The sequence below is a fragment of the Apostichopus japonicus genome, chromosome 7 (assembly GCF_037975245.1).
Source record: "Apostichopus japonicus isolate 1M-3 chromosome 7, ASM3797524v1, whole genome shotgun sequence".
In the NCBI taxonomy this organism is placed as follows: domain Eukaryota; kingdom Metazoa; phylum Echinodermata; class Holothuroidea; order Aspidochirotida; family Stichopodidae; genus Apostichopus; species Apostichopus japonicus.
The window spans coordinates 11,545,256-11,617,344 of record NC_092567.1 but is presented as its reverse complement, the minus strand read 5'-3'; the positions used below and the strand labels follow the sequence as shown (position 1 = coordinate 11,617,344).

Sequence of the window (72,089 nt, the reverse complement as noted above, 5' to 3'; positions counted from 1 at the left end):
TATGAATTAATAAACATGTTTCAATCCGGCACTACACGTAACCGTAACAAAACGGAAACCGAAACGATAGTGACGTTAGCTATGATAATATTCGATATTTATCACACTTCTATAGATACGTAAATGACACAAGTATACAACGTTATTACATACTTTTCACCATCGCAAGCGATTACTGTTTGGGGTCATTGTATCTTACGTGACGATTGTTATTATTATCTTGATATGCCCAGCCCTAGAAAATAGGATATTTAGAAGATACAGAGACTTACCTTAACTGATATAAGTTTTCAGAATATCCTTTGATAAAAGTTATTAGACACTTTCTAATGTCGTTGCTCCACGGACGCTAGAATATCCAGGTATTTTTACATATAACGAGTATCTGAATGTGAAATACCGAATTTTGTGACAATCCAGCTGACGTTGACGAATTTCAATCGTAACATAAAATTCATATAATACGCTTTCAATAATGTCTTAACTATTGAGAATACACTACCACAATATTTAAACTACTCGACAGTCTAAAAAAATGAGGAGGGTCGCTTAGCTTCCTCAACCTGAAAAGAGAGCTTAAGTGATACTTCCTGCTTTTAAGTAAATGTAATGTTTCGGGGTACTCAAGGGGGAGGGGGGGGGGGGTCTGGGGGGGGGGTTCTGGGGGGGTCGCTCGGTAGGTTTATGATATACAGTAAAGTATAGGAATATGTTATGATGGCATGTCTTGCTAGACTGATGTACATTAATGGAAGCGATGCTATTACCTATTGACAACGTCTTAACTAATGTCCATCTGTTTTAGCAATTCAGTGCATAGTTCGGTTATATTTATAAATAGCTTGAATAACAGCCAACGGTAATATATATTGGTTTTCAGAAAAGTAGCATTATTTTTTTCCTTAAAAGATAATACTGCTTAAATCCAACCTCTATCTCTATAGCCGTCATAGTCATCTGAACTTCCCCTTTTAGTTCATACTAATAGTTTTTACGTTGGAGAACCAAAACAATGCATACAACCCAGCTAACCACGACCAATTCCTTCAAAGTGTACAGTCTGTCTTAGTCAATGATGTATGACGGTAGCAAGCAACAATGGTACTTAGGTGTTATTTCTAAATCGGTAAGTTAAATAAAGCAGCACTGGTATTCATCGCCCACGGTAACGGAGACAATCACATAGAAATTCTGTTATAATTATTCATTCAGTTGTAACGATTTGGTAGATTGTATTTTGGCTGAAATGGTTCCGACTGCATGTGTGTTATAAACAGCACACTATTACACGTCTATATTGCAAATCCTTATAGTACACACATCACCCGTTGTGTGTACTATAAACTATTAATATTATATAAGGTAGCTATCATTTCTTTGAATTAAATTAGTTCTGAAATCACAACCATTCCCCCCGAATTACACAGTGAAGCCCAAGTCCTAGATGTAACCTGCGTATAATGCAGTGACGCTGTGAGCTACACCTATTAATTTAGGTTTGCATACATTTCAAGTGTGCAGGAAGTGTGAAACGGCTTCTTATACAAGGTAAAAAGTAAAAAAGTGTCAGTCTAATATGAATAATACACATTTAAATTGCGTAGGGAAACATTACAGACCGTAACACCGACGTCCACAATTTCTCGAACGTCTTTCTACATCAACTTAACTTTTAGTTTGTTATTGTTAGTTTTATATAGTATTATATATACATCATATACAGCCATCCTATCCATCCATCCTATCTACCCATCATATCCATCCATCCTTTTCATTCATCCTATCCATCCTATCCATCCATCCTATCATTCCATCGTATCGATGCATCATATCTATCCTATCCATCCATCCATCCTATACATCCATCATATCCATCCATCCTATTCATCCTATCTATCCATCCTACGCATGCATCGTATCCATATATGCTATACATCCTATCCATCCATCCTATCCATCCATCATATCCACCCATCATATCCATCCATCCTTTTCATTCATCCTATCCATCCTATCCATCCATCCTATCATTCCATCGTATCGATGCATCATATCTATCCTATCCATCCATCCATCCTATACATCCATCATATCCATCCATCCTATTCATCCTATCTATCCATCCTACGCATGCATCGTATCCATATATGCTATACATCCTATCCATCCATCCTACCATTTCATGGTATCGATGCATCATATTCATCCTATCTATCCATCCTATCATTCCATCGTATCCATCCATCCTATCCATCTTATGTCCTATGAAACCTATGAATGCATAATATCAATCTATCCTATACATCCAATTATATCCATCCATCCTTTATATCCATCGTATCCCTGTATCCTATCTATCCATCCTATCCATCTATCATATCAGTCTATATATATTATCTATCCAAACAACCATCTATCCTATACATCAATCCTAACCATCCATCCTATCCATCAATCCAATCCATCCTATGAATGTATCGTATCCTATCTATCCAATCCATCCATCCTATACATCCTATGAATGTATCGTATCCTATCTATCCAATCCATCCATCCTATACATCCATCCTATTTATCCATCCTATCCATCCATACTATCCATCCTATATATCCATCCTATATATTCATCCTATCAATCCATCGCATCCCTTTATCCTATATATCCTATCCATCCATCGTATCAATCCATCCTATCCATCCATCCTATCTATCCATCCTATCCATCGATCCTACATATCTATCATATACATCAATCATATTTATCCTATCCGTCCATCCACCTACTCTATCTATCATTTTCATCCATCCTATCCATCCATCATATCTATCCTATTCATCCTATGGATCCATCCTATACATTCTATCCATCCTATCCACCAATCATATCTAACATATTCATCAATCCTAACCATACATCCTATCCATCTTATCTATCTTTTATATCCATCCATCATATCCATCCTATCTATCCACCCTATTATTCCATCGTATCCATTTGTCCTATCCATCCTATCTATCCATCCTATGTATCCATCCTACGAATCCGTCGAATCCATCTATCCTATACATCATATCCATTCATCATATAAATCCATCTTATCCATCCATCCTATACATCCATCATATATATTCATCCTATCCATCGTATCCTCATATCCTATATATCCATCCTATCCATCTATCATATCCATTTATATTATCTATCCATCCAATTCGTCTATCCTATACATCCATTATATCCATCCATCCTATCCATAAATCGTATCCAACCTATCTATCCACCCTTTCCATCCATAATATACATACATCATATCCATCCATCCTATCCATCCATCCTATCCATCCATCCTATCCATCCATCCATCCTATCCATCCATCCTATCCATCCATCCTATACATCCATCCTATACATCCATCCTATACATCCATCATATCTATCCATCCTATCAATCAATCGAATCTATGCATCTATTCTATACATCTCATATATCCATATATTTCCATCTAACCTATACATCAATCCTGTCCATACATCCTATCCATCCATCATGTATTTTCATCCTATCAATCCATCGTATCAATTCATCCGATCATTCCTATCCATCCTATCCTATCAATCCTATCCATGCATCCTATCCACCAGTTCTGTCAATCCAACCATCATATAAATCCATCCTTTCCATCGTATACATCTATTATATACAACATATCAATCGATCTTATCCATCCTATCCATCATATCCATCCTATCTATCCTATCCATCCTATCCATCCATCCATCTTAATCCTATCCATCCTATCCATTCATCCTATCCATTCCATTCCATCTCATCCATCAATCCAATCCATATGTCCTTCCATCCATCCTATCCATCCATTCTTTTTATCCATCCTATACATCCTATCCATCCAATTCTATCCATCCATCCATCAATCCATCATATACATCATATCCATCCAATTATATATATCCATCCTATACATCAATACTATCTATCCATCCAACTATCCATCCTATCAATCCATCGTATCCCTTTATCCTATACATTATATCCATCCGTCGTATCCATCAATCCTATCTACCCATCCTATCTTCCAATCATATCCATCCATCATATCCATCCATCCATCCTATCCATCTATCATATACTTCCTATCCATCCAATTACATCCATCGTATTCCTTACATTCATCCTATTCATCTATCCTATCCATCCAACATATACATCCAACCTATCCATTCATCCTATCTATCCATCATATCCATTCACCATATCCATCCATCCTATCCATCCATCTTATACTTACTATCCATCCAATTATATCCATCTATCCTATACATCCATCATATCCATCCATCCTACCCATTCAACTTATACATCCAACATATCCATCCATGCTAAACATCCATCCTATCCATCTATCCATCCTATACATCCTATCCCTCGTATCCATCTTATATCCATCCTATGAATGCATATTATCCATCTATCCTATCCATTCTATCCAATCATTCTATCCATCTATCCTATCCATCCTATCCATCTATCCTATCAATCCATCCAATACATCCGATTCTATCCATTAATTTTATCCATCCATTCTACATACTATCCATCCAATTATATTCATCCATCATATCCACCCATACTATCCATCCATCCTATCCATCCATCCTATCCATCCATCCATCCTATCCATCCATCCATTCATCTACCTACCTATATACATATCTATCTATTTATCTATCTGTAGCTGTATCATAAAAGCATTTGATACTTTACCAAAATAGCTAATGTATAAACATATAAAGATTACATTTTAATTGAACGGTCGTCATCACAACATATTCTTAAACTAAAGATCAGAAGCCATTTTTTTCATTTATTTTTATATTGGGGCAATGTTAACATATTCATAATTATTAGAAAATATTACAAATTTCCTGTTTTGTGAATATTCTGTATTGGCAACTACATTTGCTTTGGTTTATATGACTTCCTTTCCGACATGGATGTTCGTGGAAAGCCAACGCATTTTGCGTTGCTGGAAAGATAACTGAATACATTTATAGAGAAAGTAGGCTGCTAAATGAAAGAATTTAATAGCAGGATCCAGTAGATATGCGCAAAATCCACACCATAAGACACATCATAGCAGAACTACATAGCAGAAAAGATAACGTTTCCACATTTGTGGTTCGTTTACTAAATACATTTTCTAATATAGCATTAACTGCTTCACTTACCATTAAGATATTTCTGCCAGATACTTCCAATAAGACTGGGGTGATCAACACTTCTCGCATAAGCGATGGAATCTGTAAACCGATAGAAAAGTTGAAATTACATAATAAAGAAAGTGGCGTCAACCTACGTTGGTGAAAAACCAAACGTAGTTCTAATGGTATTTAACAATATTAAAGCTGTAAATAGTATAAAGAGTTACTTGTATGTTGACATCTTGTTCGTGATCGTGTTCGTTCAACCGTTGAAAGTTTGTTACCCTGGCCTTAGTATTGACGCAACCAACATGAAATGCATTGAAATAGTTTCTAGTAATTAAAGCATTCTGTACCATATCTTGCGGTAGAAAAGCTGCGACTTGTCAGTAAAACACACCTAAGTGCACGTAAAGCTCTATATGCACGACTATCCCGGATATTATCAGGTAAAATCGAGTCGATCGAAAAATATAGTGACAAAGATATATAAGGAATGTGTAAAGTTTGAATGTGCTGAGAATTGATAAAGAGGTTTTCATATCTTGCTTCACCAATAATAATAACGATCAAATAGTAGCAAACTGATTTTCGTTTTTATTTTTTTTATAATTCATTTATTTGTTTTATCGCCATCTTACGTTTTGAAAAATGTACTTTGGTGTGAACATTTAATGAGGGTTACCGGGAGAACAGGGTAGGAGGAGGGTGGTTTGGGTTAAACAGGGGTAAATATGTCAGATGAGGTTCCATCAATTGAAGTATATAATCAATTATTTCTACTATTTCGCAGGGGAGACTCGTGGAAATGGCGGGAGTTAAATCTAAAGGTAGAATGGTGTGGGGTTTGGCGGTGGAGGTGATTGAAGTTCAAAGATAAATTAGCAAATTTGGTGTTATAGCATCCGCATTATTTCATTTTGCGTTTTAAAGTGACAGTTCCTATGGATACGGTATCTCATTTGAAAGACGCTTCGCCTAGGTCGTTGATTTGGAAGATCAGAGATATGTGATGGAAGACAAGGAACATGAGATTTGGAAAATATGATAAATATATACAACGTGAATAAGGAATGAATGCTTCAGTTTTGGTATTTACTTTCCTTAGGAAGAGAATATTTTGCTATAGCTGATTTATCAGAATTCTATTTATTGTACAATGATATGGAGGTTTGTGATTCTAGTTTGTCTAGCATAAAACTTCGTATGTAGAGTAGCCGAAATATCGAATTACACACCACTGTAAAAAGTAATGAACCATACATTGGTTGCATGCAATGACTACACACAGATGTTCGTAGGATTGTGTACGGATTGCTGTATTGTTAAAACAAGAGCAGCAACGCTGCTAAAGCTCATGTTACCTACTATTTGAGAAATTTTGCTTTGCTTGTGCATAACACATACGCAAGATAACGGTGTTATTTCCATTCCATCCATCTCCTCTACCCCTTGCCTTATGCTCCTTCTTAGCAGGAATAATTTTTTATTAAATGATAGAAGGTTGTAAACATTTGTTTTGAATAAAAAAGACATAAAGAATTTTTTTATTCAATTTTTGCCCTCCCATTTAGTACCTACTATAAGTATGTAAGTGATAACTATAACATACCGCTGGAATGTTACGTTAAACTAGTTTTGTCTCTTGAATACAATATATTCGTCGCCTGAGCCACATGTAAATGTTCTCCGCTATATCAACATAGTGAACGGCCAATATGGCTATATGGTCACAAACATCGATTATGGTCGTAACACCGTATTTACAGCTTGTACGCATGCTCACATGTACGCCATGTATTTGGTACCTTCTCAGAAAGGAAAACTATATTTTTCATGCGGATCGTAGCAATGTGCCATTCAACCTTTATATTTGTCGCAGGTACTTATAAGTATAAGCTGCATAATGAGCTTCTACTTAATGCGAATTAATCCTCGACTCTAAACATTAATTTAAAAGGCACTAGTCTTTGTGAGGTCGGCTACACCGAACTAACTTGAGGACATGTAGTTAGGTATAGTTTTTATAGAAGCTTTAAACTACAAATGCTGTGAAGGGACAAACACACGCACATAATACAGACAGCTACAGAGGTTACCACAGTGAACACAAAAGAAAGATTCCACTACCAAAAGTCTTCATAGGGGATGTTATTCCCCATAATACGTCACGCTACACTATCATTGGGGTAGTGGTGAGGAACAAATTACAATATGTTGACTTAATATACTTTAGAGTGACATGTGCAAGTATAGGTTTTCTAGTTGTAGATAGCTGTCTCATCCGACGGGTGACACGTGACCCATTTACTGTACGAAGTGGCGGGTATATTAACTCACCTTTCTTAATTCGTCAATTGATTAGAAAATCTATCAATTATTAAACAAAGAAGAAAGCACACCACATAGGAGAGTTCAAAATCAACAACATATGCAAGTCACACACACATGTACCTAAAATGGAACAAATCGGATACAAATAGACACTAAATGGTGTATAAATACACACTAGCGTGTCTGTCTTTGTGTGTTTGTAGGGAAATGGTGGATTCCCTCTAAGTCACCAGGTCTTGCACTATACCCACCTCACTTAATTCCTCCATTTATTAGTACAATCTATTAACCTTATTTACTCACCTAATGATGGTTTAATTGGATGACCTTTGTTCTGGTGTAAATAACATTGACTCAAGAACCTTTAGTTTCAATAATATGGGAATCCTTTTTTGTTATATTCAATCCTTGTCTTATTGGTTCCGTTGTCGAATGGTCCTGGAATGGGAGGCGATATCCAACTGTCTGTTTGTGCAAGAGGTGATGAATATACAATGCCGTAGCAATAGATCAAACCTTGCTAATCTAAAAACAATGTGACTGTATCGGTATTCCATTACAAAACTAGGCAATATATCCAAAATGTGCAGACATCAATCTGATATATAAAGCTATTTGGAGAAACACATCCACTACTTCGTATATCACCGTGATCGCCGTGTTAAAACCTGTCGTACAACTGATGTACCATACGTTCTGATTTGAGTAATTGCATCTCACTTATATATTGTTTACTTTTATTTCAAAAAACCTTTAAAATATGAGTCCTTTCTTCAGTAAACGTTGTAACATAACAAATCTATTCATAATTATCCAACCGAGGCAGAGGTCATACTGTACTATATAAAGTAGCAGGGAAACACCACTTATTAAATGTATACACTGGAAGCCTTTGTAACGCCTTTTCGAATCGTCCTGTTTTAGGTAACGATTGTTGGTTATGACACGCACTTTGATTGTGGGTACTGATCAATGAGATTCTCCCTAAAGTGAACCTACTGTAACGGTTATATTTAGAACTTAAATCACATAACATCATCGCACTATGAAGTCAATGCCTAGGTAAGTGTTAGCTTGGATCAAGTACTAGAGCTCCTGTGTACTTGTCGACGAGGCACACAATAATTACTCAACCATCGTCGTATACGTTAACATTGACCATGAATATTCCAATGCAGAATTGCGTAAAACAACGCACCGACCCTGTGACGTGCTCCCTTGTAACACTGAACGCTTGTAGTACTCATATAATGTATGTATGTATGTCCGCTACAGTTATGTTGCGTACCCGGTTGGTAAAGTAAGGTGTGGGGGTGGGGGGGTGGTGGTGGTAGGGAGAGACTCGAGGACACCGTAAAATAAAATACACTAACAGTGCATCCTGAGATTAATAAGTATATATCTTGTCTACATACCATGTACTTGTAGTACATCTCTCGCAGTGTGACAAAGAAATAACTATATATAAGTAGGAATACCTTACAACTAGAACACCACACACTGATAACGTTCATTAACTAACCCTATCACGGCACAGCTATTCTGTAATGCGCAAGTTGCCTAGAAGCGCGTTTAACTGTCGGCATTAAAGACAACGCAGCGCAGCAAATGATGAATTCGTCAAAGGCAACGCAGCGCAGCTAACGATGGACCGCGTCAGCCCGTGAACCCTACGCTGCAACGGCCTTGTAACCGCACAAGCAGTGTGCGCAGCGCAGCTTCAGAGTGCATCAATCTGATCCATATGTCTTCTGCAGAAGCCCCAAAATAACCTCTAAAACATTGCCTCTGACAAACGCTATAAACTTCGGCAAGGATTCTGCCTGGCAACTTGTTCTTAATGTATACCAAATTAATGTATAAAAACGCTACTCGCATAGCAATATAAACGACCCCGTAACTGTGTAGAATCCTATGCACGAGTAACTGACCAATTACGACATATCCGATAGCATTGACATATATCAGAAACCAATAACAAGTCGCAACGCTCTCTACCTTGCTACATATATGAGCTGAACCCCGCCCCACGGTCTATCCGTCTATGGTTACTTCCCCGTATACTAAGTTCAGAGACAAGAATGTCCACCAGACTGTTAACATAAACCTCGGCAGCAAGAACCAACTCTCTTCCAGCCAACAATACATTGATACCCCTAGATACACAGACTATCGCACATACCAGGGACCCCCCCCCCTGCTTAAACATTAAACCAGGGTTTCCCTAACTTTATTCCCCCACGAACCCCCTGTGGATGTCACAGTTGTCTACGAACCCCCAACTTTTCGAGACACGATCTGAGTCATTATTATACTATAAAACGCATAACAGCCTGTGTCTGTTTCATAATTCAGTTATTTATCACAAGTCACATGCGTATGGAACGCGGAAAGAGTTGGTCGATAGGTACCACCTTTGTAAATTACTAAATTATATGGCCCTACTATAAGGTGACCATATTTTCCTGACTGGAACCAGGGACATTTATTGCGTGACTGATATGGGGAGGGGTCTAATGGGAGGGGGTGTCTAAGATGTAAAATGGTGATACTTAGAAGCACTGTTTTAATCAAGTTTATTTTCAAAAATGTAGCTTTTTCTCACATGAAATTCACTTACTTTACGTGATTCTTTGAGAGCTTGTGAGTGGTTATGCTCACAATATAATTGTGGTTGTGTCGCCGTAGTTGCCAATTATACGGTCGAAAGAGTGCTAGGCTAGATCGAGCTAGCATATTTTAACAGTGTTTCTACTTTACACTGGCCCACCTGAAATACTGGTTATAAGTTCCGTTCTGCGACTGCACACTTGACTAATTTTTTTTTATACAATTATTTTACTAATAATATTTTCGAAATTCCTGAACATTTTGACGAATCGGAGACATTTTCGGGGGCACTTGTTCATCGGGGACAGCACACTGTAATCGGGGACTGTCCCGAAAATCGGGGACGTCTGGTCCCCTTACCCTACTAAAGGTTAAGTAAGCCGCTTTCAATTATAACAGAAAACAAAGACAATTTAAGGTGCATAATGTTGTGACGTGATAGGTTATTGCACAATCAGTACTTTCCTTTTTTATAACTAAACTCAAACATTTATATCTCAGCAACAGAAAAGATGTTTCTCGAATTCCCCGCCCCCACCCCATTTAGCCTTCTTCAGCGGGGTGGGATACTACTGTAATCGGTATTTTGCTTGCAAGTTGTTATAACTTCTTAAAGCAGCTTTTTGCGTTTTGTCGCCGTTTTCCCACCCTATAGACATGTCCGTCAAGTGCTTTTACATAAATTCATCACAAAACATCAAACTAAAATATTAGCTAAGTTCTTTCATACCTAGAGCACCAATTGGCGAGTAATAAAGGACTTCTGCAGATATAAGTTTAGAGTCTTCCGACAAATTTCTCATTTAAAAGCAATCGCATACAGTTCCCCAAATTCACTAGTTTGAATCCAACCAATGAGTGAATAACTGACAAGTTTATTTATAAGCTGTTGCTTAAAAAAGATACATTCACAATCCGAAAAAGCTGAGTCGTTATCACAGCCATACTCAAGGCACATAAATAGAGCATGGTGTTGTAGTATATATTGGTGTACTGGATTGCTTACGACGTCGGCAAAGTGAAATTATTTACCTCATTATTCCATGACGTTCAAATAATTTAAATATTCATGTTATAGGCGGGGCTTATTGCGAACCTAACGGAAAATATCATCGAGAGAAACAACGTTCAAATTTGTAAATCATTCGACCTTAAACCACCACTTGAAGTTAGATTTGAATAGATAAACTAGGTGTGTATGTCGTTATGGCATCGTGGGGTCAATGAGGTTGAGAAAATCATAGAAAGGACTCAGAAAGCTGCTTTAAGATTTAGATAAGTAGACCTCGATCATTCTCCTGATAGCAAACACAAAATGATCATGTTTTTAGCATTTGGTTCGACTGTGTAAATAGTCTATAAGTAAACATATTTGCGTGACAGTCATTCCACCTCAATTTCTAATACAAGATGGCAGCTATTGCTTTTAAAACAAAAGTAAATTTACTAAACCGTTTACTGGCTATTAGTGAAAAAAAGACTTCGTTCTTTTAGTCTCTCCCCAACTACTTGCGTGCTTAGATTTCTAGTTCCATAAAAAATACACGTGAGAACGACCAATGCAATGGCTTTGTTTGTATCCCAGAACCGTGGTACTATCAAGTATTTCGTGTTCTTTCGCAACGGTTTTCTTTCGTTTCTTATCCTACCCACACCATAAATTAACGTTCCTGATACAAAAATAATCTTCGTAAAATTCGATTAATGACTAGTCTATGACAAGATTGATAGCACATCAGTGGAAACAGTCCCCCCTGAAAGTGTACACTATATATTGTAAGCAATGGTAATCAGTGTGGATTAACGTAGCTCAGTGTAGGGAACATGAGCAGTAATTGAGAAGACCTCGATATGTAGGTCCTCATTAAAAGCTTGCAGAAACTGATCTTACAATAACTGTATTCACATTAAAGACATTTTGCTTCCAGCATATTGCAGTGTACAATATCTGGCATAGCGAAGATATGGTACTTTTACAAACTTAGTAGTCGGGTAAGTTTCCTATGCAGAAAATACTATAAACTTGAACAATTGAAACCACTCATGCGAATTTGTTGCCACAAAGAGGCAATAATTGTAATAGAGAAGTGTAGACACAGTGACGTGAGACGGAATAATTGTATCATGGCAACCGATACGGAGTTTAAGCACTTTATAATTGGTTTTGCTGTAATAATATACGCTTCGAAGAAAAGTAGATTTCGTTGTTCAAGGCATAGTCAATGATATGTTTTTCTTTTAATATGTTGATGAGAGGGACTGGGCTACAATTCTATTGCCTGGCTATCAGGTTTTGTACTATCCTCACCTTCCTTAATTCCTTCATTGATAAGTACAATATATTAACTTTATATACTTTCAAGGTACTTGTACCAGTACAGGGTTTCTAGTTGTTGATAGGTTTCTCACGAAACAAAATACACACCATCTATATAATGTACGGTAGACGGGATGGAGGGGGTACGTTTGCTCTCGTAGGGACCTGTGATTCGTTATTTTATTTGTATTCGTCAAGTTCCTATATACAACTGCCCAAATTAAACCTCTCTACTTAGCAACGGGAATGTGAACGGGCTATGTGTAGAGCAACGAATGATGGAAATTATTACATGTACTCTCTTGAAATGATAGACTGAATGTTTCAGTTTGAAGTGCGATTGCAATTGTTTTCAGTGTATTGGACTGAGTTTAGACTAAAAATCACTCCATATCATATAAAGAATCCGTTGCACCGCTCAATATTTGTTTACACTGACCGAAGTATCCAATCATATTATTCAATTTTGTTACGGGATCGCGTAAATGTAAGTCTTTCTATTCCACTAAAATCACGTCCAATCAGGAAAGTAATATATGATCACGTGTTCTTAATATTTGCATGATTACAATGAGTGGCGAACATGATAGGACCGCGCACCCTAGCGCACTGCAACTAGTGCAGGGATATATACAAACTATTTATATATGCACGCAGGGACGTCGATAGCGGAGTGTCTCACCCCCACCCACCCCCCCCCCCCTAAACTTGATAAAACTGACGATAGTTGGAAAATTTGAGTGCGACAGTCGGAATTTCCGAGTGTCACACTCGAAATTGAAAAATTTCGTTCAAAATTTACCTTTAATTAGTCATATTTACCGTTTTTCTTACCACTTTGAGAAACTGTTTCTCGCGATCCTTATACTCCACCATACAAAACTTCGTATGGTTTTGAATATGCCTCATAGAACCACTGTACAACGTTCGCCAGCTTCAATTCGGTTTATTTATGTACTCATTTTGCTATTAGGTGGGTTGACCCTGTTCGCTAGCTTGAAGTAAGGTCAGGATATATATTGCCTCTATGGTATACAACTAAAACGCTCAATACTAATCTACGGAAGCTTAAAAGTGCCATCAACATAAGAAAAACTTTGCCACATAAGTTGACATTTTTCAGTAAATTGTTTAGATGACAAGATAAAATCTTATTATAAATCAGAAAAATGTTAGATCGCTCAGTTGCTTTAACTGAGCAATTGAACAATTTTCTGCAAAATGTTCAATTGACAACTTATCATATCTCGTCAATTGGACATTTTTCTGCAAAATGTTTAGCTGGCAACTTATCATATCTCGTCAATTTCAAAAAATTATGCGAAATGTTCAATTGTTCACTTCATTCAAACTGAGCAATTGAACGATTTTCTGCAAAATGTTTAAAAGACAACTTATCGTATCTCGTCAACTCAACATTTTTCTGCAAAATGTAAAATTGTTCACTTCATTCCAAATGGAAATAATGTTAAGTGCGCTAGGAAAAAGCACTGTAGTTTTGGGTAATTCACTATGTCGTCGAATATAATTTGTTGAAGAAAAAAAAATTCCCCTTTGTTACATTAACATAGCTTTTGTAGTTAGTAGTTTATGTAGCCTTCAAGCATAAAACAAAAGTGCAGTCGCGAAAGATGGGGAGTCTGAATGACACTGACCGTATCGTTGACGAGTAGTGCATCGAGGCAGCAGTTGGAATTTTCTGGCTTCAAAACCCATCCAGTTGGAATTTCAGCCACTACACCCCCCTCCCCCCCCCCCAATCATCAGGCCTTAGCTACGTCCCTCTATACACGTATGTACTTGGAAGTTCCAGTGAAAATGGCAGAATTGCTAAGAACGTTTCTTGCGGAGAAGGCTTTGGTGACGAATTCCTTAAGCAGTTCGAGTGTAGGCCCTACTTTATTATTCTTTTGTTTAATTTATATAAATGTTAACAGGCACAATTGTGTGGCTTAGCCTGCGTGCATATTGTACATTTGCAGTTTAGAACACTGAATAGGATGTTGACTGGCGGTAGGCATAGTCTAGTTAGGCCTAACATACTAACAGGCTATATGGCTAGCTATAACGAATCACTGTACGTAGGGCTAGTATTAAGTAATAGTAATTAAGGCATAGGTTCGAGTTAGGCCTAACGTTAATCCTATCATGACAAACTTAGCATAGGCAAATTATTTTCGAGTGTTCTGTATTGTCCTATACACTATTACTTTGATATGTTTGTGGAAGCTCAAGAAGCTTATAAATAAAGAGAAATGATGAAAAGATGTAGGCCCTAACTTAGATGGTATATGCATACGGTAAAACCGCGATGCTAATTTGGTCTTTTTCTTTCTCCTAAAACTGATGATGTAGCTGATCGTTCTGTTTCCTGAAGATTATTTAATATTATACTCTCCTTCAAATATTTGACTAAATTGAAGTTTTGACAGTTGAAGCCTCAGAAAATGTCTCTAAATTCGTTGATGCACAGTGGACGTACACAATGTACCCGTTGGGATATTACGGACGTGATTAATGATCATGTCGTTTTGAGATATTCTCTGATAGAACCATGATGCAAGATTAAATTGAGAGGTATCCATACAACAATTTTAGGTCTGCAAATGACAACAAAGTTAGGCTAGGCAGACCTTAAATTATTTTACATTGAAATTACACGCAATTCACATGCACTGACTATTCGCATGCCGATGGTACAGAACAATTGGAGAAACATAAATTAAATTTATTAAAACACAATTCAACATAGCTGTTTCTCTCTCATTGTGAGAAGGTAACATACTGCTTTGAATTTGATCGAATTTGAGGCTTTTTGAGCGTCAATCTAATTCTTCGTGCTTTACGTATCGAATCATTCAAATTTGCGTGTGATCACAAGATGTCACGTGATACGCGATGTTACCGTCTTCTATATCCCTACGGCTAGGTTATAAGTTATAGTTGGCTGGTACTACTGTCTAAAGCCTAGGTTTAACACAACAGGGCCTAGTCTTGGTCTAGCACTAATTATAGTAGGCTAGTTAGTAGTTGGTAAATATGCAGTTAAGTCAAGCTAGCCTAGGCCTAACTTTTATTTAATTTACCCATGTTAAGTTACCTAAGCCTAACGAGGCTACGCTAGTTAATTGTAACCCCGACCAATAAGCCTAGGCTGTGCTTATGTCTATGCTTCTTAATAACATTGTGTTAGGGATATAATGTTGTAAAGGAAGAGAAATAAGGTGATATGGTGGCCTGTATCATACTCAAACTATTATGTGGAGCCAAACAAGTTTTGTGTACAGTGCTCAGATTTGATAATTAAAAAACAATAGTAACTACGTAAGTTGTAACTTAGAGTAGCTATTGGGTGTAAGGTATCAGAGGGCCGTGTGAAAATAAGCATCAGCACGTTATCAGTGCAATGCTATAAGCCTCAAACGGGTTAGTTTAGTAGAAAAAACAGGATCAGGAGGGACACTCAAGTCCCCATCAAGGACCTTATAGTCCTGAGAGAGAAAGAAAACTGAAGAAACAAACACTCTGAGCCAATGTGGAGTGTTAGCTCAGTGGTTAACGCCGGCGCCTTTCAATCATAAGGTTCCCGGTTCGAGTCACTCCCAGATTAATGTATGTCGTCCAGTTACAGAGTTGTTGACAATTAACAATTCATAATTATGGACGTTAAATATGAATGTAAGAGACTGACTTCGGTCAGCTTGCGGCTTTGATAAGCCTATGAGGCTTCTTCGCGAGTTCCTGCTTGCAGGAGGATCTAATATACATACATACATACATACATAACCATGCTTAAAGTGCTTGTCCAAAGCATTCTTAAACCCATTCACACTACTTGCAAGTACAACTTTCTTAGGCAAACCGTTATACTAATTTACAACCCTATTAGGAAAAAAAAGTTATGCCGAATATTAAATCTACTTGTAATACCATCTGTAAAAGTCGTAGGAGGTGGATGGTGAATCTCTCAGCCTGTGATTAGGGGAAGTAGCTTAATGAACAGTCCATACCATTTGAACTAGATGGTGCAATTTATATGATGTTCTAATTATTTAATATTCTTTTTTTTTCATTTCAGAAAGACATCTGTACTGTATCTACTCTAATCTACATGTTGCACAGATAGGTAAATATGAAGAGGTATAGTTATGGGAAGCTGCCAACTAGTAGATCTGGAGATGTCCTATACTTCGTACAGAATATAGCTGTAAGTTAAATACTGAATACATTTTAAATTATTGTCAGGGCCGCTGAATAACCATGCAAATAGTGATGCTTTCATCACCTTGGTAATATTAATAACTATGACCAACCTAAATATTGTGCTGATATCATCCCATTTTAGTGTCTGCAATAACATTATTTCCAATTGTGTATTTCTTACTAGAAATATTGGCTAATTCACAAAATAGCAGCAATGAGACCGTTGTTTTGTTATATGTATCACTGTGTATGGTACAGTGTGGCCGTCAGTACATGCACACTAGAACTCAGAAAATGTAAACACGGGGGTATAAGTGAATAATCGCCTGGTTTGTTTTGATCTCATTTTGTTTAATTGTTCAGATTTGCAATACAATCTAAATTTTGAAGAAAAGAACATACAGTATATGTGGAAGTGTGATTATAGGCTTACTGTGAGCAAAGAAATGATAATTTGTTTACTTGAACGCAACATGGGACCTAAAGGCATAAATCAGGGTATATTTTTTCTTAAAAATCTGGTCAGCATTCAAACCTCATCACAATACATATTTAGTTTTCCAAATGTATTGTGACAGATTCGTATCTTTGCAAATAAACTTACTGCTATAGTAGCCTATTAAACGATGGGAAAACATTTGGCGACAACATGCCACAAAAATACAGTTATGGTTAATAAGTAATGGTAAGATGATTTAGTGTGTGAAAGATTCATAAAGGGTTTTAATCACTACCTCAAAGAAAAACATATGACAAGATCTCCTTTCTGTGAAAGAATGGTTCTCAGACCTCAGACCCTGATGTGTGCTTTAATTCTTGCAAAGTTGACATCTTGATTACCTTATCACTAATTGTACTAGTATTGTTAATCAGCAAAATGCCATCAATGATAGGTCAGTTATCCCTCACTCATTCTTATCATTATGTTTCTTTGCTGGCTATTCTTCATGTTACACATCACATCAAACATACATTGCATGTGTGGTGACCTAAAGTAGCTTTGCCTTCTCTTGCCAGTCATATTTCATTTTCTTTATTCTTTCCTAGGGAAATACAAGTACTGTATCCTTTGTTTCTTAGCTCCAAGTTAAAGAGTCCCATGAATAATCTGATTTATCCATGTCAGGGGTCCTCAACAATTGGGTTAATATAAAATGCATTTACGGGTTAAGCTCACTGTCTAAACAATTCTGTAAGAATATTTCTTTAAATTGATTTCATATCCTTACTCAACAGGAAGGCACAAATGTGGAAGCTGCAGCCCGGAAAAGGAATATTGTCCAGTATAGTCAGCAATTTAAACTTTCTGGTGGACATGACACTGGCCATAAGCAATATTTCATTGTAGCTGAGCCAACAAAACAGTTATTTCCAGCTGGGCAAACATTGTGGAGGCAGCCGACAAGCTCTTCAAAAGTCACTGCGTCTCCAAAAATGTTGGAGTTTGTGAAATTACATAAACAATTGCTTGTTAACGTTAACCACAGAAATACATTGGATAGAAGTCGCTTCACAACATCTGACAGTGCTACACTTTTGCAGCGAACTGAAGATGACTCACCCCATTTGAAGTCCACTCAAATCAATGATTCATGTACATGACTTGCACATTAAGTGAACAAGATTCGACTGTTCCGATCCTGTGTGGCCATTTACTTAAGAACTATGTTACTATGGACTGTAGGGTTCTGGTTTTGTGGTATCTCTCTTTTTATATTAACAGTAACATTAATAATTACAGGCATTTCAATTGTTTACTCACATATTTGTAATGTCTGTGCATATTTCTTGAATACTTTGTTTTTCTATCTTTATTAAGGTAATCCCAGAGTAAGACAAATGATCATGCCTTGATTGCCTGATGTTCATGTTATATACAAAACAACGGTGCACGCAGGCTATGTTTCTGCACTTCAAATGTTCGAATCTTGCCAACAGTAGAAGTCACTTTTTTCCAGTGCAGCTCTGAGATGTTAATGTATCCAGTTACAGAGATAGAAAGCAGATAGATGTTAAACTTTCCAACATGTTATACCTGTAAGATATCTACAATTCTTGATCAACTGATAGTATTTCCAAAGTACTCAGTTCACTGATGTTTAAAGTATCATTGTCTACAACCAATTTTTAACTTCCACTGAATAATGTTGAAATCACAACATGATTTGTTAAACATTGATCAGAAATGTGCCTTGTGTTTCGGCCTTTTGGCTAAGATCATATGTAGTGTATGTAGTATATGTAGTATCTTTCGAAGGGAATGGTGATGCACACCCGACGATGATCTCACAGTCACAGTCCCGATGAAAGGGGACTGGGGTTGAGAGCGCATCAGTCGTTCGGTAGTTTGGTTTTCGTGCCCAGGTTCTTTCCTAGGCGACTTTTTCTTAACAAGTAGTGTGTTTTCTGGTGCTTGTGTTGAGAATAAGACTGAAATACAGACCATACTAACTCAGGAGCCATTGTGCACCTTTCAGTAAATTCCCTTGCATTAACATATCTTAGAATGTTGTTTTTGAGGGTAAATGCATCAACAATGAAGAATTTCAGCACTTAGCCAACATGGAGGATCATTAGAAAAGCATTTTCAAACCAGAATTTGCAATTCATAAGATTGACAGTATAGCTATGATGTGTAATAATTCATTCTAAACGACTGACTTTTCAGCCTATATATCAGTCTAATATACTAGAAAGTGTTCAATCTAATTTACACTGGTGCTGCAATAATTCAGTCTAAACTTCTAACTGTTCAGTTTAAAATGGTTTGATTTTCAGTCTATTATACTGCAGAGTATTTAGCCTAGCTGAGACTGACATTCAGTCTTTACATTTCAGACTGGAATTTAGTCTATGTAGTTTGATCCCTAATACCATCCATCATTAGACTGAAATTTCAGATGATTATACTAACATTTCAGTCTTTCATTTTAAGGAGAGTAGATTACATAAACAAAGAAAAAAAGTGAACCACATAGGTGAGTTCAATATCAACAACCAAATGACATCACACATACACAAGCTCACCCTAACATGAAATAACTTGAATACAAATTTACACTAAATGAAGTATAGCGTGTTTGTGTGTGTGTGTAGGTAGGGGGGGGGGGGGCGGGAGTGGTGGATTCCCTCTTTGTCATCAGGTCCTGTACTATACCACCTCCCTTATTTCCTACATTGATCAGTACAATCTATGAACCTTATTTACTTACCTAATCAGATTTTAATTGGATGTCCTTTGTTTGGTGTAAATATCATTGACTCAATGACATTTAGTTTCAATAAAATGGAAATCCTTCATGTTATATTCAATCCTTGATGATTGGTTCCGGTATCAAATGGTCCTGGAATGGGAGGTTGTGTCCAACTGTTTGGTTGAGGAAGTGTTGATTAACATACAATGCCATAGTTATAGATCAAGCTTTTCTAAATCTAAGGTGAAAATAGCAGTATCGGAATTCCATTACAAAACCGGTCAATATGTCCAAACTGTGCAGGAATATAAAGCTATTTCCAGTAACATATCCACTACTTCATATTTTCCATGATCGCCGTGTTAAAACCTGTTGTACAACTGATGCGCCATACGTTTTGATTATTTGGTTACAATTATTTTCTGTGTACTTTTATTATTAACAAAATTTCAGTTATGAGTCATTTCTTCAGTAAACGTAGGAACAAACAATATATTCATAATTATCCAACCGAGTCGGAGGCCTTACTGCATATACAATAGCAGTTACTAAATTTTAACTGATGACGTAAAAGCCTTTGTAATCATCATCATCATCATCATGGGCGGCATTTTCGTTCCTGTCAACATCTTATATCTAGACATTGGTCTTTCATAGAAACTGAACGATACCCAGTACCTAGCTTTTCAGTTATTTTTTAGAGTAAATACATTTTTCGTACAGACTGAGATATTGAGATTAACATAAATTGAATTATGATACATTGACAAGTTGTTACATTGTGTCAGTCATTATGCCATTAATCTGTAATATTTGCTAAAAACAAATGTCAGAGTATGCTTCACGATCTGAAATTGAAGTTTGGGTAAACCTTGCACAATCTTCTAGAATTTTCACAAGTTAACGTCAATAAGCAAAGACTTTGTAAGATTCTTTTTGATTTTGAACATTTCCTCGACCTTCTCAAATATCCAATTCACAGAATACGCGTTAACAATATACGGTTTTACGGAAATAGAGACAGAAATCTAGAACTCGTTTTGCTATCATTATATTTTTCTTTTCTTAGCCTCTTACCTGCTGTCAAACTTTCCTAAGTCTGCAACCACGAGGAACAATACTACCGAACCGGTTCATTTTTGACGGTTAACCGGTTAATTATTTTATTGTAAACATGTTACTTCTTCCTCACGCTCATTAGTCATTAATGTGATCGATAATCGCCTTGGAAACGTTTCTTGTTTTACTTTTGTACAATACAGGACTGTGTGACATGTTGGAGATCTATTTGATGATCTCTGTGATGAATCCAACATTAACAGTGCTGTATATAGTACTTTATTTTTTTGTAAATCCTTCCATGAAGATTGAAAACATTCTTGTATTTGTTACCGCATGATGTTATCTTCTGATGAAAACGGTTAGGTGATGACGTCACGCTGATAACTGACGATGAGTGTTTCATGAATAATTCGTCATTCAATGCACAGAGGATATGTCACGTGACCGAAGTCACTTTACAATCTTAAGAAACGGGTTCAATTCGTTCAATTTGGTATCTCAGACCCCTAATTCGTTACGCTAAATTTAGTTTGTTTATTGAATTATTGTCATGCTCTGCGCCTTACCACTTGTATACGTCATTTGATGATCACTTACTGCTTTACAATACTTTATCGTTTTTACCTCTAAACCAGATGCAGTGTTATCAGTTTGGCCAAAAAGAAAGAGAAGAGTATGAAGCGTAATATGAGACCGCTTTGAGGAACCTCACTAAGACCCCCTACTATTCTAACTTATCATAAGTGTTGTAATCAGCTGATAACTTCAACATAGTCCCGTGATGGTGACCAAAATTCAAATCGAACAAAACAAATCGAGAAGTTTGTTCATAAGTCTCTTCTTTGACGTATTGTATACGTGATACGAAAGTGTACTTTGGGACACGATATTGGGACGTGTTTTTATTTGTGTATTCAAAGCCAGGCAATGATGACATTTTACCTCACCTTCACACAAATGGTCCCACTACGATCCACTTCCAATCCGCACTACACCCTTTCCACCGAACTGTCATAAAAAATGTTATGATCTTGATTACAAACCACGTCCAATGTGACCATGGTAACAACAACAGTATATTTCGGAAGTCGATATTTCAATAGAACGATCTTCATCGAAAGTTATAATTTGTTGTTCTTGATGTTTCTTACAAATGGTTCATCTGCGAAACGGAGATCGTTTGTATTGACGAGTATATAAGCTCATTTGTTGTCCTACAACTATACTTTTGTCGATTGGGGACCATTTACCTATGATAAGGTACCATAACAAAGAGGTTTTTGGGTTCATTCGATGCTCCCCAGGAATGCACTCTTGTAAAATGGAAGGGTGCTTAGATGCAAAGTGTTGCTATATTCTGCCAATAATGCTATGAAGACAATGAATCATGAATAGGAATTACTTAATGTTGTTTCTTTTGTGTAGAGTCCTTACATACTTGCATACATCTGCAAAAACCAACATGGAGTGGTAATTGTAGCGGTGTGTAAGGGTGTGGGGGAGGGGGGGGGTTGATTGCGAATTGTTCTTTGAATTATACTTCATGGTTTAATTGTTTAATGTACCAGAATGAAACTCGCTATTCAACGTTTCATACATGCCGCTATTTTTCATTTTGTTACACAAAATGGATTCCAAAATGAATTTGGTATCCTACAGGGATTCGATCCGGACGGGATCATTGACTTGCAATCGTGATGTAACAACCTAAACTATTTGATCTTGGACTCAAATGTTACATTCATACCCTTATACATCTGTTATGTATCATTTCTCATACAGTAATAAATACGTTTCCAATAGATGTATCTGTTTTCCTTTATATCGTATCTCCTTCTTCTCAAGTGAATGCATGAAATTCTTAAAATAGTGTGTCATTTTACCATGTATGCCCAAATACACATATCATTCCTTTATGGAAATCTAACTTTTGGGCAGGGGTTGCGAAGGGGGGGGGGGGTTAAACAAAAAGGCACTTTCAAATGACATATTGCTTAATTTATCAACAAAACGACATTTTTAAATTAGTAAAGGACCCTTTTTATTACAAAAAAGGAAAGGTTCCTTCTTTTAACCAGTTTTCACAAATCTGGAGGGGGAGCGTATCCAGGCCCTGCCCTGTTCGCGGTTTTTTTCCCAAACAGGTTTGCAATTGTGTGTAAATAGTCGCTCATGATTGGTCGGAAGTTACGTCATCAATATAGAAACCTTGTACTTCGCGGTAAGCAACATGTTTTAATCAATTCGTTGCAACGAAGGTTTAAACGTTCAAAATTACCCTAAGCTTTTCGTCAGTATATGTAGATATCTTTGGAATTGGTTTAGACATATTTAGCACACTAGTTTGTTATATTGTAAGATCAACTATCGATGTTTGATCAAAGTTTTCTGTGAAGGCATTTATCGATAACATAGCACAAAGCACGTAACAGTTTTGTACAGGGTGCATCACACATGCGCTGTAGGCCTATATGTATTAAAATTATGTACACAGTGCAGCGACGGTAGTATACCATACTGCACACTATACAGTATGGACATTTTAGAACTGTGTTGTGCTACAAAAACAGTTCTGTTCTCAACCACCCCCCCCCCCACCCAACTCCCTCCCCCTTCTGGAACCACTTCTTAACATTGGCCAGAGGTTTTCTCGAGATGACAGGATTGCTTATCAGTAGCTTGTATCTATGCTTTGACTCAACAAAAGGACCAACTTCCTCTCGATCAAAAATATTTCTTCCAGTCTTTATCAGTTATTGGTGACAGTTACCCAGCATTTTTCACCCCTCACTTGAGCTTCTGCCTATCCTGTTTAGTCCTATATGTACTGTGTATATCCAATAAGTTTCCTCTATATATGATCTAACCCAGTGGAGAAACATATGATTTAACAGAAAAGTTGTATAAATTAAGCCTTGATTATTCGCAAACCATTTTCCAACTTTTAGACAGGAAAATTGCAGACTTACTGTAGTCCTAATCTAGTTGCGCAATTCACGTACGTATTGTATCACTGATTCAAACTATTGCTGCTATCATGTTTGCGTATATTCATTTAAGACTTGTGATTTTAGTGTATCCATTGCACGAAGGAATTCCGGTTTCAATAGAACGACTCACGAATCTTACAATGTAGCGTATGTATCATAAGTAAGTTCAACAAGTGATCCAAGCATTAAAGGTAAAGTTCGGACGATTAGAAGGCAACCCCGTAACTAGACTTAACTAAGTGTCACAGGACATCAACAACAACATTTTATCTGTTCAGCTTAAGCATCATGTTTCAGTGACGTCAATGAACTCTTTCATGTTTTGACATTTAAGACCCAGGGACCTAATCATTCTTCTGATTCAGTGTATGTCTTCCAACTTTCTATCTAGTGATGGCCATTATTGATGCTGACGTCACGAGCAATCTGGTTAGATGAAAACTCCGTATTTGCAAACCTGTTTGGGAAAAAAATCGCGCTCCGGCAACGCAATGAAACATTTCAGACTATTTGGAATTTCAATAAACAGCTGGTGATTACTGGAATTACTCATCATGACAAAACACACTATTCGCGTCGGAGACTTTGGTCAAAAAAGTTAAGTAGATTTTCAAAAATACTAATCGCGTTATCGTAGCGTGCGTGTAGGAATAATATGACAATATACAATGTCCGCCGCATCTAATATCATATATTTACGACATTGGTGACAAATCAACAATGGTTCTGAAGGGACAGGTGAGTTCTTCAAAACAATTTAATGTTGCATATTTTTGTTGCGCTGACCAGTTACGCTAACGCTACCGCTTGACAAAAATGATAAAACAAATCGAGTATGGTGTGTTTCAAGTAACTTGGCAACAAGTCAAAGATATGATTTTGATAGAGTTGTCAAGTATACGCTTTATTCATATCTTGGCCAAATTTATCAAGTTGAGTATGTGCCTTGTCAACTCGATAAAAATCATTTGAAGTGACTACAACTCGCCTGCTCCTTCAGGAAGTAAAGCGTAATTATTCCCTGCTGTGCAGCGTCGAGAGAGATAAAGGAAGATTTCTAACAGCATATATATGTGTAACTACTCTCGATATGTTATGTTCAAATGGCATTGACTTTCAGGACTTTGGAGTACTACACTTGTAAGCAATGGCGGAAGAAGGCGGTATCGGGGAAGGGAGGGGGGGGGGGTTAGTAGGAGCAAACTGTTGGATAGAGGGAGGCGTTTGATTGACCTGAGTGCAACACATTTACTAAAAAAAAATCACAATTGTAATAATGAAAAGAGAAGGGTCTCTTCCTTATTACAAAGATAAACTTTCAGCTGTACGGCACTGTTATCTGTGACGTCTATATATCCTTACACTGGGACCCGGTGGTTTTGATATTGTTTTTGATATGTTTACCAAATGGGAATGAGGGCGGTATTGAAGAAATTAGACTGCACAGTCTCCGGATGTGTAGTGTGTACTTGGTGTAGTAAATTTATTGATGCAATTTAACGCAAGCACGTTAACTTTACACATTTAACAAATAGCAACACAATTTCCTTGCTCGTAATAATAGTCATTAATGTTACGATATTTTTTTCACTTGAGGGTAATCCACATTTTGAAATCACATTTAAAAAAATACTTAGGATTAATTATTGATGAAAATGTATCATGGAAGCAACATATTAATGATCTATATCATCGCTGCCGATTTTTGTTATTTCTTTAGCGTGGTTAAAGGGAAATTTCTGCTTGGTCGAAATCGGGGAAAAGTCAATGCTGCCCTCGCTCAATAGTGTTTAGGTGTTTAGGGTGTGACCTTTTATACCCGCTTCCTTGCTTCGCATACTTACGTAATCGATGAATACTTTCGTATTGTGTGAGTGTTACGTAGTTACATTCTTCATTCCTCTCTTGGTTCAGAGTGACGTCGCATATGCTCTCAGAGTGAAATCCTAAGTACTGTGTATCCTATATATGTTTTGTTAAGGCACTAAAGGGATAGATATCCTAATTGTATACTTCTTTAATATCGCATTCTTGAGATTTGTTTTTAATGTGATTTTGCTATATGCTTTGTACCATCTTGATTGCCTTTTCGTGTATTTATTGCGTTGCTTATTTGTAAGAGTATCTCGAGTTAAGGTATCATCTTCGTGGAGTATCTCTCGAGAGGTTATTATTTTTATTGGTATTCTATGATTCTCCAGAAAGCCGTCGTAAACCCCCAAAAGCTGCAGTAAACCCCTGAATGCCTCTGTATGTCGCAGTTTGTCGTGCGGCTAGTTTTGCCCGTCAGCGATGGTAAGTTGAGCGTTATTATTATTAAGGAGTTAATTGTTGTTAATCTTACTCTATGCTTTGAGTTTCATGTTACCAAATGTTATTTGCTATTCTTCTTCCCTTTGTGCATTATTTATAAGAGGAAATCTTATTCTGTATTATGTTATTATTGATTTGTACAAATTCATGTGTTTGGTTTACCAATGTTCAAGGGCGTAGGAACCGGGGGGCTGGGGGGGGGGGGGGGCGCCAGCCCCCAGTGAAAAATGTGGAGGGGCGGAAGTATCATTCCGCCCCCCGCTTCGCAAGTCAGAAAACCCCTTTTTCATTTCCAAATGAGAAAAAAATCTCATTTGGAGCACCAAATAGCATCTAAGGCCAGGTGAAAATACAAAATTAAGTTTACAAAATGGAGTAGGTGTTGAAGTGTGCTATATTGCACCAAATTGCATCTGAGGCCACCAGGAAATGCAAAAAAATCCAAAGGGGAGGGGGACACCCATTTATAATGAAACCTACCCCCCCCCCACCCGCATCCCACGCCTATATAAAATGTATCAATCGGGCGCTACCATCCTCCGTTAAAGCAAAGCAAAACAAATGTAACATGTCACAACAATTACATCAGGAATTTATACATTAGACAAGATTATAGCTCGTAGCGGACATATGATTATGGTCACACACATATCTTAGTGAGACCGAGGTATATACTATAATGTGTAATATACTGAATGGGCAATTGCTCTCCCAGTAAATCCTTGTGCCCGCCCTATTAAATATGTTGCTCACAATCTTCATTTTCTTACCAGAGATATGCATAAGAACAACCAAACCATCAGGAGCCTATATCAAGTAGATGAAATACTCATAGCCTCTATATCGATGTACATCTTGTTTTTACATATTTCATATAATCGGTTAACACATTTTTCGCATACTAAGTCGAAATGTCAACAGTTTATCCATGTGGTCCTTTCTTTACCCCCTTATTACATAACACCAATCTAATCAAGAAACGTTGATATTCTGAGATAACATAGTTCAACTGGTGAGGTATTAAGGCGATATCATAAGGAATAAGCCGAATTATTAAATAAAAAAAACCAATATGTTAAGATAATAAGTCGAAATACTTTTTTAAACTTTGCCATCTTAAAGTCGAAAGTTAGAGAAAATAGGCAAAAGTTTGAAATATAGTAGTGAAAGTTTGAGAATAAAAAAATGCAAATTGGATATTAAAAGTGAAAAGATCGACCTGTTATTACGAAATTTCCACTTCTTAAGTACCACAATCCTAACATCCTTAAAATAATTTAAGACGATTTCCAGGAAAGATATAATTATTTTATAAAAATATATTCATTTTGGAACAGATGTTGAAATTTCCAGCTAAACAGCGACTAATAAATTAGAAAATAGCCCCTGGGTGGTAGATAACCAATCAAAAACATTTAGTGTGAATATTGGCAAATTATAATATAGTGTCATAAGTAATGATTCAAGACATTGCGTAACAGATACGTCATATAAAAGTTAAGGCCATTATGTAAAAATATGGTAAGGAAATAAAGCACAATACAAGTAAAATAGGCTCTCCTAATTATCGAGTGTACGTGATATATTATATACAGATTAAAAACAAATTGACATTATTGTATATTAGTTTAAATTGTTATATTTTATTGATTGTGATTTTAATCAATTGACGTCCATGAGAAAATGGTCATATATACTGATGACGTAGTGATTGATAGATGACATCATTGGTAGTTTAAATGGTTCTTGGCAATTTTAACTTATTAAAGTAAACGAATTGATAATTTGTAATACTTTAAATATTGTTTACACTTTTTGTGTGATAATTCATTTAAATTCTGTATAAATAATTGGATTATTTTCAACACAATTTGGATAAGTTCCAATTTATGCGTGACAAATATGTACTTTACTGTAAACATGTTATTTGGGGCTATAATGTCTTTTTTGCCCGTTACTGTAAGTTTTGTGTTGCATTCGAAGAACTGACATAATTGGCTCCGTGTTAGATTGTATAATCCAGTCACTTTTATTGTTGACGTCAGCTGTTTAAACTGTTATTTCTCAAAACTAGATATATAAAATGTTATAAAAATAAAACCTAGACTGACAGCAGTGGTATTTTAGTGGTTTACAACATATACAGTTTGGATAGAAAAAGATATAATTGAAACAACCAACAATATTAATAATAGCCCAAACTTAAGGCGGAATAAGACACAGGTAACACACAGATTTATAGCGTTGACAAGTATACGCTAACATTGGCACGAACTTTATGGATAGAGGGACTGGTGCCTTTCACTTGACAGTAAAAACTAAATTCTCAAAGTTGTAACAATGGAAAGAAGGAGGGCTCTTATGGAGCACTTCTGTCCGCAACGCCTATGCCTACCATTGCACCCCTCCCTCCACCCCTACTAGCTTTGTTATAGCAGAGCAAAAAAATATGGCGAACAAACACAAAGAGCAGATTTCACAGATCAAGTTTGATCGGATCCGTTTCCATTCGATGAACGTTTATACTACAAAATTAGTTCAGACATTTGTGTCCAATCCTGGCGTCATTAATTTAAATCCAGTTCGGAGAGGATGAAACTTATTTCGATAGTTAAACCTTTCTTGGGTCAAACTTTACAAAAGGAAGAGGAATATTTATCAATATAATCGAAATGGTTGTTATATATGATTGTATCGTGTATCCAACGTGTTATGCTATTAATGTGTATCAATATTCATATTGATCCTCTATTTACCGTCATGTTACTTTGGATCCGGTAACTGCACGTGCCGAATATCTGACGGACAATATAACTTGATGTTTAACAACAAGTTAAATATCTGGGTGATCTTAGCTTATAAGTGTTGAGTTAGATAAGCCAGTGATCATAAATAGGTTTACTATATTATATGATAGCAAATATTAAAGGTCAATTGTGACGATTTGGTAAGATAATGCGTCACGATTGTGTCTTTCATTTTGGTTGTATAACAATAAAAGGAACAGAGGGCAGCACAGCGAAATATTAAATGTGACGTCATGTTAATCCATGATTCATGGCTAGGTAGTACCGCAACTAAACGATTCACAATAATACTAAAGAGTGAGAGTGACGGGTGCACAACATGGTATGTAGCTTAATAGACAGTTGTCGATGGCCTCTTACACGTAGACAGATATTTATATTTACAAAAGTCTTCTGTGATGTTTTGGCTTCTTGTTTTGGAATTACAAATACAATTAAATTTTAACGTTGACTACCATATATATATATAAATGCTGTTACGAAAATAGGTGAAATTTTTGTTTAATCATAATAATATTGTAGTGCATAATAAGCTACCGTAGATTTCGGCTGTTAAACGTCACGGCGATGAGTGCACACGAAGGCCTCGTGGGCCGGAAGCTGAGCTTCCGCTACTATTGTTTAACTCTGTTCATTAACTTCCTGACACATGCTGTGTGAAAGTTACGGCCAGCCTGCACTGATACGCAGGGCCAGGACACATCTGTTTTTGCCTCCGAAGAGAAAGGATCGTTATCAAAGTGGTCGTTATATATATAGATTAGAATTAGAATCGTCAAGTTGTGATTGAACTTTTGCGGTTTGTATAGTCAGTCAATTTCTCTCTGTTCGATTTGGGTAAACCAACTGTTAGTTAGCCCTAATAACTTTATATTCTGGAGTCGCTGTGCTTGTTCCGCCTAGTTTTTTGCGGAATATACTATTATACTGGTTTCTGGCGGAATTAGGAATATTCCACAGGTCATATACTGGGACTCTACACCTGACTAGTTGTCATCAGGGTCCTACATTGTGTTGTATTGATGTTTCTTCATATATATATACTTAATAAATGTATTCAGATGTTAATTTAATGCCTGTAGCATGAAACTGAAAGCAAGTCGTGTTGTAAATAGATTGTTTATACCCAACACATTGTGTGCCTGAGTATTTATTTCAGTACAGAACTCCGTTCCAGTGATCCTAGACTCCAGTCGAGACCTGATCTCACACCACGGACGAGGTAGCGTTACAATACTTTGAATATCCAAGAAAGATATGATTTAGCTATTACAAATGTGCGTTCGATGCTCCCCTCACCGCAGACCTCTTTTCCATTAGTGTAATTATTTCATTCTAATTCACTTCTTGCAAACGATTAACAACTGTATTAGAGTTTGTTTTATCGTGTCATTCTGACTATTATGCAATACTCACACGTGCACTACGAGACGCACTACTGATTACAACTAACAACCAGTTGGCTACTCTTAAATAGAGTTTCGAAGCGTTTAGTCCAACACGGATAAATCTGCACCCCACAAAGTTAACAGTAATGCATTATCGTGCAAACTCTTGTGTGTATGTATGTATTTTAGATCCTACTGCAAGCAGGAACTCGCGAAGAATCCATCCTTGGCTTATCAAAGCTGACCGAAGTCAGTCTCTTAGATTCACATTTAACGTCCATGATTATGAATTGTCAGTTGTCAACAACTCTGTAACTGGACGACATACATTAATCTTGGAGTACTCTTACACTCTTTGTCTAATTTCATCCTTTCCGGAGTGATTTAAGTAGATTGCAGTATCATATATATTTGGGTATGTAGGTACGTTGTTGTACTTGTAAAGGAGTTGCACATTTACAAATTAACGGATTGTGAAAAATTCAACACAAACTGCTGTATTTAAGTAGAATCGTTACTGCTAACGTGTAGTTAACAAGTTCTGTCTAAATCCCCGTAAGTTAAAAATGTACATTGAATGTTTACATTGTAAATTATGTTTTTCTTTCTTCTTACAATAACAATATTTAATGAATAATGTGAAACGTTGCGTCCATTGTAATACTACGGTCAAGTGTCTTACTCTACGATTACGTTACAATAGTTTTGTCGATGAAATTTGGTCGCATATCCTCGGAGCTTTAAATTAACAGCACACAATGTACAGCATTGGGGGGGGGGGGGGGCACTGTAATGCGTCAATCCCCTCCTCTGTTCAAAACACTAATATGTTAATTGAATAATATTTTTCGTATGAAAGACTAGGTTAATTAAAACAAATCTAACTTACCTTCATTTCAAAACTACGCATTCACCAGCGGATGGAATCTTATCACCTTTCTTTGACAATGTTTGTGTCAAATGCGCCTACGTTATTCCGTTAGTGTTTATAATGAAAAAAAGTAACAATTTCAAGTATGAAGCCTGTAGTTAATGACTTACTGGTTTAAAATAATTTAGTAAACGAGTGTACTTACATAAGGAGGAGGTCAATGGGACAGTGGTTTGACGACCCTTCTATAGTGTCATGAATTTATCAAGAAATTTCCAAAAATTTCCAAAATACGTACGCAATAAGAATTCGGAAGCGAAGACTATAAAGTATGAGCGGATAATATGACGTCAAACTAATACCATTGATAGCTAGACAATCCTCTTCCACCAGCAGTGACGTTCTCAACCATAAAGCTCTGCACCTCTATTGAGTCGTGGTGATGAGCTAGCAATAGCCGCCATTATATTGAGTAACTTAAAGAAATATAACCGAGGTACCAGCGAGAAGACTTCGAGCGAACTTTTTGTGGATTTACAACGCTGCGAAAATACGGCCGACATATCTTTGCACCATGAGCACAATTATTTCCAACCTACTAAACAATACAGTTAATGATGTTCTCCAAATTTCAAATCACACCAAATTCATATCAGCAATTGGATCACCACGGAACTAAATTGTCAAGTTGAATATGTAAAATGGAGTTCAAATATAAAAAAAAAATATAGGTAATGCTCTAGCATTTAAATATGGACCAATATGCACTATAAAATCCATGCATACACAACCCATACATATATGAGCTTTACGTCGACTATATACAGCAATCACCTGTTATAATAAGCCATGTCTTAAGATTTAAACCAAACATGGTTAGAAGGCATTATTTTTATTTGCTGAAAGTAGTAATTAGAATAATAAACAATGGCATACTCGTGCAGTACTGAGAATTAAATGTTATGTTCCAATACATTTCGAGAACAAAAGAAGGACAGGCAGTAGAAGTATGTTTAAGTTAGGCTACAGTGGTGCTTTCATCTCCGTGAATGGAAAATTAACATCACACATACACGCGCGCAAGCACCCGCAAATGCAGGAACCCCATCGGAACTTTTTCTGAAAAACGTTAATTTGTTCTTGCCTGCGTGCATAGGCATACGAGGCGGGGGGCAGGGGGCAGATTGCCCCCCGGGCAGCCTAAGAGGAGAGGAGAAATAAATATATATATAAATATATATATATATATATAAATTTGCAGTAGGTTGCCGAATCTTTTTCAAATTTTTGCCCGACAGTTCCGTGGAGAGCGTTTTTGTGTTATTTGTTTTGTGACATTAATATTAATATAGGCCTAATGATTTTCTTTATTTAGCATCATGATGCCCGAATATTTTCGTGTAGCACCACCGTAAGCGCAGCTCATCTAGGCCCGAATTTTCAGAAAGAAATATGTCGTTATCCCCCCCCCCCCCGCCTCCTTGACCTATGTGTGTAGTGTACGGTTTCGGAAATATCTGGTATTTTTTCATTTCGACAAAGCAAAATACCCACTCATTATATATTCCAGTTTTATCCTGAAAAAAAGTTGGATTATCGGTCGATGCAAGTCTTGTTTTGAACCAGTACTTCAGGTTATTCAAGTAAACATGAAAGCTTATCGGCAATGACATTGGATATTGGGTTACAAATCAGATCGATAATCCGCTTAATTATCGGAGTTTATCATTGTTAATCCAGGTTTTTCGACCGAATAATTCAGATTTATAGGCCGATTAACCTGGATAATCGTTTGTATTCATATACGCTATATATACATAACAAGCAATATATCTATCGTCGTGCAGGCTTTAAATTCTGTACATAAACACAAGTTGGTCTTTTTACTCCTATGGCATGACTATATCATTCAATCTGATTTATTAGCTATAAGTACATTTAGCCTGTAAATGTATAGTTGTATTAACAACCTAAGTGAAACCAAATCAGTTATTAAAACGATCACAATCTTCCCCTAATAAATGGGCAAAGCTATTACAGTAGTAAGCTGTACACTACTCTGGATCCATCATCGTTTCTCTTGATGTTTAATATCTATATCATTATGTTGTTTGAATAATCGTTATTGTGAACTTCAGCATCTAACTTACGTCAGAGCGGCCTTCCAATTCTAAATAAAAATGTAAGATCTAAATAATCCTACAACCTCATTGTGACTATCCTGACCGTACTCCACAGTCTTCATCTTACGATACCTTTATTATAATTAGAAGATAGTTGTGTCCCCCGCGTGATGCAAACTTTGTTATTTTAGAGGGCGCTCGTATGCTTTATTCAAAGAGAGATGAGAACTGTGCGGCGATCAATGCTGATATTGTTAACACTAGTACAGATAAATGGTTTCACTTTGAATGCAACATTTTTTTTAAGTGTATATTTTTAGATTGGATGTTAGTCTGTAACAATGGACTATTTCGTGTTAGGCTAAGAAGATTATTCTTTGTATATTTAAAGTAAATATTTAGGTTGATTTTGATGAAAGTGTTATTTGCTTCAGGAATAGAGTAGCAAAACTGTTCGTTAACATTGTAAGGTTTAATTCAAACAAACAGTAAGTTAAAGTTTGAATGTTCTAGATCTAGTTCTAGATATAAACTTATCTGCACTGAAAAAATAAACTAGTCAATATTGCCACGGACTAACGTTAAATTAGTTTGTAACGTTAGTCAATGCACACGAACTAGCAAAAATCTTCGTTTCATCGCTGCTTCTTAGTCAGTTTACACTGACTAAGAAAAATATAATCGCAGCTTAGTCGGTGGCGACGGACTAAGGTATTTTAACCCATGGACTAAGAACGATACGGACACCCGATTTACGCCATAATCGTAGCTTAGTCGGTGTCGACGGACTAATGTATTTTAACCCAATTCGATTCACTTCAATTTGGAAACCGAGAGGCAACGGCAGCTTGCTGGACTTGGCATAGTTTCATACGATCACTCTAAGCAACTTTCAACCGTAAATCACCCAAGAAGGTCTTTGGAAGAATGGAGGTATTAACTGCCATCATCGGCCTACCTGTTATTCCATTAACTTGAAGGTAAAATTAAAGTTAATTGTTAGGCCACTGGCACTAGTACTCATGTATTATCGTTAGTGTAACGCTACCGTTGTCACGCTGGCGTTTCGCAATACACAAGTGCAATGACAGTGAGTAGCCTATAGGCTTCTACTGGGTACTGCAGTGCATTCTCAACACTACAGTGTGCATTCTAAACACCAATTAACAATGTGTTATGTGTGTATTGGGCTAGACTGAACAGTGGCACATAATCTTCTAATTTATTCCCAAACAAATGCTGGAACTATAAGTCTCAATAGTTTATTTGAAGTCTACACTCATTTGGTAAAGACTTCCTGTAATTTCCCATGTGAATCTAAATGGGTAGGCTTTGTGATATTGAATAAGCAAGGCTAGACCTTCAAACGTACAGTCACAGTAGGCTGAACAAATTATGTTGGCTAGTCAACGGTATTATATGTTGCGAGCAGTTAGGATGCAGGCTTCAGTTCTATTTAACCTTTTCATTTATCATTTTTTAGTATTTAATTTCCGGTCACGCTCAGGAAACAATTGCGACATTCCTTCACGGTCGACTTGTTTACTGTAAGAAGTATTAACCGTTTTTTCTCAGGAAAGCTTGATAGTCTGAAGTTATTATAACATGTGCTTTTAGTATACTGCCAAAAGAGTAAGTTGTTGTATTTGTATTGATATTTTATGTAGAAGTAACGGAAAATTTAGTATGTTTAGTTTGGTCTATAATTGCACGTTTTTTTTCTGTCCAATGTAGTGCAGGGTTCACTTGCGCGAATTCAAATTATTCTGTTTATGTATATGTATATGCATCGATTCGTAGATTATGATGTTTTTTGACATTTATTTGTAATTCAAGCATATCTGTTTAGTAGCAAAGTTTAAAGGTTAAGATTAATTAGTTTTCTCTTTTTGATCCTAGATTGAATGAAACTCATTGACGTAAATAATAGATCAGATGATACAGTTTAACGCAGTTGCTAAAACTCTGGGTATTCTCTAGTCTTCGCCGGTCCATTATATACTTTAGTATTACTAGTAAGACTAAATCAAAACGGCCGAAAGACAAACTTAGTGTAACAAAGTATTGATTCTCCTCCAGCCTAGGTCTAAACAGGCTTGTTATGTGAGCAAGCAAAATAACAACTAAAAACGATTAGGCCTATAAATAAGTTGGCTCAGTGCATTTCTGTTTCTAAAATTTTATATTTTTAAAGATCATAAAAACAAACAAAGATTTAGCCCATGTTTTATTATCTCTGTATTCTGGGCATTTGATTCTGGTTGCAATGGTGATGACACTCTCGTTCAAATTTTCAGCTTTATACAGTCTGCTTCAAACTTTGGGATTGTTTTTTGAGACTATAGTGGAAGCAAATCTCACATAACTTTGTGGTGACAACTTTATTTTTTTTTTTCTTCAAATGATGAATACTTTGCTGTTTCTTTTTTCCAGCAGGAATTGAAAAGCCAAATATCTAAGTCAAGGGTGAGGTTTCCTGTGATGTACGACACCAGTGTGGAGGCAACAACAGAAGAGGAGAACTGTGTTATATATGGCTTAAAGACATGTTTTAAGATGATATATTGGTACCCTTCGCAGAACAAAAGAGTTTATCCAAGAGCCCAAAAAGCAAAGGAACAAGTACCATAGAGAAAAAAGATGGAAGAGTGAGTTTAACTATTGTACCCAACTGTTTAATGATATTAAAGATACTTTTCATAACCTGTTTTAAAAAAAAAACAGTCTAGTATATCATTTACGTGCAAGCTTCATAAGTTTGGTCAAATTTTCACTGATCTGTAGAGCGGGAGTCCAGAGGGTTTGGTTAGCTGGGAAGGTAACCAATTGCCTGGTACATCACAATGTTCACAATGCATTCCTGTATATGAAACCTGACGACTGGCAAACCGACTGTAGTGGATGTGGCTGGGAGAGCAATTTTAAAGTCACCTAAAAGCTAACCTACTGTAGATCAGTTTTCATGGTAACCACATCAAAGTAAGAACAATGTGTCAGGTATGGCCCCAAGAGCAACAAATGGCCATCGCCAGTAATTATTGGTGGTGGGGTACCCCTGCCAGTGATCAACAATTGACCCCTCACGGCTGACCTAGGTCAGCTCATGAGGTAACCACTTGAAACCTACTGGAAAATGTTGGTTAGGACTTCCGATACAAGGGATGGGCATTGCCAGTAATTTTTATTGGTGGGGTACCCCTGCCAGTAGACCCCCAATATGCCCATCCCCTCATTGACCTAGGTGAGCTCATGATTTGACCAGTTGAAACCTACAGGAAAATGATCGGTATCACTTCATATGTAAGGATGGGCATTTCCAGTATTTTATATTGGTGGGCCACCACTGCCAGAGTCCGCCCATCCCTTACATATAGAATCCTGTCAATCATTTTCCAGTAGTTTTCAACTGGTTAAATCATGAGCTGACCTAGATCAATGAGGGGGGGGGGGGCATTTTGGGGGTCTACTGGCAGGGGTACCACACTAATATAAATTACTGGAAATGCCCATCCCTTACATATAGAGTTCTGCCAATCATTTTACAGTAGTTTTTAACTGGTTACCTCATGAGCTAATCTAAGTCAATGGGGGATGGGCATTTTGGGGGTCTACTGGCAGGGGTACCCCACCAATAAAAATTACTGGCTATGCCCATCAGTTGTATCTGAAGTCCTGACCAACATTTTCCAGTAGGTTTCAAGTGGTTACCTCATGAGCTGACCTAGGTCAGCCTTGAGGGGTCAATTATAGATCACTGGCAGGGGTACCCCACCACCAATAATTACTGGTGATGGCCATTTGTTGCTCTTGGGGCCATACCTGACACATTGTACTTACTTTGATGTGTTACCATGAAAACTGATCTAGGTTAGCTATCAGGTGACTTTAAAATTGCTCTCCCAGCCACACCCACCACTGTCGGTTTGCCAGTCGTCTGGTTTCATATACAGGAATGCACTGTGAACATTGTGATGTACAAGGCAATTGGTTACCTTCCCAGCTAACCAAACCCTCTGGGCTCCCGGTCTATTGGGATCATTATTAACATGATTAACATAATTATTAAGCTTTGAAAAATAACTTGGTGTTATGCTGTGCAAAGCTAATAATTATTTGGTAAAGCTGCTATTCCTGGCTTATAATTTGAGGGACCTAGATTTAAATGTATACTTCCCAATATGTTATAAAATTTTAATGTAAATGTATGTTTATGATAATGTGAGTTATCATGTGCTATATCTGTATCTGTGCTTACACGTATATCATATTTTCTGTTCACAGGTCAATAATGGTGCAGATTTTGGCTTCCTGAAGACAAGTGGGAGGCCATTTGTAGTTAAGAGAAACACTCTTTGTTCGTGAAGACTTAACTGGTGTCGATTTGGGGTACCACTTTAAAACGAAAGTCATGAGGAACCCTTGCCCAAGATTCAACTTTGCATTATTGTGCAGTGCTATACTTTTGCGATTCATGTTTGATCCATTAACTTGTCTTAACTTTGTTGGAATAAAATCATATTTTCAGATTTTTGTTTACAGTGATTTCTTCTCTATCTGTCGAAAGTCAGCCTTTGTAGACATCAGAAGTTTTATCAGAAATAATACTGCCAATGTACACATTATTTGTGTTTCTTCTGCTCTCTTTTCTTTCAGTGATGCTAGTCAGTGAAACTAGTCGGGTTTAATTCTTTCAGTGATTCTAGTCAGTGCAACTAGTCAGTCGATACCGACTAAGAAAGGTTAGTCGGGAGAGGCACCATCCTGACTAATGTAAAACCTGCTATAAACTAGTCGGTGGCTCATATAAATTAGTCGGTAAAGACCGACTAATGTCACCAACTAATGTAACTGACTAATATACATTTAGCGACTAAGAAATTGTTGATCGACTAAGTTGACGGACTAAGATGACCCACTAAGAAATCCAGCTGACTAAGGAATAAATTAGTCGGTATATCAACTGACTAAGGCTATGTTAGTCGGGAGAGGCACCAGATGGACTAACGTTATGTTAGTCGGTGAACCGATTTAAGTTTTCAGTGTGGGTGACTACAATTTGTAAACTTTATGTACTTTATTAATTACTCTTACTAACCGACTTGAAACAAGGTGCCTTAATTTGATTAATTGCAATCTCATTTTGAAGAGTCTGAAGGTTTTGGTAACATTCTTGATAAGTCGGAAATACGGCTGCCTTAAGGTTTACAAAGAGAGAACAGTTTTCTCTTTTTCATCACAGATGTGTAAGTAACGTTTGCTTAAGAGTAAGTTCAGGTAAATTAAGATATCATTAAATGATGTAATAATGTATGCAGATATAAGCTTTTTAAATGCAAAAGTAAAAGATTGCACTGAATTTGTGTGTTACATAACTTAAATGTATTTTATCGTGCATTATTGGTCAAATCAGTTTATTTCTTATCGGCAGTTGTACTGCCATATTCACATGGTTAGATATATTGATAATATTAAAACAGGAGTTAACATTACATGGCTTGGCTGGGGAGATGAAAAATTTCAAATTTACCCACAAAAATGCTACTTAAAGTGTCATTAAATGTTAAATTATTGTCATCCGTACACTATAACATCCAAACATGATCAGGTTTTATCATCGTTTCGGTTACATTAGCCTTCCACACACATCCTGTTCTTGCCTTACACTAAAAAGGAATGGATCGACTGTCGCTTTCCGTAATATATTCATCGTCGAAAACAGTGACTTCCGGCAAAATAGAAGTCAAAATTGCTTGATTTTAAGACTTTGGCAGGCAAAGTTCATGGTAGTATATTGAACCACATGTGACCTCATTACAACCTAAATAATGTAACTTATCCACGCCAAACTCACCCCTCCCCTCCAGTCCAGTCTTGTCATGATATATGTGATGATGCATATCATACGCCCCAAAAATAAACCATGACGTCATATATGCTAATGTGTCCAGATTTCCAGCCACCCTCACCCCGACTTCCCTTTCGTATTTTGAAGTTTGATGTGTGTTCTGTTAGATTTGTTTACTAATATAATGATTACTATCAATACGTTGACTAATTAAACACCTTAAACAAGGAACAATCATTACCCCATCATTGAACTGTGTATCGATCTGATAATATCGCTTGTTTAGGATGAATTGTCACAATCAGTTAGATGGCGGTATACCGTAAACCGCGGTGTTAACGAGACGATATATCTCTTTTGCTGCAAGACCACAAAATCACTCTATGAAGGGTTACATAAGCCATTTATATTACTGCCAGACATCAATATAGGTCAATATTTACGACCTTTAGAAACTGAGTCAAAGAGAGTGAAAACGAGCAAGGATTGAAGTATATGTTGAAAAGAAGTCTATGAAGCAAACCTTCAAATTCACGACATACAGTCATAAAATAAAATAGAATAGGATATCGTCATCGATGTATTAATAAACATTCTCAGCAAATTTACACTTTCGTTTGCGTTTTAGGGTACAGTTTAAGGAAAACCCTGCAGACGGGCGTGACAAATTGTTACCTAACGAAGGCCTCCAAAAATTGTTAGCATATGTTTATAAGCATTATGACGTTGTCAATACATAGAAACAGACAAACGTGGTATCCAGTTCAGTTAAGGAGGAACGGAGAAGGGAAAGGACATTGTACGGGAGAAATGATTTCAGTAAGAATATATAGTGGCCAGGGGTGACGGTATAATTGATATACCAGTTTATTAACTCATCTTTAATTTACCAAATGAAATTCAATGAGGAAGTTCATCTCGAGTTACGGTTAATATAATGAAGGGAATCTACAAGGAACGCAATTTCTGCCTGTAGATGATTCAGATATTGCCAAAAATACGCTATAAAATCAAATAATGATCACCACGTGCCACATTGAACAATATACTTTACGATTATTTTATTATACACCCTTGAATATTTGAATGATATGAAATAAGTTGGAAGTTTAAAAACTTTCAAAAAGCACTTGTTTCTAGAAACTTTTGGGATGCACTTGAAGAGAAAGTATAAATTTAAGGCACACATAAATATATCAAAACTATTGTTAGGAGAATTTCTTAATCTCAACCTGCCTCACCTGTTTTTCCGGAGAGTTACTGTATAGCAATAACCTTCTGTATGACCTTGATGCAGGACATAACAGAGTAAGAGGTTGAAATTACAAATAAGTACATAGACTACATGTTACATAACACTGTTGACAATATTTCTCTGATTAGTTTTCTTTTATTGCTTCCATTGATATTACAAAATCAATACATATCAATAATTTCATCATTACATTCTACGATATGGACTTATGATATAGTAACAGAGAAACGGGATGAATCGGTAATTGTATCACAATGAGAGACCATGATCGCCTTAAAGGGGACAAGTGTGTTTGGTTGCAAACATTGTATATTTGTACTTACATGCAGAAATACGGAAATACCAAAAGCAATACAAAGGAAAAAGAATCATGATTTCCTTGGAAATATGTAATATTATAAACAGATATCGCAACGCATTGATTTCTTCCATATGTATATGTTCATCTCTGTGTGTAGTTATGAAAATATATTTGGTTTTGCGTGACAGGGCTTGGGTTTAGTGGCAAACGTTATGGCTTTATAACATCCAATTGGGTTAAAGCAAATACGACAAAAACTGAATTAAAATGACGAGATCATGAATATTCATTAATCATTAACCAGCATCATAATAAGAAGTAGCAAAATAAGCGATATAAGAAGATGAAAAATATGTATGGATAGCAGATCATTCCCTTAAGGTTCATGTTCAATATACATAACATTATCTTCGTTACTATCATGTTAAAATCTTACTATAATACGTCAGCCACGTGTTCCTATTGTCTTTAAAGAAGCATCATTAGAGATCATAATAATGGAACAAAAGAACTGTATTAAAAAACAAAACATGTCATTGTTATTAATTTATGTCTAAGACAACGTTTCAGTATAATTTTGAATAACACAATCAATGGTGTAACGGTAGACAGCCAGTCATTGTTATTATGATAACATTTCACAATATTCTTCTAATATTCACTGTATTACGCGTGAGTAATATCAAAGATTAATTCATAACATAGATATAGGAGGAACGAAATAAAGCAACTAAATCTTGAAAGAAAGTAAAATTAACAAATAGATGAAGTAGAATGCAATTTAACAATTAATGACTAAATATAACAATAGTTAGAGGAAGCACTAGATACAGTTTTAGCGTTGTTCTAAATCGAAGGAAAATATCGGAATATAAAGAAATAAAAAAGATTTGAAAAAAAAACGAAATCAGTAGACTCATTTATAAAGGGCATTAAAATAACAATGAAAGAATTAAATGAAGAGTATATACAGAGCCGATCTAAGTATTTAAGGATTACTTGATATACACATAATATTATCAGCTTTACTACGACATAATTATGTAATGCTAAAACAATAACTGTTTAACGTTCTGCTTATATACCTTATAAAACAAGACTTTATATGAAGCACTTAATGAAGGCAAATTGTAATATTACAAAACTTATCCAAATCTACGAATCTTGTATCGAAACGGTATCTCCAAGTTCAAATGTATTTTTTCTCAAATGCGTAAAGTGACCTAAAGTGACTTGCTTGTCGATAGCTTACCTATCATGTAATATTGAAATGATCGATAGCTTACCTATCATGTAATATTAACACGATCGATAGCTTACCTGTCACATAATATTAAAATGATCGATAGCTTACCCATCACATAATATTAAAATGATCGATAGCTTACCTATCATGTAATATTAACACGATCGATAGCTTACCTGTCACATAATATTAAAATGATCGATAGCTTACCTATCACATAATATTAAAATGATCGATAGCTTACCCATCATGTAATATTAAAATGATCGATAGCTTACCTATCATGTAATATTAACATGATCGATAGTTTACCTATCACATAATATGGAAATGATCGTTGGTTTGATTCTCCTGTAGTCTCACAAACAAATAGAAACTTTAAAAGATGCAGTAAAATAAAATCTTGAAAGCAATAATAAACACGAAAAATGAAACACAGAGAGAGTTCTATTGTCTTTAATGTTTACTTAATGTACAGAACATTATCAGTGTTATTAACTTATTCAATCTTGATATATTGTGTAAACTCACGTGATCGTATTGTCTTAACACACAAGGCTGTATTTTAGGACTATAATAACAACGGAAAGTAAACAAAGACAATAACATATTAACAAGAGTCCAACGGTCACTATGGTTACTTGATTAATGGAATATCAAAGTGTTTTACGTCATCAACCAATGCGGTATTATAATATTTATGCCCACATGTACCAGCTATTAACCAACAACTGTATTCCAAGTTTGGATACAACCTAATGTACTTGAAGGTTGTGGAGTTATTGCAATATACAATGTTGGCCCTTCCCAAAAATTAGGCCCAAAAAAACTTTGCGCTCAAATGGTCCCAAAAATATTGGGGCCCACAAGTTCGGGTCACCTCATTAATATTCATAAAGTCAGCGCTTACAAATAGGGCACAACTTCTTACTAAAATACATTTACATTTAGCAAGTATGACAAATATCCATCACTCCGTTGTTTAGTTATCGCGGATCCAGGCAAGTGTCAGAGAAGCACACACAGACACACAACATCATCATCGCATATAGGTTTCTTTTGCCTTCCACAAGGAATCAAAAATGGGGAGAGGGGTGTCTATTTTTCTTTGGCAAACTTGAATTATGGGTATAGCTATTATCACATACCCTAAAACAAAGTCGGGATCTTTTCCAACCCAAAGTTAAACCAAGTAAGTGAAAACATGAAAAAAAGAAAAAAACATTTTGCTGTCAGTGACATCACACTTGACATCACACCTGCTATGACATCACACCTGTCAGCTTCAAGTTCACTTTCGGTACAAACTGTTACAATCTCAGCTAAGGATATCTCCAAACGCAATTTATGAATTGGATACAAATTTCACCATGATGTTTAGTGTATGATTCTCTTTAATAAGTCACATGTAAATTTTCCTCTTGACTTTCATTTTTAAGATTATCGACGTTACAGTCAGTTTTGATTTAAAACATAACGAAAAGCGCTAACAGTAATGGGAACCTGTCTATCTCACGAATGCCTGTAGTTATGTTATCAATCTTATATTTACGTCACATCATCATACCTGGAGAGATTGAACTAATTGCGCATGATCAAAGCGCCCTTAACTTGACTGCAAATTTCTAAGAGATAGCGTTAATACTAAATAGAGACGTTTGTATGTTTGTTTGTCGGTGAACTATTTTGAGCGTTCATGATATATTCTTCGTGCGCTAATGGGATCAGTTATACAAAAAATAGGATATGCCGTAAAATTGATAATAAAGTAAATTATTAAAATGCTGATTTGAAACAAACAGATCATAAATCAAATTAATCAAAACAATCATAAAGCGAAGCTTAACATAATAATATAATAATAAATGAACATAATAATAGAATAAGAAAACGAAAATAATGATAGATGACGTTATATACAGAATATACATTTGTTATTTTAAATCATATGATATGACGTCATCTTATTGTCTCCATGTTAAAAACGATAATTCATAGGAACATAAAGAAATGAAGAAACGCTGACTTAGAACAAACATATCACATATATGAATTAATATCACCTCTAAGTTCTTGTGGATCGACTTTAATGACACAATGGTATTGTAGATAACCAATGAATGTCATTTAATCTTAACATTGACACAATTAATGTGGCTCTATTCTTGTTAGATTTAAGACATTACGTAACCGATACGTCACAGCTTAAATCAAAATGTATTAAAGGAAGAACGACGAAACCACATACAAGTGTTATCATGCACTCCTAGTTACTGAGTGTATGTGGATACAGTATGTACATATTTTAACAAAAGCATTCTAAGCATGTCTACGTAAAAAAAAAAAAACAATTTAGAAATATTAACATAATTAGGCGTTTAATTGAATGTTCTGAGTAGTAATGTGTTTGTCGGGTATGCAAGGAGGGGGGGGGGGGGGAGTGGGGAGGAGTAGTAGGGGTCTGGGGTTGGGATGAATCATATCATTACACACAATTGGACCAATGAAGGGTGTTATACCCTGCACCGAGGAGTGCATGGAGGCTGAGAGCAGGTCACCAGCAATACATGACCAGGGACACACGAGAAGGTGGAAAAAATCTTTCTCTTCACTTACGCATGTAACGAAGACTTTGTTACAAAATGGTCAAGAAATAAAATTAGAAAAAAATACTGCACATTACCGTTTAATTCCAATTCTACAAATTAGCGTTCTTATTGGTGTTGCAAATAACTACTATAACATCGACTTGGTTACCAATGCGGTGGGTACGTCATCTAACCCCTCCAACACCCCAACCCCTCCCAACACCCCCCCATTCCCGCCCCACCACATACACAAATAGTAATATAGGGATTGTGCTCTCTTTCTTCCCCTCTCAATAGTTGACATCCAAAAAATATAGTCTCCTATACTGATGACGTAGTGGTTGATGGATGACGTCATTATAGGCTTGATTGGCTCTTAGTAATTTGAATTTGGCTTGAAGAGCAAACGAATTTAAAGTTAGAAAATAAAGTATACGTGGACAGTTATGTTACTATTAAAAAGTTAGAAGTGACTTGTTGTACACTTTATAATAAAATACTAAGTAGCCTATATGATCATGTAAGATATTGAACCTTGTTTGGAGTTCTCTGTAGTATTTGGAGTAATTAACAGTTTACAAACCTAATGTCTTGATAGGATGGAAAAGGAATCCCCTAGACACCCAATCCCCTCTCCGAAAATGAAAAGAAAACGCTAGCACTGAAATTCAAATTCTGTATTATACCTGTGGTTAAACTTTATTTTATATAATATTATTATTTAATAGTGGACGAGTTCTCATAATTACTCGTTCTTTCTAAGATTTACTTCTCTGTTATCGTTTCGTTTTAATTTTCATCGAATTAAATTCAAGAGACAAATAGTAAATGTGTTGGTTGTCATTTCTTCAAATTGGTTATCTATGACGTCACCAGACTATTTCAGTTGGTGTCTAAGATGAGGTCGCTGTCTCTTAATGAGAGATAGATAGTGTACAGTGAACTCATTACAAACGTTATATATACATCAGATTAAGAAATGGTCACAGGATAACATGACAGCAATGTGACTTACAAACCTGACAAATTACATTGGTACACTTTAGCGCACAAAACTAAGTATAGTTGAACATGTAACATTTTAAAGGATGACTATAAGCACAGCATTAATGTTGTATGTTGTAGACCACTGGCTTTCAGTCAAGGTTGCGTTTATTATAACATTTTGAGACATGTTACTTTAGGCAGCTGATTTGATCAGTACAGGTAACTGGACTATATAATATAGTAAGGAGACAGTTATGTCAGTCCAAACCATAAAAGTTGAAGAAACAATAATATCCTTTTTTGGACTATAACAATTAAAGACTGAAATTCCGCCTTAAGTAATCCTTCAAAACAAATTTAAATTAAACATAACTCTTTCCAATTTCACTTATTTATTGGATAAGTATTTATTAATATTATTGAACAGCCTAATCTCTATGTGTAGACCACTGGCTTTCAGTCTAGGCTGCTTTTACTATAACATTTTGTTTCATGTTGGGACATGTTACTTTAAACAGATGAGCCCATCAGTAAAGTTAACTGGACTATATTATATAATACGGACACAGTTATGTGAGTTCTTCAAACGCAACACAAAATACAATGGGATGAGAAGGCTTTTATGGCCTCAAATAACATGTTAACATTGAAGTACAATTCTACACGGACAAATGTTGTTGAAATCATCTAACTATGCTTTGGTTTAAGAACGAAGTTACAAAACTTGATTTTGTTGAGTTATCCAATGTATAAATCACATTATTAACATGAATATTTAGGCCTGCACTAAGGGGTTGACGTCATCATCAATTTAGCATTAAAGGAGTTTTCCAGACATTTATCTTACCTAACCAGAAAAGTTGAAAAAACATTAATGACACTCCTTTTTTTTTTGTACTACAACATTTAAAGACTGAAATTCCGAATAAAGTAATCCTTTAAACAAAATGTGAATTGAACAGTTATCTTTCAAATTTTACTTATTTCTTGGATATGTATTTATTAATATTATTTTACAATTTAATCTTTCTACAAGATCCATTCACAATGAATGTAAAATTTACAGTGTTTACGAAGTCACCATTCCATTGTCTTGAGAATATAGGCATTTGATGACGTCACAATCATACCGGACTAGTTCCATGTGTGAGCTCTATCTGGCGTTGTTTGTAGTATTTGGGAGATGTTAACAGTTTACAACCTAAATCTTTATTAGATCCTTTCTCACTAAAATTACTGCCATCGTTTTGAGGATTGAGTGAATGACGTCACAGTCCTGCTGATAATTGGCATCGCCAGATGGACATGCATTTTGCATTGAGCTGTAATATAAAGGTAAACTGATAAATATTAGGTTATAGTGTTATCATAATAAATTGGTCGAACAACTTACTTGTTAGTATAATAATGAGGAAGTGATACCTAAGCAACCCCCAGAAAAAGCGCCAGGAATACCATGAGCCAACAAGTAATTTAACCCACCAGCTAAAAAAAAAACACTGGAACAAGCAAACGATGTTTCTGTAAATGGAGGGAACTTATCACTCATTTCCATACATTTCATCAGGGACCAGCTTGGTTAATGAAAAATATAATAGAACCAAGTATAGTTGAAGCAAATGATATTAGTGACCATATAAAATCAGATAATCACAGATATAGGAACACATATTCTGATTATTGATGGAGATTATTTTTAATATATTAAGATTTTACAAATAAAAGTAAGTAGCAGACAATCACTGTTAACAAATACAATGTAAATACTAAGGTAGAGAGTAATCAGCTGTATTGACTTACAGTTACTTGCGCCTTGCCAGGTTCCTCTGGTAACTCCTCTCATTGAATCCCTAAACAAGAGAGAAAAATATAAGCAATGAATGTGTATAAGATAACACAGAAACAAAGACAGTGCAGTATATAATTAAATGTTGTAAATATTCATCATATGCATCCATATTAAAAGTGTTATTTCAGATAAATCGAGTCATGTTACATAAAACTTTGAATGTGTCAAATGTCTTGGAAATTGTTGTCCTGTTCATTATTATTATTTCAGTTATTATTTTAGGGATTCCTAAGGAGTACGTCTTGCAAATATTTTATTACTGAACATGATATACACATGAAGGCTTAATCCATGAAACCATGGTCACCTATTATGTGGTCGCTCTGATTCCATGCTCGAAAGGATTTGTGAAGACTGAATTCTATAAAAACGTTCTTCTGCTTGCTTGAAATATTCCAAATAAGTATATAAATTACAAAATGAATAGCATATGTCAACCCATATTGACTCATAGCACGAGGATAATATCCTTTCACAGTCTACAAAAAAAAGGTTTATGTGTAAAACAGGATTACTGTACAAGAATCAGTTCACTTATCGCCACACCCCATCCTCTTCCCTGCAGGTAACCATCAAATGACATATTCAGGAAATTTCCCCTTGATATCACGATGACTCAATCAATGCAACCCAATGTACTATTACACATCGGTGAGATAAAGGGAAATGTTCCGTCCTGTTTATAAGCTGATCCCGTCTAGCTGAGTAGCCATTTTCAATTAAATTTTAAAGTTTAACATTCTCATCGTTATGAAAGTTCGACAATTTATTCAAACATTCATTGAATCGTTACAGAACCATATCCAGGTCACTCAGCTCTCATTATGTGTGTTTTTTTTTTATAAGAATTCACAAATGTAGGAGAGAAATCAAATTGGACATTGACTCATCCCTTCTTCCTGTAGAACTTTGAAACCAATCCGATCATTTCGTCTAAAAGTTAAATGAAATGTTTGGTAGGCCATGTCACTACTGGTGTACCTTTAATACAGAAATTCCCTGATTTGACCATTATTTAAATGTAACGGGATAGAAGATTAATGAATGCGTCCAGTTACAGACAATTCATAATAATGGACGTTAAATATGAATCTAAGAGACTGACTTCGGTCAGCTTGCGGCTTTGATTAGCCAATGATGGTTTTTTTCGAGTTCCTGGATATAAATTACATATATGAACAGTTTAGGTGTTAATTATTAATGCATATTATAGTGCGAAAGAATATTAACAGTTTAAGCCTTAAATGCGAAAACAGAGTCTTTCTTGCTAGCTACCTTATTTCCCAAACTATAGTTTAATCATCGACACATCGTTCTGATTTATAACCAGTCTAATTAACCGTCCCAATAACACCATTTTACAGATGAACGGAGGAAAAAAAGGGGGGGGGGGGGAGGGCGGACTCAGACCGGTGTAAAAAATAAGTATAATAAATTGTAATTCACTGAACATTTGAAACTCATATACGCTCTCTGTCCGTCTTTACGCCGTTGTCGGCTGCTTTCTTAAAAGAATCCGTGACAGTACTTCATTGCTAGCTCATTTTGACTAACTTTAGAAAGGTTTGGTAAAATATAAAGAAATTGGCTTTCATATTGCAAAAATAAATGCAGACTAAAAACAACGGTGACCGTATATACTGTAGGCTTTGAACTGACACACATTTGGGAAGTATATTGCTCAATAAATGTTTTTTTTTTTTTTTAAGGTTTATGTTGAAAGAGAGTCGACTCTCATGCACGCAGATTCATCCTAATCACTATAGTGTCGTTAGCTACCTACACCGTTGCTGTCATGTCTTTTATATAAACGGACCTGAACTGGAACTTACTTGATGCACCCCTCCTCCATTTAATCCACTCTGTAATGGATTACTGTATGACGTCATCACTCAGTCACTAAAACATCAACCGTTCATTTCTACTAGTTTCCTTACATGTCATATGACAACAGTTCGCTCCGAGTTAGTGATTTTATGACACAGTGTATGCTCTCGTTCCACAATGATTCATGATGCTATTACCCAACGGATACAATCCTAAACCATCCCCAACCCCTCCCCGACCCCAGGGAATGATTCTAATGATTTTAATATATCAAAGAATACCGGAGTAGAGATTTATGGTAGATTTGAGCAAAGACTTCTACAGTTAGCCCTTTGTGTGTAGAGAAAATTGTTACGCTATAAAAGTAACATTCAAAATGTTAATTTTTTTTTATCAGTTCCTTTCACGGTCAATAAACTGTGAACAAAATTTTCACGGAGAAATTAATGAACAAAGGATGTTCTACAAGAATATTATAAATATCTTCTTTTATACTTTTGGTATTGGTAACGAATTATGATATGCACATCAGCAGAGTGAAATAAAATAATCATGAAGCATCTACCAGCGGGAGGGGATTGACAGCTTAAAAGTTATATTCCAATATTGTATGAGGCTTGTAACACACCATAACACCGGACTAAACTTATTTTAAAGTATATCCGTTTCTTAGTTTAGCATTACTTTGACCGTGTGTGCGGAAGTAAGATTATTTAGGCCGCATCTAAACTTGACATTGAGAACGGTGCTATCATCATTACGAGGTATACACTTGTAACTGGGCTATCTGAATTCCCTTTTCGATACACGACAATTATAAATCTTTCCCCGTGATGAGAAACAAAGTTTAATGCTCGTTTGTCTTATTTCTTTGTTTCACATTAATTAATACCTCTATGTCTGTTACTAAAATTACCGTTACTAATTAACAGGAACATGAATATATGTCTCGCTTACCTCTTCTCCTGGTAGTTTGCCATTTTCGTCACAGGCCTGAAAGGAAGAGAAATATTATATTCATGAGATTTTGAAATTGAATTTCAGGAAAATATACTATAGCGAAGCAAAAAGTATATATATTTGGATCATATATCTGCACAAATATCACAGTAAACTATTCCTGGCAGGTAAACGCACATCTACATTGAACACCCTAAAGTCAATAAAGGAGACAGACTCGTCAATGTAAGATGCACGGACTTAATAACATGAATATAAACATCAGCTTTATGTTCAAATCCGTCATCACACACTGAGTGACGTCATTAAACACTGAGTGACGTCATCATAATGAACTTCTCACGACAAGAGAAAAGAGAGCAGTATTCAAAGATAAACCCCATAACCTCGTGGTTGTATCGATGTAATGGCAAAAAAAGAAAAATATTGGTTAGCCCACAAAGCATTATATTAGCTACCCCCAACACCCCCCCCCCCCCATCCCCCTTCGTCTTAGATGGTCTGTTTCTATCGTAATGTTGATCGAGTAGAGATATCATGCAAGTTTGGGAAATTCAGTTGTATGATGAACACATTAAATAAGAGCCATAAGGGGAGAATTAAATAGACTATAGTCTAGACCTGTTAACATTGCAAAACAATCCTGAAATATAATAAACCCTGTATAGATTACTTTCTTTCTCAATTTACCCTGGGTATGTGTATATGTTTAATTGGTAGTTTGTACATGCGAACATAATCAATTTTCCAATAGTTGACTCTCTCAGTTCAACGTTAGGCTGGGAACATTTAGACCAGTAAGCAACGGTCTGTAAATTAAAGATTATTTAGAGTGGGTTTATGTAACCGATACTCCCTACGTGTCTATTAGACTAGTATTGGCAGAAACCGCGTGAGCTCGACATTGCTTTGTCTCTATGTATTAGCTTACTCGGACTTGGTTTGGGTTGCTCATATACTCTATAGAACGCTGTTAGGACTCGAGAGTGCCATACTAGAACCAAGTCGTCTCGGACTTGGGTCGGGATAAGGAATAATTTTACTCTACTTACATCAGAGTGTTTCTTATCCAATAATATACAGACATATTGAATGGTTCTGATAGCAAGAGTACTAATAACAATAGGTACCATGTGAGGATACAAGGCTCGGATGTTGCATTATATTATCGTCAGCACTTAAATATAATTATACAAAATTAATTTGCCCGGTGGTAAATTTTACAAAATCAACCACATTACTAGGTACTTTGAATACCCCACCCCCCCCCCCTCTCCTCCCACTCGGGCCTGAGCTCCTTCAAGATACTGCTTTTTTTAAGCTTTTATTTAGCAGTTATTCAAAAGACGAAAGGAATATGACAAATATTTTAAAGAGGATGGTAGAAAAAGACGTTTCTTGAAAATGAATTAAAAACCTTAAATTTAATCTTTTAGTTAAACTTTTAAGTATTCACCTCTCCTTAATTTTCCTAGTATGTTAAAGTACATGAAGTTGATGAAACCTACCTAAACAATCCATTTGTTTCTTAGTTTCAAGTTAAACCCAGATACGCCCTTTCATATATAAGCCTGCTTGGACCCACACATTCATATCAGTCACTTATATATATATATATATATATAAATTAATTTAAATAAATAATGAAATATAATCAATATGGATCCTTCAAATCCCATTACAACTCAAACTACTAACACCGATTAACATTTAATGATTGCTGTATTGCTGCATGCAGTGACGTCAGAGTTAAAGAATCTAGAGATGAAAATTATCTATCGATATTTTCACCAATAAAACATTTTGACTAAGAAACACTGGTAGCACGATAGATTAATTTCTCTTTATATGTTTTTATCTGTTTGAATATTCTCTATCTTAAAATTAAGAATGTTAATTCACAAGACAATAACTTCTATAAGGAGAGCACATAGGAGTCTACATGCAGAGAAAGAAGGACAACAATAATTAGAAAAATATGACGAAAGTGCTGGAGTACGAGCGTGGAAGGGAGACTTCCATTTATTTGTACCAACGTCGTCACAAGGTTTCTAACGTATAATGTGTTTTGTACAATATATATACATCCTGGACAAATAACTCCTTGTCCTAGGTCAATTGCAGATTTAACTTTAAATATAATTGTCGTTACCTCAGTATGGGGACCTAGACCCCTCCCCCCCTTCCAATTAGAATCTCTAAGGAAGTTTTGTTTTCATCTTTAATATATTATTTAAAAATAACGAATCAAACCATAGGAAGTGTGCCATTACAATAAGTAGGCAATACGTAGAATTTTATGACCAATTGTCTTTAATTGGGTTAAAGTTTACTGAATTAGAATAATGTCCTAAATTGCAACGTGTGATTAACAGGGTGGGAATTTGGCAAAAAAAGTTGGTAAGCAATTTTTCATTTTTTGATGAAATGTGCTTACCAACATGAGCCAAGATTTCTCAGTTAGTAAGCACAATTCATGAATCGGTAAGCACAGCACAATGACCTGAAAAATTAACAAATATCAAGTCGTGCTGTTTAATATGCGACCAATCAAATGAAGGCAAGTACAACCATACCAGCACATCCTGTGATCTAGTATCCAGTCAGAGCCACATAGAGGGTGATGCAGATGCACATGGTTCCAGAAGAGTCTGCTCTGGTCACCAATCACCAACAGATGTCATCATCAACGTTGAAGGAAGATGGAGACTACACAGTACACTCCAAAGAAACGTGGGGTTTGCCGGACTCTGCCCTTTTTGAACGGCAAAGCATGTTCACTAAAAAGTTCGCGGAAAGCACGCTATAAACATGGCTGCCAAGTGCAGTATTCATGATGCAAGTTTCGTACAAATATTTTAACGAACGTTTCACAGAATCTGGGAATTTCATATGCAGTAATAATTTAAAAATTAAATGAATAACTGCAATAATTTCGAAGTAAATTATTTCACGAAGCACAGTAATATTTCGCTGCTGATGTTATTTTCGGCTGATGTTATAAAACGGCATACAACACACAGCAAGTCAAAAGAGCAAGTGGGCAACCCATCTCGAATGTAAACAACTTCTTAAACCGGCCATGTGCCGTATACATTTGCGCTGCACCGACAGTGTACTTTTGCATTAGTAGACCTACATAGTGCAGTGCTGACTAGGGTTGGGCGATATATCGAAAATTCTTATTATCTCGATAAAAAAATTTTAACACGATTTTTTTGGAGTATTGAACAAATGACGATAATTTCTTGTGAAAGAAATTTGAAATAACTGTGGATAAAAATGCGATTATCCTTTCTACGTTTTATGTGTAAATATTATTCTAGCATTCCATGGTTAAGAAAGTTGAAAAAAAAATAAAGTTTATCAACTTCATTCACTGACTTTTGAACTTCGTAAAAAACCCGTCCTTTACAACATTAACTGTATAGAGAAAAACAGCTCGAAAATCAGTAGAGAAGTTACCAATTGTGTACGAACAGTAAGTTGGTACACCTTTCAAATTTTACGAAAGATCGAGCAAAATACTTTCGAAAAATTCACGCGAAACTGGCATATCGTGCTAAATGCAACAAATGTCATGTAAACAAGGCTCTAGTACACCCATTTATGAATAAACCATACGACCACATCTGCTGTTAAGCGGAGGAAAAAGAAAGTATTTTCTAGAATTTCCACAATAAAAGGACAAATAATTATCCTACCATAGTTAAGAGTATAGTACATAGCCTAACCACTTCGTCGGTTACGGATCTCACGTAACCAGAAAAACACAACTAATTGTATTTTGCGAAGTTGACGTTTTCTACAAGGACATGGAAACAATATTTAGTATTTAGTTAATCATGCCAAGTGGCCTAAAACATGGGATTGCAAGGTTTACTTTCATAAAGATGGCCATACTGTAGCTATTGGGGCCTTGATACAGGGGCGTAGCGAGCGGGGGGGGTGTGGGGGTGTCACACCCCCCCCCCAATAATTTGGTCGCTGTCGGCAAATTTTGGGTCTGTCGGCAAAAGGAGAAAAGGTGAAGAGAGCGGAAGGGGAAGAAAGAAGGAAAGCTGAATAGAGAAAAGGAGAACGGGACCTTCTTCCGTGCCAAATTTGACTTAAAATATGCACCAGATTGCATCTAAGGACGTTTCAAAACTAAAAATTTTCCAAATGGGAGGGGTAGACCCCCTACCCTTAGACCCCTCCCCCATTTCAGTCACCACTTCCAGATCCGTCGTCAAATCAAATTTTACTTAAAATATGCACCAGATTGCATCTAAGGACGTTTCAAAACTAGAAATTTTCCAAAAGGGAGGGGGACACCCCCTCCCCTTAGACCCCTCCCCCATTTCAGTCACCACTTCCAGATCCGTCGTCAAATCAAATTGTACTTAAAATATACACCAGATTGCATCTAATGACGTTTCAAATCTAAAAAATTGCCAAAGGGGAGGGGCACCCCCTCCCCTTAGACCCTTGCCCCATTTCAGTCACCACTTCCAGATCCGTCGGCAAATCAAATTCTCCACACCCCCCCCAACAAAAACCCCTTCGCTACGCCCCTGGTAGCAAGTTTTATTTCCTTGCACCCTCATCTCCGGAAGTGTAAACTTTCTGTGACGGGTTTCCTCGTTTGGAAAATACTCTAAGGGACTCACCAGAGGAATACATGCGTCATCTTAGCTTGGGACCTCCGCGACATGTGGATTATTACTATTACGAGTACCAGCTGACCTTTATTAATATACTTAATTACAGCTCTACACGCATATCTTTACCTCGGGAACTTCAACCCTTAATATCTATATTTGTTCGGACATTGCCCGCTCGTGTAATTTCCTGCTCCGCGAGCTCTTGGCCTAACGATCACCCCCTGTCCGCGTCGCAGGTGATTATTGTTTATCAGCGTAGCCTAGCGTGGTTGCTGTTCATAGGATGGTAAGCCTAGGCACCCTATAGTCTACTACTACTTCGCGCCACCTTCTGGAAGTTCCAACCACGGCTTGGCGTAAAGATTCTCACGCCACCGATCTAAGCTTGGACTGAGCGACGGTGCACTGTGTGTATTTTCGTGTATTGGAGGACCGACCACTTTTCATTTAATTTTACTAGACGGACTGATCCAAATTATTAGATCAGAGGTTTGTTTTACAATACCCTTAATCTAGTATAAGTTATAGCATTATCAGGCAACTAGCCTAGACCTAATGGCATGTCATTTCGTGTATTACTCGCGACAGCCTATCCTTACGGTCTACATAGACTTAGACTTTTACAGTTGCAGAGCAATCGCGGTTGGTGTATTATTATAAACTTTTCATAGATAAGTCTCCTTGTTCGTTTTCAAATACACCTGTCTGGTAGTGGATCACCACGCATTAATTTTCTCTTTGTAACCGATTCAACGGCATATTCTTTCGATCACTATCGTAGGCCTGAAGGACCTGTACGTAGCATAGACTTTGTAATTAGAAGAGGAGCCACTGTTGCAGACTTGCTTCTGTATACCATAGATAAGCTACGTCACTATCCTACCAACGACTGGGTCATTCTTCGCTGTGCTGCAGACATTTAACAACCTTACGGAATTGGCCAGCAATTCTTCAGGTCACAGAGTTCTCCGTCGATCTCCAGTTACTGCTCCTTGGCTAATCTCACGTCTCCAACATTTTAAGGACGCTGTTCAACGAGAGCACCCACCCATTATTGTTGCCTTTATTACTATTCCTACAGCCTCCTTTGTTAAGTTCCGGGAAAGTAGGCAGCTGTTTTCGCCAATACTCACTACTGAACAACTCAAGGCCTGTCAACACGATCTCGACAATCAATTGGACGCAGTCAACCTATTCATCCGTTGTTTCAATCATCAACCGCAAGACAATTTCAACATTCGTAAATATGTATTTTTCATGTTCAAACTTTTTTTACATTTTTGTAGATTAAAGGGGGCATTTATTCAAACTGTAGTTCACCTATCTGATACTTAGAGCATTGAAAATCATATCGGTAGCCCTATTTCCATATTCATAGCATGTTCAGTTACCAAGATATGACTGTTTGCAGTTTGTTGTTTAATAGGAGTAGAATGGCCACACCATATTTTTCATGTCAATACCTGGCTATTACTAAAAGTATTATATTTCCCTTTGAAATATATATAATATGTTTCCACACATTCCTTACATGTGAAATAAATAATTTTGTGTAAACATCATCTAAATCCCAAGTGCTGACATAACATGTTAACATTTTAGAACGGATAGGGTTATAACTTCCATGTTTATATGACTATGAATAACAATTTAAAACATAGGAATTGCTACAAACCTAAGGAACTGATGTCATCAAATATTAGTGTTGCCGTTCTATTTGATTTCTTAGGAATTTTCCAAATGCTCATATTCTGTCGCACTCAATTTTTCCAACTGTCGCACTCTAATTTTCACATATTCTTGTAATTTGTGAGTGTCCTAAAATTTTCGGTCAAAATTGACCTTTAATCAGTCATATTTACCACGTTTTCCTTGTCATATTGAGAAATTTATCTCGCGATCCTTATACTCCACCATAACAAAACTTTGTATGATTTTGAATATTCTAAAAGAAATGCCTAGAACTACTGTACAACGTTCAGCTTCAATTTGGTTAATTTACGTATTAATTTTGCTATTAGGTGGGTTGACCCTGTTCACTAGCTTACATTGGCACTATGGTATGTACAATTGAAACACCCAATGCTAATCTATGGAAGCTTAAAAGTGCCATCAACATAAGAAAAACTTTGCCCCATAAATTGACATTTTTCAGTCTATTGTTTAGATAGCAAAATAAAATCTTATCAAATATCAGAAAATGTTGGATTGCTCAGTTTCTTTAACTGAGCAATTGAAAAATTTTCTGAAAAACGTTTAATTGAAAACTAATCATATCTCGTCAATTGGACATTTTTCTGCAAAATGTTTAATTGACAACTTATCATATCTCGTCAATTGGAAATGTTGCTGCGAAATGTTCAATTGTTCACTTCATTCCATCTGAGCAATTGAAATATTTTCTGCACAATGTTTAATTAACAACTTATGGTATCTCATCAACTCAACATAAATATTTTTCTGCAAAATGTTTAATTGTTCATTTCATTCCAAATTCTCAGCTGGAATGAAGTGAACAATTGAAATTGTTTCATGTGAGTGATAAATAGCCCCCCCCCCCCCCCCAGGAAAATAATATTAAGCGTGTTAGTAAAAAGCACTGTATTTTTTGGTAATTCACTATGTCGTCGCATATCATTTGTTGAAAAAAAAGTTTTCCCTTTCGTTACATTAACATAGCTTTTGTAGTCAGTAGTCTATGTAGCCTTCAAGCAGATAACTATACTCAGTTGCTTACTGTGTAGTGAGGGCCAGTGGTACAGATGTATCGAAAAATAATTCCGCATAATTCCACATGGTAATGTTGATGAGTAGTACGGGGGGGGGGGTACAAGGCAGCAGTTGGAATTTTCTGGCTCCAAAATCCATCCAGTTGGAATTTCAGCCACTACACCCCCCCCCCCATCATCAGGCCTTAGCTACGTCCCTGTGTAGAGATGGGATGGATAGCTACTGGCATGATTTTTAAAGCTTGATAACATACATAAATCACATTTTGAGTACACTTGCCCTTTAATGTGAATTTTTATGCTTAGTACTAAACCATTCCATTCTTTTTCATAGTGTCGTATCTACATTAAACGATTATACACCTTAATTCTTGCTCATCAATGTTCTTTATTCTAGAGTACATCCATCCATTTATATTTTTGTGTTTTCCAGATTTACTGTAGCAATATTTTTTATTACCTATGTCATTATCTTGTCATAAAACATAGAAGATGTTTATTCTCACCTTGCCAGAAAAAGTAAAAGTTCCGCTTTCGGTCACGATTTTAAATGAGTTCATGTTTTTATGATTCCATTTGATCTAGAGGATACATACTGTTGGCCCTGAGCAACGTTAGCATTGCATTTGCAATGCAAAAGTATGTGCAATATATAGCATCTTGCCCTCATCGTTAACATTTGCAGGGTTTGCCTGGACATTCTTTTCTTTCTCCAAATGCCAAAATGCTCCCTCAAATTAGGATGCATATAGTTTCAGTTCTGAGAGTTTCATATTTTTTCTTTAAATTAAAATGTAATTATGGAGTTTATGAATTATTGTTTAGTTTTCATTGTTGTCTTCTTGAAAAATATATTTCAATGAATGTAGACATGAATACATTTGTTTTTATTTGGATTTGTTTCTGAGGCAATTAATCTCTGCTGTACCACGACAGTACATGAACGGTTCAAGTGTTATTGATTCAACAACCTACTATAATATGTGGGACACAAGTGCAACCAAGCTATATCCAGCTCTTCTCTCGTCCTTTGGATGATAGGGGCGACTACACTTTCACGCTGAGACAAACTTATGACTTTTACAAACACTTCCTGCATGCTCCCAGGGCTGTTATTTTACGTCCCCATCCCATGGTCGTGATTGAAACTTGGCCTTCAGCCACTTTCCCCGAATGCTGAGAGGTGGTAAACCTGTAGATAACTGAACTATTTTAAGGGACACAGTGAAACAGCTGGGCTTAAAATTTGGACCACACAGTTGGCCCAGTTGGGCCCAGTGTGGGTTTCACTTGGGTCAAGCCCAATCAACTGGGCCCGAAATGGGTCCCATTTGGGCCCAATGCAGTTAGCCTGATTGGGCACAGTATAGGTTCTGTGTGGGCCAAAACGATTGGGGCCCAGAATGGGTCCCAGGTGGGCCCCATACAGCTGGCCCGGTTGGTCCCCGTATGGGATTGGTTTGGGCCCCAATCAGTCTCGCCCAACTGGGACCAGTTTGGGCCACTCGTGGGCCCCAATCTGTTTGGCCCAATTGGGTCCTGTGTGGAACGGAATGACAAATCTGAATGGGCCCCAATTGGGAAGCCCAATTGGGGCCCACTTGGCAGCCCGAGTGAAACCCAATTGGGCCCCAACTGGGCATGCTGGCTGGGATACGATGTAAACAAAACAAACCTGCACTGCACTGCATACTGTACACTAATACGTGAACGGTACATACACACGTACGGTTTCTACCACAAAACAACACAACAATCAACACTCCGGACAATTCGACAAGACAACTCGCAATGGCGGCCACAGCTCGCGGTAAAACCTGGGAGGAACAAGAAGTCCTGACACTAATTGATATATTTTGGGGGGAGTAGATACAGAGTATGGTGGAAAACACCGGGAATAAGGAGGTGTTTAGAATGTGTGCGGAAATGATGGCGAAAGAGGGATACGAACGGACGCATACACATTAGCGTGAGCAGTGCGTGCTGGGATTGCATATCCATAATATTTCGCTGTGTATTACGAATGAATATGCGCCTACACGCTCTCTGTCGGCGAACAGCGGCTTCTTGTCTTTGCAGGAATGCTTCTTCCAATATGTGACGCCTCCTTCGTAATACAAACCTCATAATAATAAAACAATGAAAGCGCTACTGCAAATTGAGCTTCCATCGCCATCATCTACTACTTACATCTAATAACCCCGCGAAACATCGTCAAAACCGTGACCCTTGACCGACCCAACGCAACTGCGCATGATAGCGTTGCAAAAGAATAATTAACTCACCGATGCATGTGTTCGCGAATAACGATCGTCCGAATATAGTACAACGCCGTGTGAGTACGTGTGACCGCTACCGTAGTTAGTTTAATGATGGGATCGCTCGTAATTTCCTCGTAAATTCTGTCCGGACTATAGTTAAGAAACGATGGTCGGAAGATGAGATTTTATACGTGTGACCGGAGTCTTAGTTTTTTTTTCTTTGCTTTGCTGTAAAGTTTATTCAAACATAATGACTTGGATCCTGTTTGTAGATTATTTTTAGTAACATAAGTTTTCAACAGTTCTTTAATCTTTTACTTTCTGATATTTATGTTCATATTAATGTACATATTTTTATATGTCTTTGGTTCTCCTATTAATAAATATTGTATATTTATACTGGTGATAACGGAAATGAAATGAACAATATTTTTTTTGCGGAAACTCTAAGTGCACATGTTATTTGAAGAACGGTATACTTAGCAATATTATAGAAGGAACTATGAATCTGACCGCTTGCATTAACCTCAGCAGGATTTTAGAATAGAAACAACTTCAGCTCAAGTTCCTACATGTATAAGAAGGTGAAGCTAGTATGTGTATGTGTTATGAACAAACTGTGATAGGTGTTATTTAAGTTCCGATGCTGGTTAAAGAGCAACCAGGTTTCTCATGCATCTCATGCATTATGCATCTCATGCATTTCATGCATCTATCCAAGTTATAATAATTCATCAAACTGATGAAAGCTTTTGGGTGCTATTTGATGGTTATTAAGTCGATACTGTTAACGAAACCAGCTAAGTTAATCTTGTCATCCAACCATTGCTGTAAACGGATCATCCAACTTCTCCAAAGGAGAGTCTACTGCACATCTGAGATACTCTTTAACAAATTGCAGAAATCAATATACGGCACGGCACGGCACGTGGTTAGTATATATATATATATATATATATATATATATATATATATATATATATATATATATATATATATATATATACATGACGCATTTCGGGAAGGGGGCGACCGCCCCCCCCCCCCCCCCCCGAGCAAATTTTCTTTATGATATCGCTAGTAATTTCAAAATAGCAAATGCTTAGATGCAACTTACAAGGCCTGGGAAGTGTCATTTCCAGCGATCTGGGGGGCATTTTCGGCCAAAATTTTCTTGTACGCTTCGCGCCAACTCATGGTGGCGCTACGCTTAGCTGCCTACAGGCTTCGCCCCTCCCTTGGCAAATTACTAGCTACACGCCAATTCAAATTGGTAAAGCAAAGAGCAGATGTCACATCATATCAGCATCAAAACTGTTTCGTTGTACAGTTTGGGTTTATTATACACTTTTATTATTGATTTAATTTAATTCACGTAACTATAGTTTTGCAGCACTTCCGTAGTTTTCGGTTGTTTGTAAAAGTTGTCGATGTCGAGCCTTGTCGATAGCTTCAGTTCAGTTAAAGATTTGACTACGGCGAACTCTTGTCTGTCCGTAGTATCTGTCAGTTTTTCAGTAATTAATCCCGCGAGGGTTTGTTTCTGTCACGAGTTGCTGGTTTATCCTGCCAAGAAGTGAGTATTGTTTGTTTTGAGAAGTCGTTAAGGTGTTAAATCATTTGTATTAATCAAAATCTGCTTTGTAGAGTATTCGTTATCTAGGGAATAACGCTAGGTTGTTACCGAGGGTTACTTATGTACTTTATATTCCCCAATTCATATATATTAGTATGTTAGCATGAGACATGTGTTGTCGATTTAAGAAATGTTCAAGAGAGTCATAGTTCGAGTTGAAGCTAGCCAAATGCTAGCACGGGAGTGGGTTCAGTGTAGCACCGGTCCATAACATCTTTGTTTTGTCAGTACGGAGTAGTTAGTGTGCCATACAGGTTTCACTGTTTTGTGGATTACTCGAGTTCAGGCAATTTTGTGATGGATATGGGTTGAAATGCTCATTAATTAAGCAGTCATCGTTTGTTTACCAATGTACTAGGGTAATTTTCATGTCAGTATTGTTACAGGACTCAGTGTCCAGGTATGTCACGTTATGTTGATGGTGTTTCCACCATTTTAAACTTGTTTTAACAGTTAGCAGTCAATTTTTAATGCAGTCAATTGGTTGTTTATCGATTATATAACCTTACCGAAGTCACTGCTTATTGATATATACTCTGTGTATGGTGTTTATTTGTGTATGCGAGACACGAATGTTGATCAGTCACATTTTTCCTTTTTCAAACATTGTTAACATTTTACCTTGTGGTAATTGTGGATGTGTTCTTTCTTTTTGTTATAGATTGAATAAAACTTATACAATAACAGGATTTCCAGACTGTAGTAGTCCTTCTTTTCATTGCGCCAAAAACTGTCTATGTGTGTTGTCAAAGACGTAGGAGCCAAATTGGATTTGGGGGCTGTAACGACTTGCCCGAAAAATGTAACCAAAATTTTTTGCGCGCGAAGCGCGCGTTCAACATGTTAAGGTCAATATCATATATGTAAGAATCTGTTATTACATCGCATGCCATCGTGTACCATACGGTCGGTGAAAGTTGCACAGTATACCGCCGGATGCTAATGTAAACAACGAAATGTCTTATGTAGATGGAGAAAAAGCATACAGGTCCAATTATGTCAAAACTCTCTTTTACATTAGTAATGGCGAATTAGTCGGCCAAGCTTACAACTTTATTTTAATTACCAAGGAGATCATTTTTAAACTATCCATTTCCTTAAGCTACATCATTGCAATTTATTTTTCTTTCAGTAGGTGCCCGAAAAATTCTCAGCATATTGCCCGAATTTTCAGGGCGAAAAAAATGGTTGGGGGGGGGGGGCTGCAGCCCCCGCCTCCTACGCCTATGTGTGTAGTGTTCGGTTTCGAGATACCTGATATCGGAAATATCTGCTATTTTTCATTTCAATTCCTTCAACCAAGTTTTAATAGCTGTTATAAGAGGTTGCAATATTTCTACACCAATAAATTAACTGTGTCGGAATTTTAGAAAAATTCCTGACCAGCATTCTTCATCATACTTCGCTCTACTCGTTCAATTTTGACCTGTCTGTTAGGGGTTCAAGGAGGTTTTTCTATATTGCTTGTCTATAGATTGAATTTTGTGCAACATTATGGGTATGTTTTGAAGTGATTTTATTCACGAGAAAAGTGAATTTTCAAATTCTCAACAAGTAATGGGCTTAAAACCTTGAAAAGTGGGGCTTTCGGATATTGTGGGCCGTGACGTAGAATAACCTACAAAAGCAATGACCCATAGGACATGCAATGAGGTCGAACATGATGTGTGACTGGTGACAATCTTCAAAAAGGTTATGGATGGAAAAAACTTTTGGGAAATACTTGGTTCTCAGGCAAAAGTGTACATCTGGTTGCTCATTTTCAAGCCCGAGAAGTGCCATTTCCGGTGATCTGGGGGGTATCAAAACCAGAAATTTTCTTGTACGCTCCACACCAACCGATGGTGGCGCTCCGCTTAGATAGTAATTCGCGCCCCCCGGGTTAGAAAATCCTGGATACGCGCCTGGTATGCCTTCACAATTTGCCCCTTCCTTGGCAAATTCCACAATTTGTTACTAAATATCACCAAAGAAACGTCAGAGACTTTAACGAAAGTAGTTTTTACTTTTTCAAAATGAATTAGCTAGACGGACTGCATCCGTAATGAAATTTGGTTTGCCGATAAAAAAGGAAATCAGGGCTGTAGCAACCAGTTACTATATATACATTTACACATCTACATATAGGCCTATATATATATATATATATATTTATATATATAACCCTAAAGTGTACAGTACCAGGACACCGTCAAAAAACCCACCTTGGATGGACTTTCCACTTAATGCCACATATAAGTCTTAATGCAAATGCGTCGTTAAGGATAAATTCACCGCAGACTGGAGGGAATGATAGCAGTGCATGGAACTTGGATCGCATCTTGTATGCAATTCATTGACAGATATATCTGAAAAGCGATAGTAACTGTGTCTTCTTTACGTACTTCAAACAATTTTTAGTACGATAGAGGGACACTTGCATATGTCCCCCTATTCACAGTTAAGGGTACAGTACATATGTTCACATAATGTGTGCATTTATACAACTCTCCGATCGGTATACGGTTTAAGTGTGTGTGTCATTCATTCATTGCATGTTATAGGAAAGAATCTTATATAAAAAAAGTTGACTGCATTATCGGCAATTTTAAGCAATAAATTTGCTCAAAATATAACCAGCTAATGTAGAACTTTCAATTGTCAGTATACACATTTTATTAGATTATAACAACACTATTTTCCAATGTTACGGTGTGACAAAAACCCAAATTATGGTATAGATTTCTTGATTAGAGTTCGACCTATTAAATGATAATGAGCTTTACCGAGTACCGACTAGTTTCTGTGACAATCGGGCCAATGCCTATTACCTTTAGTGGATAAGCAGTTTTATTTTAATATTTTATTGAAAAAGATAACACAATCCCGAACGTTTGCTTCAAGTTTTGCCATATGCAAGGGAAACCTTCCGATGGAACGTTGTTTAAACGATCATACACAGTAAGTCAATGGCGCTTCTCCATTGACATTACTACACGTGGGAAAACCACACACTAAAGTCCCATTGACGTTGTCGCTGGAAATCAGACATGCTTTAGTCGGTGAGTTTAATTACTGCAAAGGTGATATTTTAGCACGTATAGTACATTAGGTCAGGGGAAAAAAGTTGCTTCGGGTTTTTCGCAAAAATATGCATAAGAATATTTGCCTAATCATTGATTAGTAATCACAAATGGTAATGCAGTAGAACTACCGAGGACTGTCGCCAAACATTTCTAGGGAATTTTAGGAGTATTTGGCGCCTTGATTGCATAATTTTATGGCATTTGTAGAAAATTGGGCGTATTTTCAAACTAAACAGTTATTATGCTCAACCGTTCTCTAGCCAGACTAGCCTATTGTGCGTAGAACTCACAATGAACAAAGCGTAATGTCACTCTCACTTTCCAGTTTCACCTACGGTGAAATGGCCAAAGTGGTTTAAAAGTATATTGATTTGGTTTTTCATTTACTCGAAACAAATAATCTTATCAATCGTTAAATCTGATAACAGGAGGTTTCGTTAGATGCAAGAAGCGAAGTGAAAAAAATAATAATAACGTCGTCCCTCTAAGCTTATCGCGTGTATACTGTATGATGTTAACTGCTAAAACTGGATAGTATATCGAACAGCATTAGTACAAACTCGCGTGAGGGACTTGTGATACCGCTTCACGGTAGATTAGCGCACCTTCCCCGACTATGAATAACGCTGAATCGAACTTCTCCCGTTGTAGTTGTGGTGAATCAAAAGCGCGTAAAAATACAATCCTTGATGTGGAACTTAATAATCGGTTCCAAATAATCGGTAGCGCAATGGATTTTGCCGATGCCGGTTACCGATTGTCTGATAATCGGCCCGATGCCGATTATCTAACCTATTATCGGTCGAACACTATTCTTGATCAGAAAATGCTGTCAGTGTATAATTAGCAAAAGTTGGTCAGATTCCCTCGGAGTAGCTATTTTGATAAGTACGGCGCTTTCCTTCTCGTCTTTTTCGAAGTTCTAGTCTTAGCAATATGTTTGTAGTGTTCATGGCACACTTCTACGTACCTCTCTTATCTGTGTAGCTTTAACCTCAAACATAGCTTGCTTAGATTTTTCCACCGAGGAAAACCTAATTAGCTTGGTCTTTTACAAAGCCAGTATACTTCAGGCATACTGTGGTCACCACATGACATTAAATTAGGGTACAAGTTGCATTATAAGAGGCATTCTTTTGTTGGTGGAGGGGGGGGGTGGGGGTGTGGGCGGCTGTATTTATGGGTGTGAAGGTTTTTTTGCCACAGATTTTATTCAGTAAACTCTTAGCTCTATTGTGGAACCACTAGCGTGCATAGTTAGTAAAATGTTGGGGTTGTGTGAGTGGGGGTGGGGGGCAGACTTGTGACTATCTTGACGGATATGGCTTTAATCCATTTGGCTAGATGGAAGATCCATGTCTAGCATATTCAATGAAATTGGTCAGCAATTCATCAATCATACATCCTTTCCCTCCCCCATCACAGCCTATGTTCCCTAAGCCTTTTTCAATGTTACCAGAAACACAATACATATGATCACAGTACTTCCACAAACCAAGCCAGAAAGCATAAATACTAAGAAAGGAAACATTCAAGCACAAAGATATTTTTAATTTAATTTTAATAAAATCCTTATGGCACGTGAACAACAAAAATAAATGAAAATCAGCAGCTTTGAAATTAATGTAGATTAAAACTGATCATTGGGTGCAGAGTATACTATGCAATTGACACTATCTCCATAGTATGAACCATTCCAAAGGTCATCAATTACTCATACACACTCTTGAAAATACAAGTTAAATGAACATTTTGTGTTGTTTACAGGAGTACACTATACTAGTCAACTTGTGAACATTTGGAATGAGAACATAATACAAAAGTACACCACAAGAGAAGTGTGGATCCCTTTCTGTTAACATTGCTGGTTATTAAATGAAGGAAACATAAGGCCTTGAAATCTTGAATAAAACATACATAGTAAACTAGATTTTAGCAGTAGTGTTGACAAGAGTCATAGTATAGCAAAGTATTCATATCTTATGTGAATTCTTTGTGAGTGCTCCGTGAGAAGTTTCAATGACCAATAAAATTACATAGTATTTTGAAAAACAAAACACAATACAATAAGCTTGAAAATCTGCTGAATTGAAAAAAAAAAAAGTTTCTGTGATTATGTAATCGATTGTCAATTGTGGTATAATTCTTGAGTTACTTGCTGGAACTACACCTGCTTGCTTGCATCTTGTTGAGAGCTTTGTGTACAGGTTCTCACAAGCAATGTATCCTTGTGTGCATGTGTGTTGGTTTATACCAATGATTGACTTTAAACAGATCAGTGAGTGATCTTTAGTAAGTATTAGCATGCTTTATCAGGATGAGATAAAAAAAAGAATAGAATAGACAGGTGACCAGAAATGCTTTTAATATACAGCAAAAGAAAGGTACAATTACCTCAACATCTCTGAAATATTTTAAACAGTGAACTAACATTTAATAATCAAATGAACAGATCTATAGTAGGCAAACTTGACCTATCTTGATGAAGAAAAAAAGAAAATTAGCCATGTCATAAACATGAGGCAACAGATACTGGGCTGTCAATACTGATTAAGCTGCAGTGAAAATGCACCATTACATACAGCTTTTAAACATGTTGACCTCTGCATTCACTTCTAAGAGGTTCCCTTTGCGAAACAAGGTACTGTTTATTTATATTTTCCCTGTATGCAAACTAGCAATTTATGCATCAAACTATTTGAGCAAAGAAGTACATTCGCATAAGAAAATAGTAATGAAAATGTAATTGGTGTTCAACCTAGTATTTTAAGTTTGTCTATGTTATCAAACATACAGCCAACCATAACCTCCTTCTCATAACTTGGCTGTCAACTGACAACCCTTTTTAAACAGGCAAATTTTGTTTTTATTATTAACTACTATCATTGCTCATTCAAAGTGCTGATTTAGGCAGAAAACACCAAAAAATGCTAATTTGGCAAATCACTGTCAAAGGTGTTGCTATAACTTGTTCCCTTCCCGCTAATGCAGGTAAAGATTGTTGCAGATTGAAACACATGAGTTCATGATATTAAGTATCAGCAACACATTGGTAATGCTCACTGTACATAACTCTGAGAGTTTATCAAGTGATGTAACCTCTTGTGCATTACTTTAATTTGAAATGGCACATATAAGTTGTTTAACCACTCATTTAAAAAAATATGTATTCAGTTACAAAAAATTGAATCCTTTGTTTTCATTTTGAAACCTCTGCTTGAAGTTTGTTGTCTACCGTGTGTCCTTATGTACTACACAGGTAAACAGAAAGAAAACACAACTATAAACAAGATTTGGTAAACATAAAACTGGAACAAACTCTTAATTTGCAGCCTTTTCTCACTTCTGTCTTTGTTTTAACACATTTGAACAGCTGAACATTGATACCACTCAATATAAACTTGAACAGGTTAATATTCATATCACTCATAAAAAGTTAAAAACATACATATAGAGGTATGCTTGATCTCTATGGAAAGTGTCTTACCATCAAAGAATATTCCTTCCATGGATCAGATTACCTTTATTATGCTATATAACAATCAATAATCTTATATAGTACATGATTTGACTTAAAAAAAACCCTAATAATCAAGGACTTTATCCCTTTAATCTTTGAAGCTCCTTCAGTTTGTTATTCTTGTTTACAACTTTCTAAGTATCTTTCCTTTTACCATTACGTTGTGTTTCAATAATGCAAATAACATACCCATCAATTGTAAACACTTAAAGTTTAAATTAGAACACTTTCAGTAGCCTAGCTACCCAAGTTATGAGAAAATAGAGAAAATGAGATCAAGTTGGAACACGGAAGCTCTTCATTAGCAGGTTTCTCTTCCTTCTCTGTACTTTTTTATAACACTTGAACAGCTAAACATATGAGCCCACAATGCAGTGGCAGGGACCTTGCTAGAGAGGGGTTGTGGGAGTGTCTCAACCCCCCCCCCCAATCTTGGTAAAACTGACATTGGAAAATTTGAGTGTGACAATCAGAATTTCTGACTGTCGCACTCCAATTTACCTAGGCCTATTCATATATTCTTGTGATTGTGAATTACCTAAATATTTTGGTTAAAATTGACCTTTAATCAGTCATATTTACCACATTTTCCTTGCCACTTTGAGAAATTGTATCTCGCGATCCTTATACTCCACCATACAAAAATTAGGTATGATTTTGAATACTGCCAGCTTCAATTCGGTTTATATATGTACTAATTTTGCTATTGGGTGCGTTGACCCTTCAAGTAAGTTCAGGATATATAGTCTCTATGGAATACAATAAAACACTCAAATGATAATCTACAGAGGCTTAAAAGTGCCATCAACATAAGAAAAAGTTTGCCCCATAAGTTGGCATTTTTAGTAAACTGTTTAGATAACAAGATAAAATCTTATCAAAAATCAGAAAAATGTTGGATTGCTCAGTTGCTTTAACTGAGCAATTGAACAATTTTCTGAAAAATGTTTAATTGACAACTTATCATATCTCGTCAATTGGACATTTTTCTGCAAATTGTTTCATTGACAACTTATCATATCTTGTCAATTGGACATTTGCTGCAAAATGTTCAATTGTTCACTTCATTCCATCAGAGCAATTGAAAAATGTTCTGCAAAATGTTTAATTGACAACGTATTGTATCTGGTCAACTCAACATCTTTCTGCAAAATGTTTAATTGTTCACTTCATTCCAAATATTCAGTTGGAATAAAGTGAACAATTGAAAAATTGTTCATGTGAGTAGCCCCCCCCCCCCTAATCATCAGGCCTTAGCTACGTCCCTGGTCAGTGTTTATTATATCCATTACAGTCAGCACAGTAAAATTAGAACACACTTAATCTATAACATCTTCATCCTTACTGATCTCGCCCTTTCCCTAAATCTATGTTTATTAGTCTCGTTGAAAATTTTTGTTCTGACGGTCCACCAATCAAACATATGGTCTATTGCTCCTTCCTCCAGAAAATCTTCAATCTCATTGCGACCTAGTTGGGAAAAAAAATAACTTTACGAATTAGAAATGATTTTTTTTGCTTATAAAATATTATGAGGGTTAGGATCATGAAAGGTAACTCCAGTGGTACTTTTTGATAGGAACACAACCAGAATGAAAACACAGTTCCTTGCTAATGTTCACTGATTAGTTTCATAGGGATTTTTTCCAAAAAGCTCTATGGAAACAAGAGCAAAATTTGTGTTTGCAAATAATGCTAAGACTTGTCCCTCGTGCTTGATATCAGTTGTACAGCACATATCAGCAGGTTTCCAAATATCTGCCAATGTCAACATAACAAAGTTTGACGAACCTCCAACATTTGGTAGCTGTACTTTTGCAATTGGAATATGTTTGAAGAAATCACACCTTACAGTTGCCTGATTTCCCAATTTAAAGATATTAACATTAAGTGTTTGGATCTCATTAATATTCATGAGATAAAGCAAACATGTATTATATAATTTAATCAGGCCTTAACTTAGGCATGCATACTTACTTGGGAGCTTCTTTCCTGCAAGTCCTTTGATGTAACTTTCAAAATTTTCCACCACACACTTTGAAGCACTTTCACTCCATTTAATGTATTTCCTACCTGAAATGAGGAAAATAAAAAGTGAAATCCATGTTAATTGAGCTTGAACATGACTTCAAAAATTAGAAAGAACTATATATGAAATCATGTTTGATGATACAGTTATACACCATGAAAGGTACCTGACGCCTGACATACAACACTAGGTAAAGCAACCAGAGGAAGTGTTGTCTTGCGAATGCTCATTAATATTCAGCAGATTTGAAACTATTGCAGTCATAATGTCTGAATATATGTATACAATAAACATCTATACCCAATTTGTCTGGTGTTGGAAATGATTGCTGCAGCAGCTAGCTGTAGAGGCAATTGGGAAACTTGGGAATCCTCCACATGTAATACCTTATTCTGGTCAGGGTATGTGAAGTTGTACAACTTGTTCATAGGATTAAACCTTTTCTTCATTATATAAAGATGCACCAGTAATTACAACCTTCCTTTCATCACATACGAATTGATAAAAACAAGGTACTGGAAGAGTGTCTCCAGTCCTTAAATAAAACTTTACTCTGTCGTTTCAAATCCAGAAAAAGAGCAAACTAAATTTAGCCTGCTTTCTTACTAAGGTGCATCATGATGCTCAATATTTATACAAGCAAAGCCTAAAGGTCATCTGTGTAGACAAAGCATAAAAATATCTTCTTTATTATGGGAGTACTTCTGCAAACTTTTCATTGGTTGAGTTGATTCCCACAAAGAATTGTACACATTTCTTGTTTTTACTTTTTTTCAAATAAACTCCACCTGTTTGCATGCCAAAGGAGCTCATCTAATGGTGTTTCTTTCGAAATAGCTGTCCTTCCTTGCTTTGACTCATTTGCCAGATTTCCACATGATTTGGTTATTGCATTTACCCAAAATAAAAACTAACAATATTATTGTTTTAAACAGATTACCAAAGCACAATAAGAGCAATTGCCACCTTTAACTGCAACTGATTAATTCTTGCCCAAAAGTATACTAATGGAGCATATATAACCAAGTGAGTCCTGTCTACTGAAATCAGTTTACCCTAGCTGCTTCCTGCCGATCCATGTGAGTATGCAAGGAGGATCTGATCCCACGCACAAGGGCGATCAAATTGTATTGTGAAGAAAAGTAAATATTAATTCTTATTTGATCAGTATTTTGTCAGCATTCCAATACTGCAGTGATTGGTATATTCCTTTTGCCTGAATGCAGGCCACATTGACATGCTCAGTGAAGAATACGACATAACAGCCGATGTAAAAACTTGAATCAAATTTGTTGGTTAGAAGGCAATCATGTTAACATGATGCAAGAAAAACCTCTCCCTAGTGAAAGTGTGACAAATTGAGCCTCCCATTATCCTAGTCCCTTTATTTTCATAAACTTGTTACTCTTAAAGATTTTGTAAACACACTTTTTGACATTCCGTCATAAAGATCTTCACACACTGTCATACTTACATACAGGTGACTTGTTGGTCATGGATCGGGATTCTCCTCTTGCTCTTTTTCTTCTCTGTTGTACATCAGCCCTCTGCACTGCTGGACACAGCAAGAAATTAAATGAACACCGTTAAAACAATTGAGTTTGATGAGGATACACAAATCAATACAAATAAGATAATGGCAGCATGTATTTAGTTTAAGGGTGTCAAGACTCGCTCAAAAAGAAAGTCTAATGCCGGTAATCTGACCTAGTTTCGAATGAGGTGTAATAGAAGTGTTGGACATCACCATCGATCCCAGAAAATACACACACACAGCTTGCTACCATCGGTATTTAGACACTAGTGTACAGTCAGTTCATGCTGCGGTCAATACCCACAGCATAGTGTAAAAACCAATACAGCGATGGACATCTCAGGTCCAGCTAAAGATAACAAGGTATCGCATTTCATT

At 36.4% G+C, this 72,089-nt stretch overlaps 1 protein-coding gene and 1 long non-coding RNA gene across 7 annotated transcripts in view; one reads left to right on the top strand and one right to left on the bottom strand.

Moving 5' to 3' along the window:
- Nucleotides 1–54,856: 54,856 nt before the first annotated feature.
- Nucleotides 54,857–58,534, top strand: LOC139970119 (uncharacterized). Its single transcript, XR_011794025.1, has 2 exons — nt 54,857–55,426; nt 56,019–58,534. It is a non-coding gene; the product is annotated as an uncharacterized lncRNA (long non-coding RNA).
- A 7,636-nt stretch (nt 58,535–66,170) lies between these two features.
- Nucleotides 66,171–72,089, bottom strand: part of LOC139970077 (uncharacterized) — an 11,296-nt gene continuing 5,377 nt past the window's right edge. For 2 of the 6 annotated variants that reach the window (XM_071975716.1, XM_071975718.1), the window contains exons 4-6: nt 71,652–71,729; nt 70,126–70,221; nt 66,171–69,618 (exon numbers count right to left, since the gene is read on the bottom strand). In XM_071975716.1, coding sequence (XP_071831817.1) covers nt 69,473–69,618; nt 70,126–70,221; nt 71,652–71,729 — 320 coding nt within the window. In that variant the 3' untranslated portion in view covers nt 66,171–69,472. Of the gene's footprint in view, nt 69,619–70,125; nt 70,222–71,647; nt 71,733–72,089 lie in introns of all 6 variants that reach the window. The other 4 variants (XM_071975713.1, XM_071975715.1, XM_071975717.1 and 1 more) reach the window with 3 other exon arrangements.